At 42.7% G+C, this 71831-nt stretch overlaps 1 protein-coding gene across 5 annotated transcripts; it reads left to right on the top strand.

Annotated features, from left to right (window-relative positions):
- Positions 1-22666: 22666 nt before the first annotated feature.
- AZIN1 (antizyme inhibitor 1) lies at positions 22667-52776 on the top strand. Of its 5 annotated transcripts, XM_045861093.1 has the most exons (13): positions 22668-23024; positions 27064-27201; positions 34623-34768; positions 40289-40486; positions 42752-42925; positions 43431-43603; positions 45456-45590; positions 46724-46805; positions 47167-47241; positions 47810-47972; positions 49595-49710; positions 50002-50216; positions 50469-52776. In XM_045861093.1, the coding sequence occupies exons 4-13, from the start codon at positions 40385-40387 to the stop codon at positions 50578-50580; spliced, it is 1347 nt and encodes a 448-aa protein (XP_045717049.1). In that variant the 5' UTR covers positions 22668-23024; positions 27064-27201; positions 34623-34768; positions 40289-40384; the 3' UTR covers positions 50581-52776. The 5 variants fall into 5 exon arrangements, with proteins under 5 accessions (XP_045717052.1, XP_045717049.1, XP_045717050.1 ...); XM_045861096.1 differs by lacking the exon at positions 34623-34768 and having other exon boundaries at positions 22667-23024; positions 49598-49710; XM_045861094.1 differs by lacking the exon at positions 34623-34768 and having other exon boundaries at positions 40307-40486.
- Positions 52777-71831: the final 19055 nt, after the last annotated feature.

The following is a 71831-nucleotide window of genomic DNA, read 5'->3' as shown; positions in this document are numbered from 1 at the left end:
GAGTGAATTACTTGGTGATTTTTTTACAGGACTGGAATGAGCTCTATTTGTCTTCCAGTCAGAAAACAAACAAACAAACAAACAAAAAACAAAACAGAGATCTTGGGTCTTCTAGCACGATGGAAAGCCATCTTTATCTCTTTGAGACCCTCCTTCTCCTCCCTTCCTGTCTAGCTGTGTTAATATCAAATGAAGGGCACAAAAGGGTCCAATGTGCCCATGTTTATTTCTTAGCTAAATCCAGGCTTTCCTTACTGAAAGCAAAGCTTTTAGAACAGGCTTAGTAATCAGAACATTCTCCTTGGAGCTCCACGGGGTTGCTGCCTTTGGGGTCCTTAGGAGCCTCCAAAGGTCCTCTTCTGGGGACCAGGAGGCATTGAGTTCCAGCTTTCCAGCTTCCCAGCTTCACGAGAGCCGATGCAACGTGGGCAGGCAGGCTGCATCGAGCTTCCTGTGCTGCATTTGGAATCCAAACTGGAACTTTCTGCTGATTGAGAGGGGGAACCAAGAAAAAGCAAAATTCTTTGTGGCATTTCTAAGTGGGGGCTGTAATGAAACACATATCTGCTCTAAAACTAAAACTTGCGGGGGATTTATTTTGGGTCCTGATTAACCTTCCCTGAAAATCCCCTAAGAAACTCCTTGGTACTGTTTTTTTCTCTCTTTCCCTTTCTCCTCGTCTTTCCTGGTTCCTTCTCCTTTGCTCCCCTCCACGGACACTTTTGAAGGGCGGCAAATCCGCTCCGTTAGCCAATCACAGAGCTCAAATATGGAAATAAAGATGGTTGGACGTGCGAACTGGGCCACAGCTGAAATCTCCCAGTGTCCTCTGACAGCCACGTCTCTGGACAGAACTGTTCCAGAGCAGCAGGAGAAGTCCTGAGCCACTGGCTCACGGGCTCTTTATACCTTTATTCCTCAAGGCCACCAGCTCCCCACAGGTCTCTTGGGGCAATCTTAGAAGCAGCCCACTTGACCCGGCCCTCTTTGCTCTGCCCCTCCCACAGCGGTCCAGCAGCACCGGGGTGTCCTAGCACGCAGACATCAGGACTGGAGCCTTTCAACACCGTGGGTAAGTGTAAGTTACACGGCCCCTGAGCCTGCAGCTCCCCAGTGGCCAGGCAACATCTATCTGAGCCCAAAAGGACTAGAAAGGAATCAAAAGGGAACCCAGAGTCCCGCTTCCACCAACCCCTAGGCACCTTCCTTCTGAGGCGGGTGAGTAGGAACTTCTCCCCACACAGAGGCAGGGCTGAGTCCTAGCAGCTCCCACCTGTAGGGGAGACTCAAGTTCCCAAGTGCACAGAGAAACAAACCTGGAATTTCCCTGGGGCTTCTCTTGGGTCACTCCATCTTGCCTCAGCTTTGGAATTGGAGGGAAGGCACCAGGACCATGGGAAATCCCTTTCTGTCCCCAAACTTGCCCCTAAGAAGGAAAAGGCTTTCCTTCCCTTATCTACAGGAGCTTTAGTCAGTGATTTTAGTTTATTTGCTTTCTTTGTTGTTCTGTGTGTGCATGGAAGCCACTAGAAAACAAAACCAGAAGAAGGGTTGTTGTTATTGCTGTGGATTTTTGGGGTTTTTTTGTTTGTTTACAGTTAAACAAAGGCATAGAACTTCTCTAAATTTGGCTCAGAGGACCAGACTTGAACTCTAGTCCTTAAGGATTCCTGGAATACTGTTTAGGTGAGCAGGGGATCCCCATTTATCTCACAGGGTATTTGATCTCTGCTGCCTAGCCCCTCAGCACAGGCCACACAGACAATGTGAACTAACTCAAGAAGCCAAAAGTCTTGTGAAGTTCAAGCAGGAAATTGTGTGAAGGAGGCTGAGAAGAAAGAGAAGGGGTACAACGGCCACAGAGAGGCCAGGATGAATCACACCGCCAGTGGCTCACAGTTTTGCCTGCAGGCACGGTGCCCATGCAGTAAGGTGATTATCCCACGTGTGAATACGAAGGAGGCATCACATTGATGCCCATTTTACAATTCATGGATCAGAGGCAGCTAGGAGAGGGGCCCAATGCTCAGTTCCTGGAGTCACACAATCAGGATCAAATCCCGACTCCATCGCCATGCCTCGGTTTCCTCTTCTGTAACTGGGGAAAATAACAGTACCTGGAGTTGCTGAGTAAAGTGAGTGAAACACAGAGTGCTCAGGGCTGTGCTGTGCACACGCACACAGTAAACTACCTTTTATCGTTATGACCTTGTTTACCCAGCTGGGAGGCCATGGAGCCAGGACTAGACCTAAGTCACCTGGCCACCAAGGCCTCGGATTGTGCAGGTAGATTCTAGGAAGCAAGAAGCAAGGAGCTGCCGACAAGGCTCCTGCTCAGGCAGGTCTGCGTTTTCTCTTTGACACGAAGGCTCAGCCGTGGCTCTAACACCCTTTGACACACCTATCAGCAGTGAGTCGCAAACCCACAGACAAAGCCTGCAAGCTCCCGTCTGTCTCTACGGCAGCCAGCTTTTGATGCAAAACCCTCCTCCGACTCCGGGAGGCCTTCGCTGTACCTTCCAGGGCTGGTGTCCTGCCAAGCATTGTGCTCAAGGCGCCTCATTCTCCAGGCCTGGCCTCTCGGGCACCACTCTTTTCCACGAACAATTCAATGAGCTCTTTCTTCAGCCCAGCCATGCATCAGCGCGGCACGACGTGGCCTTGGCTCTCCACCTCCCAGCAGTGGGATTTCTGGAGTCCAGACACCAGTTGAGCTGGCTGCCCTCCCTGCTGAGGGCTGCTCTTTCTCAGGTATTCCCCTGGCTGGTCCCCTCACCCCAGTAACCATTCCCAAGGGACTTCTGGGATTGTTGCTACAGCAACCCCCCCACCATGACACACACACCCCAGTGTCAAGCAGGGCTTCCCTAAGCTCAGGGAAATAGGCCCAGAGTTCAAGTCCATGCCACTGCCTAGTGGGGGGGCTCAAGGGATATCAGGAAACTACCACCCCAACTCTCTCTTCTCCACTGATCAGCCTCTCAAGCTAAGAATATCTTCATGACAGACATTCCATTAGGTTCTATTTAACCTAAATCTCTGTTCAAGATTGCCAGGACACACCTAGTTTATACCTGTTATTCTTTTTTAAAAAAACTGATTTTTAGAGAGAAAGGAAGGGAGAGTGAGAGAAACATCGAATTGTTGTTCCACTTCTTTATGCATTCATTGGCTGCTTCTTGTATGTGCCCAGACCAGAGATCGAACTGGCAACCTTGGCATTTCAGGATGATTCTCTAACCAACTGAGCAACCCAGCCAGAGCCCACACCTGTTATTCTGATATAAATGTTAACGGGGTCCCTTTCCTTCTCAAAGCGGCTTGGTCTGGGCCTAAACTATCTGGTGCTAGTTTTAGTACATTCTCTCTCTGTTAAGATGCAACATGGTCCCTAAGTACTTGCATTTGCTAGTCCAAGGCGCAGAAACTTAGGGGACTTACTTAGGGGACTTGGAGAAAGTACTCTACGTTTGTTCATTTGGTGGCGGGGGTGGGGGAGGTAGGGGGTGCGGGGCAGTGGAGGAGGGGGGTGAAAGAGTGAAGGAGCAGAGAGACTTCAGATCAGATGGACTGAAGAAAAGACCTGCAGCTTCTGTCCTCACCTCCTTCCTTGCCAGCCCTGGTCCGGACAGGTGCCATCTCTTGTATTTTCTCACCTTCCCTGGGTTTACCCCGGGATGGCCACTGTCTATTGATCGGCCAGATTCTCCTCCTTCCATAAGTGTCCCAAGCGCAAGGACATGTGATTCAGCTTTCCATCCCCAGTGTCCAATTTCATGTTTGTCACATAGGAAGCACCCATTAAAATGGTCCCTGAGTAAATGAATCTGAGATTCAATCTCTTCATCAAAGGGAAAACCTATCTTTTCAAGGTGGTTGTAAGGCTTTAAGATATTTATGTAAATGGTTTATTTAGCACATGCCCCCCAAATTATAGACTTTCACTGAATAATAGCTCAGATGCTATGTTATTATTAGTCGTGCAGTCAACCTAAAAGCAATCTTACTAAAACCAAGCTGGGGGACTGGAATTGCACCTCCCGGAGTGTTGCCGTCATATTGTGGCACGCGTTTCCTTCTCTGGGCTGTCTCTGAAGTACAATCTCATTTGGGCTCTGCTACAGGACTTGGTGGGATGCGAGGGTGAACACACAAGGTGATATTTGGGGCCATCGGTTCTTAGAAAATGAGGCAATTAAGTCAAATGGATGCGGGAGGAAGCAGCAGGTGTTTGGGAAGGGTCCACAGTATTGCCAGTTGCAGAAAGCGGGGTGAGGTGAAAGGAGGCAGAGCAAAGATGACAAACGGGAAGGGTGTTCCAAGGCACCGTCATCGGCTTTGCAGTACTGTGCAGGACCAAGGTGACAGCTCCATTCCCTATTTCATGCTCAGAAAGCCCTATGCAATGGGGCATTATCACCCCTTTTCACTTGAGAACACCTGAGAACCAGCACTGAGCACTGCTCTTCGCCCCAGACCTGCCTGAGCCAGAGCTTCCACTCCGTGGTCCCAGCCCGCTGCCCTCCTAGGGTAGGGAAAGCAAGAAAAATCTGGAATGAAGTGGCCTGACTTCCATTTCCTGAGCCAAGCTACAAGTGGTGGGGCACCATTGGCCTCAGCCCCCCAACACAAGACCTAGTCCCCGGTAGGCTCCCGGCCAACATCCAATGAAGCCAAAGAGGACTGAGTTCAGGCAGGCTCTCGCTGGGCCACTGCACTAGGGCAGGGAAATATCTGGGAGCATCATTGGCATCATTCTTACTCCTTGTTTGCTTCTTCCACAAGGATCTTGAATCAGGAAGCACAGGAGAAATGTAATTATATATTTTGCTTGGGAACCATTACTTTTCATTTTATTTTTTTTAAATAGGAGAGAGAAAAATAAGAGTGCCCACTAGATGCCTGTACAAAGAAGGCCGGCCCAAATAATGTATATATAATTTACAATTCATGCTTAATGACTTTTTTCCATCCTAATACACTTTAAAAGTAGAATTCATACTTATAATATTTTGGAGCTGGAAAGGGTCTTGGTGTTTCTCTGATCAAACACCCACTTTTCAGGCGAGAAAGTTGAGGCACAGTTCATTTCATGTGTCTTATCTAAGGCCGAGCTCGAAGGAGCTGGTTAAAAGGCCACCCCCTCAGCCACAGGTTCTCACACCGTGGGGAGTGAGCCATTAGTGGGTAGTAAAATCCATGTCATACGTTACAACCAACTTTCACTTTTATTTTATTTTTTAAAAATATTTTAAATACATTTTTAGGGCAGTTTTAGGTTAACAGAAAAACTGCACAGAAGATACATTTGTTACAATTGATGAGCCAATGATGATCCATGATTATTAACTGAAATCCACAGTTTATGTTAGTGTTCCCTGTGTCGTACATTCTAAGGGTTTTAACAAACGCATGCTGTGTGTCCCCCATTATCATGTTACATGGAGTAGTCCCATCGACTTAGAAGTGCCGCGTGCCCTACTTAGTCATCGCCCACACCTGCTAGACCTCTGGTTCAATTTTTTTACATGTAAGAGAGAACAGAATTTTAAAAATCATGAAGGACATACCTCATAGCATGGGTATTATGTCATGAAACTTTTGGTTAAAATGTAAAACATATTTCTTACTAAGGATTGGAGGGGGGAAAAGTTTGAGAAACACTGCTCTAAATTGTCTCTTACTTAAAATTTTAGGGAATAAATCCAGAAAATAAATACACAGAATGTTTTATACATGAAACCAAAACAAGAAAGAAAACATAACCAAAAGACGTTAAGAAAACGAATAAGCATACACAAATTTCCTGAAGAGTGAGCACAAAGAGGTCAGAAAGCTCTTTCCTAAATCAGTTTTGATGTCAGTTTCCCTGAGGAACTGCAGACCACTCCGGTCTGAAGATGTTGACCTTCTCGAAGGAGAAGGGACGGAAAGGTGGGGGAGGCAGGAAGGCAAGGGTCTCATCCTCGCACACCCATTCTGGTGAAAATGTCCTCTGCGTCGTAGTCAACACAGAAAAGCATTTTCTCAGGAGGGGTTTTTGAGATGTGTATGGCTCTAAAATGTCACATTTCTTACCTTTTTAAAAAAAATCAGAAGTAAAAATAAGAAGTAATCAGAATATCCCAGAAGTAGCAGGAATGCTGTTATATTTAACTTCACACCATGCCAAGTGTCTGAAGATTTCTAAGACTCTGATTTATGCTTGAGTTAGACTCCTATATTTTTTTAAAAATCTCCCGTCCATGTGTATTGACACTTCATCTGCCCAGGAGAAATGTGGAATCTAAGTACACCAGTGTCTCAGAGAAACCCTGATTTCAAACTCCAAATTGTACTGGCCCATCACGTGGCCTGCCGGTAAAAGGAGGGAATCCCAGGCTGATTCCCACTGATCACCACATGAGCCCAAAAGGGATTCTCTCTTAGTATTCTTTTTCCAGGGTGATATGTAAAAATTCCATATTAAATGATGCTGAGACTATATTAGGTGTTGGGCTAAACCCTTTGCATGTGTCCAAGCCTATCAACAATCCATGACATAAAAATTATCATACTCATTTAACAGTTGAATAACTTTGAGCTCTGAAAGCTCAAGGAGCCAGCCCAACACCACCGAGAAAGACAGTAGTTACACTGGATTGGAACCTATGTCTAAGGGCACAGGCCTATTCTTCCGTGTATCTCTGGGGCCTAACATAGTGCTTGGTATACACAGTACATGCTCAGTACATATTTCCTGAAGGAATAACTGATGCAATGAGCAAGGCTTAGCAAAGATTTTGGGGTGGTTCTAAGGATAAAAAAGGTAATTCCACTGAGATGCCTGAGTACACTGAGCACTTACTTTGTACCAGGCGCTGTGTGAAGGCTTTACAAGTATTGTATGCATAATGTGCATAAAGGAATTAACACGAGGCGTGGCATATGCAGTAAAGACATCAGTGTCAGTAGCATTATGATATGTCACTACTGGTGGCTATCATCATTACAGCATAAGAGCATGACATGATGATCACTTCTAACCCACACACTCAGTGCCTTTCTCTGAGTCGCATCCAACAGATCAAACTGAGGGCCCAGCCCTTTCAGCAGTGAACCAGCTCCAACCGGGTTTCTCCTTCCATCTCTTTGTCACTTTGGTGCAATTAAATCACACTCTGTTGGTTGATCCTTAAATTACATAAGGTGCCCCCAATGTGCTTCTCGGTGTGAGGGAGGAAGGGGGTTGTGTTCTGTGCTCGCACCTAGTTTGCATAACGTGTTCTCTTTCAGGCGGAACTGAGAAAGAGGCCATGTGGTTTGGTGGCAGCAGTAGGACGAAAGTAAGGTGACTCAGCAGCGTTCTGTGTGGAACACAGTGCAGGGCAGCTCTGAGGAGCAGCAACCACCAGCCTCCCCCGAGCCTGGAGGCGGCCCTGGCTGGGAGGAGGGAGGGAAAGAAGGCTCCCGTGGTGGGACCTGCTCAGGCCATGTCAGTGGCCTTGGGGAAACTGTGCACAAGTTCTGGGGACTGGAACGTGTGATGTCATCCTAGTATTAAAAGTTCCTTGTAACAACAGCTAACATATTTTAAGGTGGGGAAGGACCAGGTATTGCCTGCCCAGGGGTCTAGGAAAGGTCTTGAGCCTACAGCCTTGAAATTCAATTTCCAGGTGGCAACTGGAATCCTTCATGAAGCACAGGCCACGGCAGGAGTATTATGCACATTTTTAGAAATAGAGCAGTTTATTGCAACAATATATCTTCAGTCTACTGGTCCTACTGTTAAACTTAGTATCAATATATTTTGAAAGAGGATTCATATAAATATGCAGTTGCTGTTACCTCTAATGACTCGAAAGTCTTGCACCAAAAATTCTCATGAAAGGGATCTTAACAGTTTATTCATTTGCTTGTTCATTCATTCATCCCTTCTTTCAATCAACTAATCTGCAACTTATCATCCTTTAAAGAAATGACTTACATTCTCCGAGGAAGAGCTGATGGTGTCCTGAGCAGACAGAAGTCAGGAGACTGGTGTGTGAGCCTCATTTTCACTGGGACTTAACTGTGAAATCTCGGGACAGTTTCCAGAAGATGGATAAAAATTCTTTGCCTGTATTCTAAGAACTTTTTAAAACTTCACAAGATAGTGTATAGAAAGTGGTTAGTAAGTGGTAAAGCACCATATAAAATTATAGTGTTTTTATCTATCAAAGAAACTGAGACATAGAATGAACAAAAAATTTGTCCTGAGTCGTTGTAATTAGCTAATTACAGGAGGGCCAAAAATGAGCTACAAATTCAAGTGACTGAACGTGTCACAGGCTGCAGCTGATTCAGCAAAAACAATTTTCTCTTCCCAGTCAGGGGGCCTGTGACTGTAAGACGCATCATCGGTCCTCTGAGGTAGAAAGGGGGTGCGGGTACCTACCAAGTGTATACAGGGATCTCAGAGGGTTCAAGAATGGGAAGCAAAGTGTTGCTGGGCTCCGTTTGAATTGGCTGGAGAACCAGGAGCCCTCAGGAACGGGAACGGGGTTGGCTCTCCCCGGTGTCCCTGTCTCTGCTTCTGAGCCAGCTCTAGCCTTTCCTGCATTTTGCTGCCTTCCTCTGCTCATTCATTTGCATGAGGTAGGACATGGCTTCTCCTCCGGGATCTACACCATGACCTCTAAGCCCCAGCACCCACCTCAGTTGGCAACACGCACTGAAATTCTGGAGAGGGAGGGACTGGCCTGCTCCCCTGGGAGTACTGGGCCATACATTTCTGAGCAGGTGATTGAGCCCTCCTGGGCCAGGTGTGTGGCTACCCTCGGCCCAGTCAGCTATGGGCTTCCCCACTCCCACCATCACCACTACCCATCCCTGGAAGTCACATCATTGCATTATCTCATGTAGCAATAGCTTTCTGAGCGCTGTGGGAGGCGAGGGTGCTACATTGCCAGCCCAGATGTTACCACATAGAGAGAGGAACTATTTATAGGCAGAGTGTACTTGAAGTGATTTTATGACCTGTTTCAGCCATGAAATTTAAGACCCAAATTTTCTGGTCAAAAAATCAAATCAGTTTCATAAATATCATGTTGAGCTCTAAAGATACACACACGTGTCCACAGCAATGTCCACAGATAACTGCAATGTAAGAAAGTCTACAGAATTACATGGAAGCATAAAAAAAGGACTAAATCTCCTGGGGGAGTCAGAATGCTTTCACTAAGTACAATTTGAGATATATCTTGAGGTATTCATTCAAGTTTTCTAGAGAGAGGTGGGAGATCAGGGAGACATACATGAAACAGTGGGTAGAGCATGCAGCAAAAAACTGGGGGAGCAAAATGACATGTATGCTCACAGAGGGCCGGAGAGCAGGTGCAGAAGGGTAAAAAAGAAACTAACATGAATTGACTGGAATCGGTTGTATGCCAGACATTTTCAGATGTCACCTCTTCTAATCCTTTCAATGCACGGTCCTTGTTGTGGCGAGTATTGTTCCTGTTTTACCAGGCCACACAGAGGCCAAAGCCATTCCTTCCGTGGTACCATGATGGGGATGAGGCAAAGAGCCCAACAGAAAACAGAGAGGGAGATCCACCCACCATGCAAGGAGGCCCCAAGGAGTCCTTGATTCTGAAAGCACTGGAAAGTCACGCAAGATTTCTGAGCAAATAATAGCAAGATCAGATACGAATTTTAGAAAAATAATGCTGGTGGTGATGTGGGGATTAAATGGAATATTTTTTATCTCCATTTATTTAATTAAAAACAAATTTTGTAAACTTAATGTGGGCCAAGATCTTGTACCAGGTACTGTGGAAAGAAGTTATATATGCCAGACACGACCCCAAATCTCATGAAGTTTACAGTCTCTGTTTGTGAGTCTGTATACACAATAATACATAGCTTATGCATGCCTTTCCCTACATATATATTAGATTGGCCAAAAAGCCCATTTAGTTTTTTCTGTAAAATAAAAGACATATTTTCATTTTCACCAATAACTTTATTGATTTGGATATTTTGAGTATGTCGTCTATCTCCAGCATGGTATAACGTTGATTGTTCTCAGTTAAGGTCTCGATTTGGTCGCTATCAACTTCAACTGGTCTACCCGACTGTGGAGGATCATCCAATGAGACTTCTCCAGCATGAACCTTCATGAACCACTTTTGACACGTTTCATCAGTTGCAGCACCTTCTCCATACACTGCACAAGTCTTTTTTACATTTGCATTTTTACCTTTCTTTAAATAATGAAGCATAATATACTAAAAATGTTGTATATTTTTTCTATCTTCAACATTAAAATGGCTACACAAAAATTCACCAGTTTGATCTTTTTTTATGCATGCTGATATGACAGCTGTCACAATGCAACCTAACAAAATTGTTTTGAATGAAGTTAAAGACAACTAAGTGCTACCAGAGCCGTCTTATGAAAAAAACCAAATGAACTTTTTCACCAATCCAATATAATACATACGTGCACACATATACACATACATATGTATAATAAAAGAGTAAACTTTAAAACTTTAATTATCTCTTAGCTCACAAAAATGGTATGATAACTTTTCTTTTAAAAAATAATCTGTAGCCTTGGCCAGCATGGCTCAGTTGGAGTGTTGTTCTGTAATCGATAGGTTGCCAGTTCGATTCCCGGTCGGGGAACATGACCAGGCTGCAGGCTCGATCCCCAGTTGGGGTGCGTGCAGGAGGCACCCTGTCAGCATTTCCCTCTCACATCAGTGTTTCTCTCATTTCCCCTCTCTCTCGAACGAGAAAAAAACAAACCTTTAAAAAAAAACTGTATATTCTGTATATTAATTCCTTCACAGATATAGAATTTGCAAATATTTTCTCCTATTCTGTGAGTTGCCTTTTAACTCTGTTGATGCACAAGTTTTATACTTTCATGACTTCCAATTTGTCTGGTTCTTCCTTTGTTTCTGTGCCTTTGGTGTTATAGCCAAGAAATCACTGCCAAACCCAAGTCATGAAGACTTTCCCCCATTTTCTTGTTAAGAGTTTTATTGTTTTAGGTCTAAAGTTTACATCTTTGACCCACTTGAGTTTATTTTTGCATGTGGAGTAAAGTAAGGGTTCGACTTCATTCTTTTGCATGTGGATACACAGTTTTCCCAAACCATTTGTTGAAAAGACCATCCTTTCTCCATAAAATGGTCTTGGTCCCCTTGTTAAAAATCATTTAACCATACATGTAAGGGTTTATTTCTGGGCTCTCTATTGTATTCCATTAGTCTGAATGTCTGTCCTACATAAATACTGCACTATTTTGAGTATGATAGCTTTATAGTAAGTTTTGAAATGAGGAAGTGTGAGTCCTTTAATTTCAGGGGTTTTTTTCAAGGTTGTTTTGACTATTTAAGGTCCCTTTAGATCCCATATAAATTTTAGTGTGGCTTTTTCTATTTCTGCAAAAAAGAAAAGACATTGAGATTTTGATAGTGATTACATTTGAATCTGTAGGCTGCTTTGGGTAGTATTTATACTGTATTTTGAGTACACTAAATTGTACCCTTTAAAATAGTTAATTATATGTTATGTGAATTTCAGCTCAATTTAAAAAAAAAAAAAGATTGGGCAATTACACCTAAAGAGCAGGTATGGCGGTGGCATGAGGTAGCTGGAAGGGAAAGGAGGTTGCAATCAGAGGGAGCAATGTTGGGCTTTAAAGCCTCTAATACAGAATAGTTTGGGGCAGGTGAAGGAACTGAGCAGATAAAAAGGCTGGGAGGCTAAGGTACTCCACGGTAGTCCGCAAAGACACCCACTTCAACAGGGAGATTCAAGACTGCAAGTTTGGAGGGATTCACGTGCAGGGGGAATGGTGGTCATCCCTGGAGTGCAGGATTGTAGGGGATCTTTATTAGTAGTATCCTTTTAAGAAAAAAGAATAACAAAAATTGTTTTAAAGTTTTAAGACAGAAAATTTCATTTAAGAAGACAGTGAACAAGGGTGCCTCCCTTTCTCTCTCTTAATCATCGTGGGAGTGGCAGGAAGGTATTAGGTGATACAGGCACGGATAGGGGTAGGCATGCCAGCTGGCTTAACCTCTTATTTATTTTCAGTGTAATGGTCTGGCAATAGTATTGTGGAGCTGGGAGAGGGCCAGCCCTGCCTCCCAACCGACGTGTATGAGGCTTGGTTGGGTAAACACCCCTCAATTCAAGACTGTGGCAGAGGAAGCTATATTCTTATAAGGTGGCCAACTTTTAGTTAAAGCAAGGAGTAAGAGACAGGCTGGGGATATAAAAAGATTTGTTCACCATGAAATGGGTCTTCTACAAGGAGCAGAAGAGCAGCAGGGGGGACGCACAGAGTGGGCTGGGGACCAGTGAAAAGGGTAAGATGGATGACAGTAGGCACTGAAACTTTAGGTGTTTCTATCGTGTAGGAATGGGGTTGGGGTTCAGTAGGAAACAGTGGTCTTAAGGGCACAGAGAGGCCTCCGGTGTCACGTTTACTAACAGGGGAACAGGCCTCCTAGGATCCGAACAGGATGTTGGACTTCAGCTGAGACACTTTGGATGATAGAGTTTGGGTAGACAAAACAACAGTAGAGTCCGAGAGGCAGACACTAGCACGGATGACTCGAGGGCCCATGATCAAATCAGACAGAGCCAAGGTCAAGGTTTATGTCACGGATTAGAAGGCTGGCTCCCAAGGGTGGGCTGGGTTCTGGAGAGCCTTGTAAGCCAGCAGAGGAGTCAAGGCGTGATTTGTAAGAAACAGAGATCCATCATGGTTTTGTTTTGTTTTGTTTTTTAACCAGTGGAGGGACAGGAGGAAATAGCATTCAGAAGGATTAGTGTGAGAAATATCCATGCAAAGTGGATTGGGGCAGGAAATGTTAGACTTGCTGAGGATTCTGCAACTATCCAAATATGATGTGTAGGATTGGACTGGGAAAAGAAATACTTTCAAAATAAAAATGAACAAGACTTATTTTGTTGTTGTTGTTGAATTTATTGGGGTGACATTTGTTAATAAAAATTATATAGGTTTTGGGTGTACAATTCTATAACACTTCATCTGTATATTGTATCGAGTCTTCACCACCCCAAGTCAAGTCTCCTTCTACCACCATTCATCTCCCTTCTACCCTCTTCCACCTCCCTCACCTCCTTTCCCTCTGTGATCATCGTTTACTACTATCTGTGTCTATGAGGTTTGTTTGGTTTTTGTTTTTTGCTTAATCCCTTCACTGTTTTCCACTCAGTCCTCCAAACCCGCCTCCCTTCCGACTGCCGTCAGTCCGTTTTCTCTGAGTCTGTTTCTATTTTGTTTGGTAGTTTATTTTGTTCACTGGATCCTACTTATGAGTGAAATCATGTGGTATTTGTTTTTCTCTGACTGGCTAATTTCACTTAGCATAATGCTCTCCAGAGGTCCAGAACTTGTTTTGTATATGGGAGAGGTGAAGAAAAGAAAAAATAAACAATTTTCAAAATTTTGAACCTGGCTGATGAAAGACCTATAGCAAGAACATGGGCAGGGAAACTGAAAGAGGAAGATCAATTTAGGGGAAGGAGTGGACAATGATGAATTTAGTTTGGGACCCAGATTCTTTTTAATCTTACAGCTAAATGAGACTTTGTATCAGGCCACACGGAACAATTATCCTGCAGGGGCGTCCAACCTTTTGGCATATCTGGGCCACAGTGGAAGAAGACTTATCTCGAGCCACACACTAAATACACAAATACTAGCAAAAACTGATGAGCAAAAAAAGATTTTAAGTAAATTTACGATTTGTGTTGGGCCACATTCATAGCCATCCTGGGCTGGAGGTTGGACACCCCTGGATCTTGAGTTTGAGATGATACAGATCATCCTAGTAGAGATGTCCTAGAGGCAGTTGGCCATTTATAGCCGGACATGAACGACAGAAAACCAGTGGTACCAATTTTGGATTCATAATAGTCTTGTCAAATAATTCTATAAGAATGGATGAATTAAATAAGAAAAAAAATCAGTTACCCAAGAGAGAAGGGAAAAAATGAAAAGCAGAGAAGACTAAAGCTGTGGAGGAGACAGAATTGAACCAAGAGGCAAAGAAGAGACAGGAATTTTGGCTTTGCTACTTGTTAGCTATATGAACTTGAAAATTTATTGACCTTCCCTGGGTCCCAGGCTGCATCATGTCAAGGCCTGATGGGGGCTGGGGGGGTGGCTGTGGAGAGGACCTACTTCCAAGCTCACTCATACGGCCTCTGGTCCTTGCTGGCTATTGGCTGGAATACCTCGCCATGTGGGTCTCTCCACAAGGGCCCTCACAATGTGGCAGCTGGCTTCTCAGAATGAGTGAGTGGAAAAGGTCACTTAAGATGAATCCCAGTCTTTTTATAACCTAATCTCAGAAATAACATCTCATCACTTTTGCCAAGTTTTATTCATTAGGAACGAGTCCATAGTAAATACAACCCACACTCAAGGGGAAGGGATTGTACAAGGATGTAGATACCAGGAGGCAGGATCACTGGGGGGCCGTGTTAGAGGCTGCCTGCCACACAATGTCAGTTATATTCTTAGACACTCATATTTTAATTTTTGTAGCTAATTTACCTAAATATAACAGATAATATTGAATCTAGTGAGCCAGGCATAAACAGTTGGGGCACAAAGCAGTCGAAAACCATTTTACCTAGAGGGAAAAAGTCATAAAAATTCCAGAGAGGAAAATTATGCTCGCATGATTCTTAAGGAATAAATATGAATTGATCAGGAAACAAAAAGACCAAGTTAAGTCTATTCAATGATTGTAATTTAGATTGAGTTCTTATGAATTGATTTTAAAGCTGAATGGAAATATGGCAGGCATGAAGAAAATATTTTATAATTTCAAAAACTTTCCAATATTATTAAAATATAAAATGGCAAGCAATTCATAGGATTTTATCATTTGATTTCAAATATATCTTTTGAAGTCCTTACAGTTTAACTCAATCTACCTGATCTTGTCATTTTACTAAATTAGCACTCCTAAATTTCATGTTTTCTAGAAGTATTTCATGAGTGCACTGATCAACTAAAAACATGAAACAGTTCTGTATGACTACGTTAGAATGCACCCAGAAAAAAAACAGAAAGGCTATTCTCCCATTTTTCAAGGCCATTTTCTATTATGATAAAGCTGAAATTCTAGTTTTATTTTTCATTGCTGAGTTTATTCATTCTGTGAGTTCGGGGCACAGGTGCCCCTCCTTCTAATAGATTCTTGCTTTCTTCACCTACAGATTTGGTAGTCTCGATGTGCAGGATTAAGACTACGACTGAACTTCAAAGAAGCTGGATTGGCAGTTTCCCAAAGTGGCAAATATGACAGAACATTGAGTAGGTTTTCTTAAGGGTTTCTCTCCACATAACTAGGGCCATCGCTGTAGAAGAGCTTGTCCAGTATTTTTCCTGCAAGTCTGGACTGCTCCCTGGGACTGCCTGATCACACAGGCTCCTCCCAACCAAGGTGATCAGACTACCCCAGTTCTAAGCAACCAGAGGGCAGAATGAGCAGCAGTGGGAAGCCCTAAGCAATGGTCCCTCTTACTATTTGGAAGAATTATTGGTTTTGCTTTTCTGGTCGTTGTTCTCTAACAATGAAAAGGTGTAGTTCATCATTTTACTTTGATATTAGCAACCAAATGCTGGATCTCAGTGTTTGGTACTTACGTAACTCTGCTGCTAGTGGGTACAGTGCCCGGGAAGCAGGACGCATGCCTCAACACAGACCCTCTGCATTAAGTCATCTCCCACTCAAAGGCTGCTGCTGGTAGCTGGAAATTTGACTGAGAAGTCAATATGTTGTTAAGCATCATTGTTTTTATGTACAAAGAACAATGAGTGAATTTTTTTTAAAACATTCTTCATGTTACAATATTATAGTGCCTCTCATTTTCTATTCATTCACTTTCTTTGAATAGAAAACAGTTTCCTTGGTAATCAGGAACACACACATGAGGCTTCCCAGTGTTTGTCTGACCGTTCATTCCCACTTTCATAATCACAATTTAAAACTTATAAAATAATACTATTTATTCCGCTAAAATTATACACAGGCATTAAATATTTTTCTATTGTAGGCTATTCATTTCCCTGAGGAAAAAGAGGAATTAATAAAATGTCCAATTACAGATAAAAAGCATCCTAATTTCAGTATGAATAAAGAATTATAAAGAAATACAACTTTTAATATATTAATATGTAGTCATATTTAAAGTTAAAATAATGCTAAATGTTGCTGATTTAAAAAGATAGTATATAATGAATAGCGATAAATATATTTCACCTCTACATGGTGGTTAAGAAAAAAATGTTCAAGAGGTCTTTCTGGCCCACCATTCTCCCGGAGCAGAAATCTCCTCTGTATCTCTGAGCAAATCCAGTGACAAGAGAGCTCTGTGGTCCACAAGACATCCCACGGCCTTATCAGTTCCCACGCTGTCAGGAAGTAATCAGAGGTCTACATGCAAGGCCCTGTGCTGAGTATTGTGAGTACGAAAAAAAAACCACAAAATCCTTGCCCTAAATAAGCTTAATATCTTGTTCACAAAGTGCAGGCAATGATTATAATTACATAAGACAAGAAATGAAAAGGGCCATAGAAAGGCACAGACCAAACCTTGTGGACACTCAGGGGGAGAGGCAAGGTAGTATGTCTAGTGTAAGAAACCCACTGGTCCTAGCTCGGTTGTCTGGACTGACACTGTAGTTTCTCTCATTTACCTACCTGTACAGCTTGACATATTCTGTAGACAGAAGTTGTCCAGAGAAGCGATACAGCTGAGGGGCTTGAAGCTGGATCTTGGGCATTAGACATCTTTGGATATGAATCTGGACCTTCTCTTTTTATCTGGGTGACCTTGACCAAGTTACTTAACCTCACTGTACTTGTTTTCTCTTTTGGAAATGGGCATAGTAAGACCTATCTGACAAGCTTATTGAAGGATTAAATAATAATATAAAGGTCTTTAGCACAGTGCCTGGCACTTGGTGTTTTAAAAATGGTAGCTTTTGCGGGGTAGGGAGGGGAATGGAGATGAAACAGGGCATGGGGGGATTAATAGTAATGGAAAAATATACAGTAAGAAAAATAAACCATTAAAAAATGCTAGCTGCTCTAGCTGGTGTGGTTCAGGGGATTGAGCAGCAGCCTGCAGACCAAAGGGTTGCCAGTTCAATTCCCAGTCAGGACACACGCCTGGGTTGAGGGCCAGGTCCCTGGTTGGGGACATGAGAGAGGCAACCAATCACTGTTGCTCTCCCTCTTTTTCTCCCTCCTTTCCCTTCTAAAAATATAGAAATAAAATCTTTTTAAAAAATAGTAGCTTTTGTTTTTGCCTTTTCATTTTTCCTCCATTTTTTCCCCCAATCTGCCTCTAGTATTTCTTTAAATCTTTTTTCTTTTTAATCCTGACCCTAGGACATGCTTATTGATTTTAGAGAGAGAGGGGGGATGGTGAGAAAGATTGGTAGATTTTGACTGGTTGCCTCTTATACAACCCCAACTAAAGCCGAAACCTAGGCATGTTCCCTGATTGGGAATTGAACCCACAATCTATTGGTTTATGAGACAATGGTCCAACCAACTGAGCCACACTGACCAGGGCTTAAATGAAGTTTTTTAAACTACTGGCTGAATGACACAAAAAGATTCATTAATTAATGTTTCTTCTCCCTATTTTGCCAAAGTAATAATCTTTTATCATTTTTATTGCATGGATTTTTCTCTTTCCAGCTAATATTAGATAGAGCAAATTTAAATGGATATAAATGTTTACAAGAGAACTTGTATTTAAAACTTCAAATTATTTGCAAATTGATTTAATAATTCTCATTACATAAAATGTATCCTGCAGTCACTGATATTAACAATCACTTAGGTGCTCGTGTTACAGCACCCAGGTTAGGGAATTTATTAAAGAAAATAGAGCAGCCCTGACCTGTGTGGCTGGCTCAGTTGGTTGAGCATAGTCCCACAAAGCAAAAGGTTGAGGGTTTGATTCCCATCAGGGCACATGCCTGGGTTCCGGCTTTGGTCCCTGGTTGGGAGAGCATGAGAGGCAACTGACTGATGTTTCTCTCTCACATCGATGTTTTCACCCCTGCCTTCTCCCACCCTTCCCACCTCTTTAAAAATAAATAAATAAAATCTTAAAGAAAATAGAGCAAACCATAATTCAAACTGGTAGTTTAGTATATCTTCCAGGCAGATAGATATATCTGTTTTGAGATAGATATAAACCTGCCTTGCTATATATTGTCCAATAAACAAACACTTGTTATCAGATAATGCCTGGTAGCAAAGTTAAAATAAAATTAATTTTCCAAGGATTTCCTAACTTCCAAGGATCAGACACAGATATAAAGTCAGGGGTCATGTCCACTGTTTCTTCTAGTCACGTAAATTACATTTAATTTGTAAAACTTGATTACTGCTTTGCCCTCTTATGTAAGTTTTGAAAACAGTCCTCTTAAATTGAGTAATTTGCTATTTCTTGAAGAAGAGGTCAGTGCATTGCTTATGACTTGCTTACTGCTGAAACCATGCAAGTCACTAGATAAGAGGTAAAATGCTGACCCATTTCTAATTACATGCACAACCATTGAAATGAAAATAGAAAAAAACTTCTTTCTTGTCTCTCATACCTGAGTTTGAATCTCTATCGCTCTTTCCTTGCCAGGCATACCATTCTATGGGTTAAATTATCCTGTGGACAAAAATGTGGGTGATGATCGCATGAGCGACCTCAAGCCAGTGCTGGGATGCAGGGCACCTGGACTGGAATGCCATAGACCCCACCTGACCTGGCCCCAAATTTTGCAAGAGAAACAAGTAAAGATGACAATAAAAAGTCTCTTCCCAAATTGAGTGATTTCTCATAAGGTGAAAATAAACCTAGGTAAAGGAATTACAGCTCTAAAGAATTTTAACAACAGCTACTCAGCAAATAAAGGATTTAAATATCAATCTTATATTTATTCCATTCAAAGGGAGGATGGTATATAATTTGAACTCTGTACTCAGTAATTTTGAAACACTGTTACCCATCTTTACAAGTCCATAAAAGCCACAGCACCGGATTCTTAATAGGCAAACTAGCTTTTTAGAAGGTTATTAGTGAACAAAAGCATATGGTGGCCAACTGACATAACATTTTAAAATGTTAATATTTAAAAACTCTATATATTTTGGTTTCCTATATAATGAGTACTAAAAGAATGGACTTCAGCAATAAAAATCCTTATTAAGCTCTCTTTAAACATACTCATTGAACTAGGATATTTACTCAATTACTATTGAACTCTTTACATACATCATATTTACACACATGTGACTACAAAATATTTCTATTACAGGCTGGTGATTTTAGGTTTACCTCTTGTTTTTGAGTGACTTGTCTTTATTAACTATCTAATGCATTCCACCTTTTCTATTCTATTGGCAAAAATGTAAATAAGTTTGCATCGATGTGCCAGGATGACCTAAGTGTGAATGGTTATATAATTTTGTCTTAGGGCTCTCTATTTAATGGTAATACTTTCTCTAGCACTACATGTGTTATTTGTGTATGAGTAACCCAACTTGGCACAATGCCCAAAACCTCAAACCCCAAACATGATATGCTATTCTCATTAGGAAGCTATCTTTCTGTCAAAGTTACATACTGCATTGTCTATTTCATTGCAGTACAGTCTCCAAGGTTCTATTGTATTCATTAAACGCTAGCATCATTCTTTAAATTTGAATAGCAATACTAGTCATAAGGACACATAGTTTGAATAATATAAGTTTAATTGCTTCATGGTGTATAAACGATGTTGGATTAGGCTCTAGTCTAGTATCTTCCACTTGAAAGAGTGGTCAGCATTCAGACTTCTCTTCTGCTGTTCCTTACTCAAACCTCTGCGACTCACCTGTGCCTCCCACTCCACTGAAATTGTTCAGTGAAAGGTCACAGATAACTTTTCATTCTCAGTGGATCACTACAATAGCTTTCTAAGTGTTCTCCCTGCCACACACTTACAGTCCTTTCTCTTCCCAACCCCACATTATCCCCTTTTCTAAAATTCAAACCAGTCCCATAATTAAAACTTTTTCAGGATAAAAATCCAAGCTTCCTAACATGAGATTGGATTTACTAATGATTCACCATTTGCCAAAATCAGAACCCTTTCATCCTGTTTGAGGGATATGACATCCTGTTCCATCTTGAAGGGCTTGACAGTATACTACTGTGACTATTCTACTTCTCTGGCTGGTCCTCTTGTTCTTCTCTGCCTGCCTCCTTTCTCTCTGGCATTTCTCTAGGTCCTGTGCTTATAGCCCTTTTCCTGTAGACCTCAACTTTTCCTTAGTCATCATGACTATAGGATAGGCTCCCAAATTCACAGCCAAAAAGGCTCCAGATCTTCTTATTTGCAGGGATCTTTGAACCATTTTTACATGGCTATTTCATTAACAGCTCGAACTATGCTCAAAGCAGGCTCATCTTCTTTCCTCCAAAATGGGTCCGTCTATTTCTACCTGTTATGATTCCAGAATTCTCCCTGGTGACGTAACATCCCCAAATCATTTTACAATTTATGTCCCTTGACATTCAAGATTACGTCTCCTCTTCCTATGCCTTTTCCCTCCAATCCATTCTGAATCCCTTAGTACTCTTAACTGCTTTAAGAGTCTCCTTCACTTTCTCTCTTGGAGACTATTTTCAATCCCACTGATGCCAGAGTAACCTTTAAAAAAAACATCTTTGAGTATAACATGCTTAATGGTTCCAGAATAAAGTCTTTGCTCTGATCCCTTCTTTATCTCACCCTAACCTACCTTTTCAATCTCATTGGCAGCCTTGTCCCTATGTTGGAACCCAAAAGTCCACTCAGTTCTCGATGGAATATCTGCTCTAAAAATCACTCATTTCCCATGTTTGGAACTTCTCCTCTCAAAATTGATCTCTACCCTTTGTCAGCAGCCTATCACTTAATTGTAACATTTCCTCCTTCCACTATGTTCCATGTAGCATTTTATCTATTTATCTGTTAACAATTTAGTTATTTTGTGTCATTGTCTTATTTCCCCTGCTAGATTGTAAGCAAGATTTCAAATGATGTATTCATTTCTTGCCTTCATACCTCCCTCCACCAGGGGTCTAGTAAAGTTCTGGCTTATAAATATTTTGAGTCAAAGGGAATTTTTAAAATGAAAGAGAAAGCCAAGAGAACAGAGAGAAATATAGAAAAGCAAAATCAGGAGCAGGGTTGATAGCTCCTAATTTCTACTGAATATTTTCATCAAAGAGCCCACATTTCAGTGTTGCTATCTTTTCACTCAGAAAGGCTCTCTTCCTTTCCATTTCATGATTTATTAATCAAGCACTGTGTTGCTTACAAAGTAAACAGACGGTGGGGAAGAGCAAAAAAAAAAAAAGCTCAAGGTCTTAATCTTAAAAACCTTAATTTCAGAGGGGTTTGTCAATACGTATTTCATTTTGTGTCGCTGAGTCTGAGTTGCATGGAAGGCATTGCCATGCTAGGACTCAGGATTTCTGTTCACTAGTGTGAAGACATTTTAAAAGATGAGAATAAATTAAAAGCTACGTAGGTCGTCCTAGGTCTGCCAGTTAAAAAAAAAAAGTTTGTTATGGAGTTGTAACATTAAAATGATCCCCAAAACAAGACGTGGGGATTATAGCAATATAAACTTGAGGTTGTAACCTCAGCGATCCCCTCTCCAACACTGGTTCTTTATTAATAAGGGCTGGGTCTGACTGCACCAACGCTTTAAAAAAAAAAAATTATAGAGGGAGAGGGAAAGGGTAGGAAGCAAGGGAGGGAGGCAGACAGGCAGACAATGGTTTATAGTTCCACTTATTTATGCATTCATTGGTTGCTTCTAGTTCTGTGCCCTGACCGGATCAAACAGTAATCTTGGCGTCAGAGAGGACGCTCTAACCAAATGAGCAACCGGGCCAGAGCTGCACCAACACCTTTTGAAATCGAGACATAAAAGCCACACCCCTTTTGCAACTTAGGAGCACGGGTAACCTTTTACGCAGCCACTAACCTCCGCTAACACTTAACACTGGCCCGCCGGACTGGTCCTGGCCTTCAGGGACTCGCTTCCCGGAAGGAGCGCTACAGCCATCCCCGGCTGGAGCCTCACCCTGGGAGGGCAGTTCCCAGGCGTGGCCTGCTGAACTCCCACATCATTAAGTGCTCTCGAGAGGAGACACTCAGGCGACGGCCCTCCCAGGCCTCCCTCTGAAACCCTCTGCAGGCAGTGCACGCTAACCGCGGCCCTGCCCTCTGGCCCAGAACTGCTTTCGGCGCGGGAAAGCCCTGGCCCGCGGCGACCTAGAGCTCGGGCGCACTAAGGGCGAGGACGCCGAGAACGCCGCGATCCTACCCAGCCACCTCCCGTCAACCCCGCCCACTCTCATCCGTGACGCCGGCCTTCCCCCCAGCCGACGACAGTGGGAGGTCGGCACCTGCACCGCTGGGTCGCCTTGCCCTATTCTCTTTAGCTCCCCTCGCGTCGCCCCCTTCCTCTTCCGCCTCTGCCTCCTTCCCCGACCCTGGCCAGACTCCGCCCCGCTCGCGCGGCTGCCGGACCGGCTGTGACGTCACAGGCCACGCCCTTTGTTATAAATACTGGCGACGTCCGCACCGCCCTCTCACACTCTAGCTCTTCGCACCGCTGCAGGGTTTCTTTTTTTCTGCCTTCTCTGCCTATTCTCATCCTTTCTCGCTCTTCTGCTCTGTGGTGTGACGAGACCCAATCCTCTCCCCACCCAGCCCTCGCCTTTCTTGTATACCCGCGCTGCTGTTTTATTTCTCTCCTTCGGCCGCCGCCGTCACTGCTGCACAGCTGGTGTCGGTGCCGCGCTTTTCCCCCAACGTCGTCTCCGCAGCTTATGGCCCAGGCCGCCTTGGGTATTTCTGCTCAAGGTAACCACATCCCTCTTTAAAAATTCCGCCGAAAAAGAGAAGACGCTTTACCCGACTCTTTGGGCCGTTATCTCACGTGAGTACCGATCCGAGGGATGCGGGCGGGGTCGGAGCGTAGAGCCGGCTTCGGGGGGCGGCCGGGTGCCTTCCGGCTGGGCCCTACCGCCCGGCCGGCGTCCCCGCGGCACCCCGCGGCCGGCCGCCTCGAACATGGCGGACGTTACTCTGTGTGGCGGCTGTCGGTGCCTCCGCGGCGGCGGCGGCGGCGGCCGCGGGCGCGCCTAGTGGCTTTCGGCTGTTGCCCGTGCTCGGCGGAGCCCGAGCCGCCTCGGTCGGGGCGAGGGGGCGTGTGCTTGTGGGAGCGCGCGCGGGGGTCTCGCTGCTGGGGGCCGGCGTAGCCTCCGGCGGAGTGAGGCCCCCACCTCTCTCCCGTGGTGCATTGCTGTTTCCGGGGAGGGGGCCCGGCAGCAGCCCGGAGGGGCCTGGGTCCCGCGGCCCGGGCCTTGAGCGGCTCGGCCCCTTCGCCTTCGGGCGCCGGGCGGGCGGCGCGACAGACTGCAACGGCCGGGGCCTTAGGTTATGAATGGAGCGGGGCGGGCCGGGCGCCGGCCTTCTGTGACAGCTGCGGGAGGAGGACGGCTGCTGGGAGTGCGCGCCCCCCCACCCCCCGATGGAAGAAAGTTGACGCCACGCGGGGCCAGGCGGCGGGGAAGCCCCGGTGTCAGGTAGCGAGTGAGAGGCCTTTGGCCCCTTCTGGAATCCTCGGGGCTGCTGCTCCGCCCTCTGCGGCGCTCTCGATTGGGCCAAGTCGCCTTCACTCACTCCAGTCACCTCCTGGAGCCTGAGGATTAGTCACCAAGGCTTCCTGTTCCCGTCCGCGCCACGATTCCTGGGCAGGGAGGGAGAACTATGGACAGGGAGGGAGAACGGTAGGCTTGGGTAGCTTATCAAGTACTAGTTAGTTGGACTGCCAACTGTTAGTGGTGGTGACGTGTTTTAACTCCTTACCCAGCTGGTTCGGGAACCTGAAAAGACCGGTGCACAGTATACAGCCCCATGATGTTCCTGCAGGTTTAACTGGATTTGGGGGTGACATCTTGGATGAGTTAAGATATTTTTCTGCCCTGGCCATATTTTCCACCGTTAGGCTCCCCGCTTGGGTGGGAAGCTGAGGACACTTAAGGGGGAGAGAGTTGCTCTGTGGTCGGGAAAGGTTGATGCAGCAAGCGTGGCAGAAACTGTGCTAAGGATTTTCGGGCTAGGGATTTTCCCGAATAATCCTTTAATTTCTTTTACAAATATAATGGTGCAGATGCTGGTCATGAAGACAAATAAACCCTGGATGATAGATAGGCTTCTATGACTTCGGGTGGTATGGTAAGTGCAGTAGTTTAGTAAATCGGTACCTTCCCTCTTGCTCCCCAGGTTGAACTTACACATTTTCAAACATACAGAGAAAGGGAAGGAATTGTACCCTCACCTAGATTAACAGTTTGCTTTATTTGCCATCCCACTATCCATACATCAGTCCATCTTATTTTTCCACGTATTTCAAAGTACATTGGTTTCCCTGAACACTTCACCCTCCAACTTAAGTATGTACATATCATTAAGTAGGGTTTAATGCTGTTTATTATTCTTTTTAAAAACTTTGGGTAAAATTCACATAAGTTAAATACACAAGTCTTTAAGTAATAATACCATTTGATGAGCTTTGGCAAAAATACAACTGTGTTATCCAAACCTATCAAGAGGTGAAACATTGTGATCACCCCAGAGAGCTGTCTCTTGCTCCTTCAAACTTCATCCCCTTCTCACCACAGAGCAATCATGATTCTGGGTTTTTTTTAACAGATTAGTTTTGTTTATTCTATAACTTGTATACAAATAGAACTATACCACACTTATTGTCTTGTTTTACAGAACAGTTGCAAAGATAGTAAAGAAGGTGGTACTGTATGTTTCTCACCCATTTTACCTAATTAATATCTTACATTACTGTGGAACATTTGTCAATACTAGGAAACTGACTTTGATATATTACTGTTAACTATACTCCAGACTTTCTTTGGATTTCACCAGTTTTTAATGTCTTCCTCCTGTTCAGGATCCAGTCCAAGGTAGCACATTGCATTTAGTTGTTATGTCTTCCTCAGCTGTCTCCAATCTGTGGTTATTTCTTAGTCTTTTAGTGTGTGTGTGTGTGTGTGTGTGTGTGTGTGTCCTTGACATTCTAGATATATACTGGCCAGATATCCAGTAGAGTATCCCCCAATTTGGGTTTATCTGATATTTTCTTAATGATTAGACTGGGGTTTAGGGGTTTTGGATAGAATACTACAGAGCAACCCTAAAAGTCATTGGTAAAGGCAGTGTGAGTTGTTCAGAGAAGTACTGGTAATTTGGGGAGACTACTAGGTTTTTGGGTAGTTTCTGTCAGTGGTGGGAGGGTGTTTGTTTGTTTGTTTGTTTGTATCTTACTGGCCTGCCTACTATCTAGTTCTTGTGCTATGCACCAAGGTGAAGAGACGGTCTGGTCTCTTCAAACAATTGTTAAGGAACTTGAATGCAATGTTGTATATGATCCAAATGATTTATACACACCATTCTAAATGAGAATAATTTATCTTCCTATAACTCCTCCACATTTTTATTTAACCTCTCATGGTTTGTGTTAACTGCAAATAAACATTTTATTCTGTATGTAAAGGCCTTCCTACCCTATATACCCCATTTATTATTTCTCTTAACTTGTACCTTCCAAGTTTTAGGGCTTTCATTTCCTGCTTGTATCTTTTAGTTACATGGAAATGTTGTAGAGATCATGCTGAAGAACATTCTTGAATGTTTGAAGTTTAATCTCTTTAACATTTCACAGTCCTGCTCTTGGGTTGCAGTAAGCAGCAAGATATCTGGCAATATAGCAGGGAAAAGATGTCTCCAGCATGAGTCTTTTGATTTATTTTTAAAATTGACCTGGTGGGGGAAGAATCAGAACCTTTGTTTTGGAGTATGTTCTTTGGAGTCTACCATAAGGTTATAATCACTGTCACGGGCTGGTATCTTGCCTTATCATCCAATAGTGTCATGGAGAGTGTGAACAGACCCTGGGGGATTAAAAGAACATTTTATCTCCTACAAAGGTGGCCATCCTGGTTGAAATGAGATATGCTTTAGATATGTCTACTGTGCTTCTGAAATCACTGGGTTTTGCCCTTAAAGCTTCTAGTTTAATTATTTTTCTGGTTTCTTATCCTTTTTCTAGCAAATGCTATCAAATTATATTTAAAGTAACAACCACTGAATTACGAATAGAAGTACATATAGGTATAGTAGCTTACCTTAGAGATGATATATGTCCATCCTATTAAACTATAATAAGTAATAAGCATCCCTAAAACTTATTGAGCATGTTATAGCGGGCCAAGCACATTCACACTCATTTGTTGTTCTAGTTAAGTAGAGGGGCTTAAGTCTAGACAGGTTAGGTATAAGAAGGTAAACCTTTGAAGGTCACTCGCTCAGTATATAATACAGTTCTCAAAAGTTGTTTCACATTTATACATAATGTATTAGTTAAGTCTTAAAATCTTTACTTTTTTTGGTATATAGTAGGATTTTGTATTTTAAGCAAAGAAGAACTTGGAATTGGGAGAGTAAAAGAAGTGTTCTTGGTAGTTCCAGATTATAGACTATGTTAAGACTATTATACATACTAAGTATTGCATGCATATCAGGTTGATGAGGGTGCTGAAAATTTTTAAATTTCAGGATACTTAAATTTCAGTTTTGGGGGACAAATAACTTAAGTCCCATAACTTACTCAGTTGGGAAACTGACCCTAACCCTAACCCTAACCCGCACAAAAGCGCAGCTCTCTTACTCAGTTGGGAAACTGAGTAAGTTATGTGACTTTTGTACTATAGCAACTTGGAATGTTTACTATGGTAAAAAACAAAAGTACTATGGTAAACCCTTTGAAAACATTTTGTGTGATGTGATATTTAAAACTTATTCTTACGTTTAATCTTTATGTCAGTTTAACTTTCATGAAGCACAGCCTAGCATTTTTTAAACATAGGATTATGTACTACTACTTTTATTTCCTTCTTTAGGGCGAACTTTCTGACCAAGTATACAACTACCCAGAGGGCCTAGGAGAAGTGCTGTACAGAGAGCAGTTCGACTTCAACGCTGAGCCACCTTGGGAACCTAGCTGATGATAGGGGGGTTCCATCTCCTAACTTGTCCATGTAAGTATTTTTACATTTGTGCAGGGACCTTGTAAAATTGAAGTAAAGAAGAGTTCTTGTAGCCCAGTCTTTTTCAAAACTTGCATTTACATCTTAAAATGTAGTGACCCCTTAAGACTCTTTTTAAAATGTTATAAAATAGAGGTTTGACATTAGAGAGATAAATGTAAGGTGTGGGCAGTAGTTTATCACACCATTCAAATAAAGCAAAAGACACTGTCTCGGTTCCACTCATTGCACCTAATCCCAGAGCATGAGATGTGAGGGGTGAATCTTAGTTCTTGTTTTTCTAGTTATGAGCATTTTACCAGACACAAAGTGATTTCTGGGGTGTATATTCTTTTTTATAAAATAACTTCATATCAGTACTCAGCTGGTGGGGGAGATATGATTGTTTTTAGAAGACCTACTGAGGAATCAGGTATGTATACCTTCCAAACATATTTTAGGGATAGTTTTGTTTTGACTATACTTTTTTCTATATGCATTCGACTTTTGGATTAAATCGCTGTGAAAAATGTAATTCCATAGTAAACTTGTTTGAATGTGTGCTGCTATATGTGTGATTCATTTTTAAAATTTATTATAGATTTCTTGCTACTTGAGATTTGAGTTTCGATGTTGAGGTTTGGATGTTTTTAAGTTGGCCCAAGACTTAGAACACTTTAAATTTTTAAGAAAGGTTAGGGTATCAATTTAATGGTTTTTTAGTCTGTCCAAAGTATTTGCTCTATAAAGTTGGGTAGAGTATGTTAAAGCAAATCTTTTCAACACATTTGATAATGACCTCAAATTACAATTTAAGAGTCCGGTTTTTTAAAGGTTAAAGAGAGACTTAGGACCAAGAGAGAGACTTGGAGGGTTTTCCATACTGGCTTTCTGGCTTTTTCCTAACTGTGTGAATTTGAGTGAATTGTTTACTTTGCAGCTGTGATTTTTGTATAAAGTTCCTTTATTTTATGTAAAGTTCCTTTAGTCCCAAAATCATGAACTGATTTCTCTTTGAGTGTATTAACCACCCCCTTGTTAAAACAGTGTGGTCTTTGGAACAACATTACCTGGAATAGAAATGCGGAATCTTGACCTCACTCAAACCTTGATCAGAATCTGCATTTTATTTTATTTTTTAAATTCTGAGCACTAGGGGGTATCTGGCACAAGCAGTCTGGTTTTAAAGCTTGAAAAGCAGCAACCTTGGTGATCACCTGTAGTAGGAAGGAAGCAGGCGTGCCAACCACCTTCCTCCATGACCCTGAAATATTAGATGGACTTCCTCTTGAGTTCAGTTCTTGCTGTTTTGTTGTTGTTGTTGTTGTTGTTGGGTTGGGGGTTTTTTTGTTTGTTTTTGTTTTTTTAAGATTTTATTTATTTTTAGAGAGAGGGGAAGGGATGGAGAAAGAGAGGGAGAGAAACATCAGCATGGGCTGCCTCTTGCATACCCCCAACTGGGGACCTGGCCTGCAACCAAGGCATGGACCCATACTGGGAATCGAACTGGGTCCCTTTGGTTCGAAGGCAGGCACTCAATCCACTGAGCAATACCAGCCAGGTAGAATCTGCATTTTAACCAATGCTGCATGTATGCATAATAAAGAGAAGCACTGTTGCCATCATCTCAGTATCAAGTCAGTTCTCTTAATTTTTGTTAATCATCTCTTCTATTTCCAATATATTTGATATTTTTCCTCAAGTTGGTTTGGATATTTAAAACTTTTGTGTGGTTGGATCTAGATGAAATTGTAGTCATGGAAAGATTGAAAGGTGGAAATTTAAGAAACAAGCGTTGTGTTTTAAGGAATACCCTTTTATTCATTCATTCATTCATTCATTCAATCAATCAATCATTTTTTGAGGGGAAGGGAGGCAGAGAGAGAGAAACATCAGTGTGTGGTTGCCTCTCTCACGCCCCCTACTATGGACCTGGCCTGCACCCCAGGCATGTGCCCTGACTGGGAATCGAACCTGCAACTTCCACTGGCTACTCAATCCACTGAGCCACATCAGCCAGGGCAAGAATACTGTAATCTGCTTTTAGTTCTAGTCTCTTGCTATAATGAAATTTAACAGTAATTATATGTATTTAGCATTTCTGGTGATGTTTCTCCCCTTGAGAAACCAATGTCAATGAGTTGTGTGAATAAATGATTCTGCCAAATCAAAGGGAAAGTAGTCTTTATTTAGAATAATTAATAATAATTCATTCTGTGTCTTTGGGATGGGGGGTGTGGGTAGATAGGCACAGATAGGGCATGATAAAGGTATTTATTATTCTGCAGGTTCTGTTAGCCAGAGTGACTGACTTTTATGCCCAGGTACAATGTATGTTATGTTAAATAAAACTTGAGTGTTTGACGCTGTGCTGTAAAGCAATAGTCCACAATCCCTTATTCATATAATTTTTAAATCCAAAAGTTAAGGAAAAACATCATAACTTCCTTGATATAACTTAAACTGAGTTGGGAACAAAAACTTGACCTGAATCTGAGTTAATCTGAAGCCATTTTTATCTTATTACCATGTGATGCTAATATTGCTGATTTTTTTCTGCAGAAATACTGTGATTAGAATACTGTGATACTTTAACAGCCTGGAGAGTGTTACATGATATATGAAGTCTATGTACTATATTGCCATTCTAAAACCTGAGAAATTTTAAATTCAGGAAGATACCTGGCTCCAAAGGTTTCTTGACTAGAATTAGTAAAAATGGCAAGAGAAAATTTCACATTCCAGTGATGTCCTTAGATATCTTTTGTTATACTAGATATTGAAATCCTGAGATGAAATTTTTATGGAGCAGTAACACTGGGAAAGTAGAAGTTATTAAAGGCACTTAACACACTGGACTTTATGGAAAATAATGGCACATAGCATTGCAGAATGTATAACTAAACTATATGACCTCTAATTGAACCATCTGATACTCCAGTACTCTTAATAGGATTTTTGTGCAGGTGGTCTAGGATGGCTTCAGAGTTTGGTTTTTAAACCAGATAACTATCTGAATTTTGAGATAGTTCATTTCATTAAGTATCTGGAAACTTTGGAAGTTGCTTACATAGTAAAGTTTTTTTTCCAAGACCTTTCTGTAGAATATGTGACCATTATAAAAATACCTTAACAATATTTTAACACCAATAATGTCTCAGATTAATGAAGGGATTCTAATAGTGGAAAAGTTTTTTCATGCCTTTGAAATATGCTGGAGTGGTCGTCGTCCACCCCGTGGGCTAGATTTTCAAGTTGTTTTATAACTCTGATGATAATTAATAAATTAGCCTAATGAAAAAATTTTGAAGACTTACAGAAAACTAAATTTCCTCCTAACCAACTACTTCTATTAGCAGATCTGGTAGTGAAGTCAGATTAAATTAGTCATTAGGGTATACTTTATGTGTTGTATCTAAGTATAGGATTCAATTAATTGATGTGTTCAGATAGATTCTTAAAATTGTTTAAAAATTTTTCCCTGGTTGTCATTAGTCAATTCTGTATGTTTGTTCGTGTAGAAATTTCACATTAACATCAGCATTTTAAATATTCATATTCTGTCTCATTAACGTATGCCTTAATAGGACTTGTCCAACCTAAATTGGTATTATTTTAACTAAAAGAATAAAATGTTCTTTATGAGCTTACTAGTACTATTTCCTCTTCGATCACTGTTGATTGTCTGTAGAAATGGCAAAATTTTGACTCGTGAAGAAAAGATACTTTAGTTTTGGTAATTTAAAGATTCTGTGATGCAAGCAAATTAAACAGCACATTCATTAATTGTTGTTGGTGCTCGTTGACCAAAGAGCTAAACAAAAACGTTACCATCATTGAAAGTGGGGACCAGTTTTTTAAAAATATGTGTATCCCTCCTGGCATGCATAAAGTAGTATTTGATGGTACTTCATTATTTGTGTAAAAGTAGCCAAAATCATATGATCTCACCTTTAAGTGGAACCTAATCAACAAAAACAAGCAAGAAAAATATAACCAGTGACATTGAAATTAAGAACAAACTGACAGTAACCAGAGGGGTAGTAGGAGGAGATAATGAGGGGGAAAGGGCGGAGGGTTTTCAGGAACAACTATAAAGGACACATGGACAAAACCAAGGCAGGGGGTGGGGGGGGATGCAGATAGTTGTACTTGAACAACAATAAAAAAAGAAATATTAAAAAAATGAAATAAGTAAAATGTTAAAACAAAAAAAGGAAAGAAAAGGTAGCCAAAATGTATTCTGTACAAGCACAGTGAATAATAGCATGTTAATGGTTACAGCAGGGTTTGAAAGACATGGTATTCTTTCTTTGGGCCAATCTAGAGTCTTTCCTGGGAGAGCCAAAAAATATTGAAAAGTAGTACAGACCAGTTTTTAAAGGGCATAAAATGGTTCTTGTGTTTATTACAGGAGACAGTTGAGCCTAAAGACTTAATAGTGGCTGTCAATCTGTGTGCTCACTGCACTCTTCTTTGCCTGGTCTTATTGCAGAGGTTTTGAGTTTGAAGTTTCCTCCCCGTCCAAAAAAAATTTTTTTTATTGAAACAATTCCAGTTAGGAGTAAATGAAGTATTGTATAAACTACCTTGTAAACTATAAAGTCTAGGTAAATGGTAGGCTGCCATTCTTGGCTGTCCATTGTTAAGACAAGCCCTAAAGGGAGGTTATTTCAAATGACATGTTCTTACTTACTGATAAGTCTTAGAAAACACAGATTCTTGTCCTTCAACTTCATTTCAGTGTCATCCATGTATACAAACTAACTGTAACAAAGATTTGGCCATTTTTCCCTCTAATCCCATGTTAGCCATCTTTTTCTTGAATCCAATGTATGTTGTGAAGAACATTATGGCGTACATAGAAAATACTTGGACAACATACAGAGTTGCAAGGATTAAGCTAATGAAGTTCAGCCTGCTCATAGCATACCCAGCCATCATGAGGTCTGTAGCTAACCCACTTGCATCAAAAGCCAAGATAAACTTTTGGAATGTAAAACAACTGCACCTTTAAAAAAAACTAAGGACTTTTTGGTTTTCTATTCTAGTTGATTCTTTAGTTGCCTGCATGCTCTTAGGGCACAGCTCCCTACTATGCCTTTATGTGCTCTTGCTTACTGAAATTAATACTTGCTTTATGTTGACTCTCTGACTTTAGGTTATTTTGATCTGTTTCTTGTTTTTTACTGCAAGGGTCCTCTGACACCCAGTTTATAAAGAGCTCCTAAATAAATATATCTTCTTAGTTCATCACCTAGGTTCAACATGAGCACTATAACAAAATTCTCCAAATAAATAACTTATCCTCAAAATAAGAGATATTTGCTATCCTGAATTCATGAAGAACTTTTATAGGTAAAAAGGAAAAGCAAAAGACTTGAAAAACATTTTTCACTGACAACCTAGCAATTCTCCTCCCAGGTATGTGGCCTTAGACTCTGGTGCGTAGACCAGTGCTGCTTAAACTGCCAGTTGGCAAGATAGACTCCTGTGCCAGAATGTAAAACAGCATACTGACTACTGGGTTCTCAACTTGTGGGTTAGCTAATTTGCAGACCAGAGTTAAACTAGCACTGCCTTGGGTACATAAATAATAGCAAGAAATTACACATATAATTAGTGAATATTTATATACAATATAGCAAAAAATGGGAAATAAGCTGTAGGTTTAGTTTAGGGAAATAAATGGTATGCCTATACAGTAAAATACTACACAACAATGAAAATTTATGAACTCCAGTCACATCAGTCTACATGGTTTAATTAAAACTGTAAAGCTGAGCAGAAGTTAGTCATGGTAGATAAACAATAGTGATTTCATTTATACCTTAAAACCAGTAATGCCAATGTTTTGGGGCATATAGAAAAATAAAACTACTAAATAACAAGGGAATAAAGATTAGAAAAGTCTGAACATGTTTATTCTAGGGAAGATACAACCACTGCCACCTGGGGAAACTATAGGAGCTTTTAAGGGGTTCAGTCTATTTAAGTTGGTGTTTGTTGCAATGCTTACATTGCACATATTCTAAGTTTTTTCCTCTTGGAGAGAGGATGGTTAGATCTGCTCTAAAGTAATCAAAATAGTAATTAAGTGCATTTGTTTACAGGGTTATTTCCTATGTTGCACCAGGAAAGCTAGAAACTTGATATTAATATGGTTAGTGTATTTCCTGTTTGTGTTATATCACAGTAGTTATCCTTAATGTTACCATATCTTAATTACCAAAAGGGCTATTCCCTCTGGAATCAAAGTTAGTTTTCACATCAGTCAAGACACACTTTTTAAGGAAGTCTAATCTTGTCTATTCCACATGCAGAAGTATATTGTTAAGAAAAATCCCGTGTTTTTCTCATTGAAATGTATTGTACATTTCATTGTGAGGCATTTTATTAGGCAGCTTTACATAGGTACTTCAAACTTAGCCTGTTGGGCTCATTTTCTGTAGGGTTTTTATTTTCCCTTTAGGTATATTCTATTCATTCTTGTTCTTGTCTGTCTTTTAAAAATATTTCTTCAGCAGCCATCTTTAATGTTCTTCTTCTGGGATTTCTCAGTTTTCAATCTCATCACATGAAAAATAACCTTTTTTTCCAAGATTTTATTTATTTTTAGAGAGAGGGAAAGAGAGGAAGAGAAACATCAAGTGTGAAAGAGATACATCCATCATGATGTTGCCTCTCCTGTGCCCCCCAGCTGGGGACATGGCCTACAACCCAGGCATGTGCCCTGACTGAGAATCAAACCAGTGACCTTCTGGTTTGCAGGCCAGCCCTCAATTTGCTGAGCTGCACCAGCCAGAACTGAAAAATAACTTTTAAGAGTGTTTATCGCCATTACTGGCTTTTCTCCTACTGTCAATTGAAGCAAATTCTGCCCTAATTATTCTGAGTACTCAGCATAGGCTGTTGTCATTATCCCTTTATTTTGTGTCCAGTATGGCCCAAGTTCATGTGGTCTTACGATTATCATAATTTATTGTAATCAGTTCCAGTATGTAGCTTCCTGGAACTACATTTTTTGCAGGTTTACCTGCTCCAAGCCTCAGATCTGTAGCACCAAAGTCATCTTTTAGAAGTCTCTTCTACCTTTCTTTCACCCAGTTATTTTAAAGGTACTCTGTGTGGTAAGTAACATTTTTCTTTCAGAGGTAGAATACAAAGCTGACTTTGACAGCACCATGTCTGTTTTTAAAGCTGTGAGCGAAATTATCAAATATCAATGTAATAAAAAAATAAAGGTAGAAGTGTCCTTAGGCTTCTTCAGAGTAATAGTAGCAGTGTAAATTTCCAAATATCTCAAATTCTCGTTTGTAATGAGTAAAGTCCTTTTTAGAAAAGTGGTTGGTGTGTTAAGATTGGGTTTCCTGTGTAGATGCTCTGAAACAGTACTCTCTTCAACCTTTCAGCTCTCCCTGTTCTACTTCCAGGGAGGTCTTCACTTCAGAAATCCAAGACTCATATTCATCCAGCCTGGTGTCAAGTGGGCTGTTGCTGCCAGAATTATCTTGTGATTATTTGAGAGATGTATCAGTTTCTTCTGAAGTACAATCAACTGTAGAAGCCTTTGTAGCAGGTGTGTAACAAGGCAAGTGCCCAGCTGCTGCAGCCATTGCTCTAGGAGCCACCTTCTGATGAACATGAGGACTCAGCTGCCTCATGCAAGGCTCCAGGAGAGCAGTGTGCAGTTCTTTGGAGCATTTTCCTGGCAGCTCTTCATAAAAAATGTATTATCAAAAAACACCAATGTGGAGGTGTATATAAGGAATGCTAAACATTTTTTCTTCCGAGCTACAATGTCTAAGAGGAAATTACTTATTATAAAAGTAGTATTGTGATTACAGCAGTTGTATTAGTGTAAAATAAGATGAGCTTTCTTTCACCATATATTGTATTGATAAGGTGTGTGGTTGTGAAAATAGCTTAAAGACTTGTGAGAGAACACTTCCTGGTAGCTGTTGATAAAAATAGACTAGAACTTTTATTAAAAATAAATTCATTCTTAAGTTCTATAGCATTTTGGAGAGAATATAAGATTTACACAGGGTAGATTTTCTTAGATCTAATGTAAATAATTCAGTATCCACCAGCACCAGACTAGTATGTAGTGGCCTATAATGTATTGGAGCCAGTAAATCATTCCCATTTCTGACTTATAAACCATAAAAGTGGTGCAGTGTCTTTTGTGAATTTTACCCAGGATTGGAGCACTAGGGAGTTTGACAGAAATTCCCCGTGGTGTTTAAAATTGAGGTGATGAACTTGGCAGATCTGGCATATGGTATAAATTTTGCTTACTCCCTAACACATACACACTCAGTTTCATTTTGGCTTCCTGGAACATGCTTGTGTCGCATTTCTGGCTTAACATATCACCAAGTAACTTTACATGCCCCTTGAAAACATTTCAGCAAAATATTGTTCAGTACTTTAACACAGATATGAAGAACATAAATCTTTTGTGCAACAGTGGAGCTTTAAAATATTTTTGCTAACATGTTAAGAAATTTGCAGGCAAAGACTCCTGGAAAGATGATTAAGAACTGCTTTTTAGGACTCCTTTGGGGAGATGAAGGGTAGGAAAGACTCAAGATCAGCCTACCTGTATCCAACGACGCAGGCCTTTTCATTTTTGGAAATATTGGGCTTCCAAGTGATGTTTCATTTGAACAAAAAGGATTGTTGTCTCAAAAATGTATTGAAGCCCCTGGCAGGGTAGCTCAGTTAGTTAGAGCATCATTCTGATACACCAAGGTTTTAGGTTCAATTCCTGGTGAGAGCACATATAAGAATCAAAAATGTATTGAAACCCTCTCTCCTGAAAGTTTTTGTATTTTGCAGATTCTTTTAAGGATTTCATTTTTCCTGGGCATAGCTTCTAGTGTTGAACAGTAACTGACAGTTGGTCTTGACATTTACATGTGGGTCACTGTTTTATGGAGGTTTTGGACTCCTTTTAAGGATGGTGAAAGATGAACCTTGTTTTCAACACACTTCAAAGGAGTTTTTATTGCTGTCACCACTATTGCTAAGTTTAAGAGTTGTGAAGTCCTTTGTCCCATCTGTTTCTGAGCATGTACTCTGGGCTAGGAATTAATGGGAATGTCAACTTTCAGGGAGCATCTGAAAAGATACACTGAGATAGAGCCCACTTATCTCCACATTTACCATCTGTTACACATTGGCAGTATTAGTACATACTGGTTTTAATCACCAACTTCATTGTAGTGCTCAGAATAAGGAAATCAAATACTATTACATGTGCTACATCTGTTTTAGTGGTTTAAGTGAGTTGGTCCCTTAATCCTTTTGTCAAGTACTGCCAATATAATACACGAAGTTTATTTTTCCGTCGAAGTCCTTTTGTGAGCCAGCTAGGGATTGGTAAGCTAACCCTATGGTTACTTCTGAATTGAGAATTTCATTTCATTGATGATAGTAGTCATTCTGCAAGCATTGGGCCCTTCTTTTAGAGCAGGGAATAGAATACTTTATAATATTTTTATTCATGTTGGCAGTACCATTATTTGTCAACTGTTTCATTTTGTTACCTTCATTAGCTTCTTTGGTAAATAGTTTTAATGTTAAAATTTTCACTTCTACAAAAGTCGGATTAAACAAAGCAGATTAGCAGTTTTGGGGACTTACTGCAAAAGGGACATGAGGGAACTTATCTGTATGGTAGTGCTGATTAATAGATGTATACATTTGTGGAAATTGGGTACACATTGCATGTAAACTATTGATAGGGTGGGTAAAGTAGGAAAAATAATAATTTGGGGGTTTACCTGAACATTAGACAAACAATAAAGAAGAAACAGCCAGCAAGGTTAAAATGTAGTAAATAGTTATCTGAGGAAAGGTTAAAAAGCCATGAGTGATGACAGGTTTCCATACTGTATTTGAGTAAACTTATTATGGAAATTTAATCTGAGAAATGGTAAATTGATTATGGGGATATGAGAAAGCTCTATCAGAGAAACTGATACTGGTGCTGGAATTCTAAGCAAAGGAATATATACTGGGGAGGATTTCCTTTTATTTTAAACATAATTTAAGCCGTGGCTGGTGTGGTTTAGTGGGTTGAGCACTGGCCTATGAACAGAAAGATAGGCCCAGTCAGGACACATGCCTGGTTGTGGGGAAGGTCCCCCGTTGGGGGTCTTCGAGAGGCAACTGATTGATGTTTCTCTTGCACGTTGATGTTTCTCTTCTTTTTCTCCCTCCTCTCCCCTGAAAAAATCAGTAAAATCTTTTTTTTTAATAAAAATGAACATAATTTGATCAGTGTCTCTAGAGCCAGCCTCTAATTAGTTGTTCTGTGCTTCAGAACAAATGTAAAATGGGGTTGGTAACATGGTGGTTTTAAGGGTTAAGAGAATTGATACTGTATAAATGATCTACTTAGAACAGTGCATGGCACACTACTATAAAAAAATGTTTGCTGTTACATTTAAGCTTGTTTAGCAGGCAATGAGAGTTGAACCTCCTATAGATTTTGTAGTGTGAAAATAGTTGGTGGGGGGGATTACCCTAACCCTATGACCATACTACTCTAGAAAAAGCTCTGAAGAATATGGGCATTCAGCAGGTAAAACTGGGTAGAATGGGCCCAATTTTTTTGTAAGTACTGAGATCCCAATGTTAACAAGAAAATTACCCTTTCTGTAAGCATTATTGCTATAAGAAATTGAGGTTCATCTTGTCCTGACTTTAAAAGCTAGACTTCATGATTTTAGAAGTCCCACGAATTGAGACATTAGGCTAAAGATCTTGGTTAAATTATTTTTGCATCATTAATAGAATGAATGAAAGCTGTTTTGTGAGAAAGATTTGTGATACAATTTAACAGGAAGTTCCTACCATGCTCTTTACACTTAGCATTGATCTTTTTGAATAAATGGCCTTTATAATACTGTTTCTCTTAGTGCATAGTTGACTATCTCCCTAAAATTGATATTCCAGCTGGAGTTACGTTGATTAAAATAAACATGTGTCCTCAAGCCTAAAATGTCTACTTTTGGGGCATGTATTTACACCGGTCTTGTTATAACAAACTTCAGAGAATGTTCGGGCTACATTTGACTTCACTGCATAAGTATTAGGTCTCATGTGAATATGGCCTATTAGTTTCTTTGGTAAAATAAAAATATAAATTATCCTCTACATTTCAGTTTCTGCTATTTCAGAAAGATTTGATGACCTAAACTTAATGTAATTGACTTTGTGGGATGAAGTTGTTAGTGTTTTAAAATTTAAAACTAAGTGTTGTTTGTATTTTATGAAATTTGACTAGTATTACAGCTTATTGATGGATTTCTTTTCGTGCAACGAAACAGCTGACCCTTGAGAACCATTAAAATGGAGTATACTTCTAGGATGGGGGCCAGCACCTATGGTGAAGACTAGCATAGAATAGGGTTGGGGGTACAAAAAGGAGTTAAAAACACAGGAAAGACTGTGCAAATTTTAAATAGGTTGCCAAGAGTTGGTCTATGTCCATTGATAGTGTAGCAACCAGAAATCAGTACAAGATAATAATGAGTAGTATCCTGTCTGGAGGACTTACTTTGTTTATGGACTTCATGTTTTAAAAAACATCCTTGCCTAGCCTTGGCTGATGTGATTCAGTAGGCTGAGTGCTGGCCTGTGAACCAAAGGGTCCCACGTTTGATTCCCAGTCAGGGCACATTGCCTGGGTTGCAGGCCCAATAGGGGGCACTCAAGAGGCAACCACACATTGATGTTTCTCTCCCACTCTTTCTCTCTCCCCCTCTCTAAAAATAAATAAATAAAATCTTAAAAAAAAATCCTTGCCTATAATAACCAGTGAATTCAGCAAAAAAAACAAATCCTTTATGTCAATATATGCTGTCCCAGAGAAGGGGTGGTCTGGGTTTGGGGAAAAAGTTCTTTGATTGGAGAGGGATTGGATTTAGTCTGGTACCTTTTAAAAAATCAGATCTAAGCCCTGGCTGGCGTAGCTCAGTGGATTGAGCGCGGGCTGGGAACCAAAGTGTCCCAGGTTCGATTCCCAGCCAGGGTACATGCCTGGGTTGCAGGCTATAACCCCCAGCAACCGCACATTGATATGTCTCTCTCTCTCTCTCTCTCTCTCTCTCTCTCTCTCTCTCTCTCTCTCTCCCTCTCTCCCCCCCACTTCGCTCTCTAAAAATAAATAAATAAAATCTTTAATAAAAAATCAGATCTTAGTAAATGGTTTAGGATGTACAGGTAACTTAGCTCATAACTCAGTTTTGAATTATGATGGCATTTTTGTGTTTCTATAATTGGCAACTTAATTTTAGCTCTATTCCAAGCCAACGCTTATGTATTTTTATTCATATGCTATATAATTTTCTTTTTTAACCACAACCTTTCAAGGAAGTGTTACCTGAAGTTTAGAGAAATTGACCTAGGATTGTATAGCTACTAAATGACAAGGCCAGGACTGGGTCTTCTGACTTCGAGTTCATGTTTTCACCAAATCAGCTCACCACATAAGAGACATACATTGCAAACTTGACCTAGTCAGTCTGTAACAAAGCTATAGATTGTCCTCTCAAGTAACCCTCAACTCCCACTAATTTCTGTTAACTTTCATCTACTCTAAAATTTTATTTAAAAGATGTTTATCTGAGTTATCTGGTAGTGTGCTATGATATCTGGCTGGCAATATATTGAAGCTTAGTACTTTAATTTCTTGGTGACAGATAACTTAATTCACTAGCTTGTTTTACTTAAAATGAGTAAAATTGTGTGTGTTACGGAAGAACTACAAAACAAGATGATGACTAATACGGACCTGGTCTGCAACTTTATGTAAACAAGGTGACCATATTGACTTGCAGTAAATTGTGCGCGTATGTGGATTGTCTTCTCAAAAATTGTATCATATCAAGCTTCCATTAAAACAATACAAACACATTCACTTTAAAATGGGCACTAAAGGATATTCATGATGAAGTGTTTCTGAAAGTGTTGACTTATTACAGATTCCTCATTAAATCAGACTTAGCACACTTTCATTAACAACTAATACATTGTTAACTAGTGAAATAATACATAGACTTTGAAATACCTTCTATTTTGACAGTTTGTTGCATATTCTAAGGACCCAGACATAAGGCTTGGTGGCCCGTCTCTTGTTTTTCCTGGTTTATGACTTTCGGCTTTGTGGAATACGGCTGAGATGAAAGGATTTATTGACGATGCAAACTACTTCGTTGGCCTGTTGGATGAAGGAACAAACCTTGGAAATGTTATTGATAACTATGTTAATGAACATACCCTGGTAAGTGTGGCCTCTTAACATTTCTCAGATTTCTGAATTCTAAAATGTCAATGCTTTATTTCCAAGATGTTAATTAAATAAAAGTGCCGTGTTCAAATGTTAACTTTTCCAGGTTGTCTTTTTTTCCCCTAGGTTGTCTTAACATTCCCCGACCCCCTTGAGTAGTGATGAGGTTTTCTTTCCAGCCTACTTTTTATTTTTAAAAGTTCTCTCTGGCAGCCCTTTCTTTGCTGTGCCTTTTAGCACTTGACTCTTGTGTATTTTCTTTTCTTTTCTTTTTTTAAGACTTTATTTATTTGTTTTTAGAGAGAGAGGAAGGAGAAAGAGAGGGAAACATCAATGTGTGGTTGGCTCTTGCGTGCCCCTAGCTGGGGACCTGGCCCACAACCCAGGCATGTGCTCTGAGTGGGAATCAAACCTGCGGCCCTTTGGTTTGCAGGCCTGCGCCCAATCCACTGAGCTATACCAGCCAGGGCTATTTTATTTTCTTAATGTGTTGTCAGCTGTCCTCCTCATCAGTACATGGCTTCTTACTCATTTTTCTCAACTCTATGCTTTAGATCTTAGTTTGTATCTCAGATCATCTTGCTTGGGTATGTTGACTGAGAATTTAATCATTTACATTGAAAGCTTACACTCGGCTGCCCCACCTGTCACCTCTTATAAAGTCATAGTCATGACTACTTAAGGTCATTTATTTTTGTTTTGTGCTTACTGATAGACTCATTTTTGTTTATCACTTTACTAGTAGAATTTGTTTCTTTATTGGAGCTAATTTCCTATATTCCCCAAATTAGTTGAATTGTTTTCATATTACTAGTGTTCACTAGTAGGATACCAAAAAAAACTATTCTCCTGGGGGCAGGGAAATGGAGAAAAACAAAACCAAAAACCTATTCTCTTTACTTTTATAGATGTGATCACCTCCCCATACTCCTACACAGTTCCCTTATTTCTCTCTTACCCTGCCATCAAAATTTTTGTGGAGAAAAAGTGGCACTTGCCATGCTGTTTAATATGTTCTGCAGCCAAGACACTCATCAATTCATTCTCTCATGTAACTAGGAACCTCCTCCTGGAATTGTGCTGACCTTTCTGTTAGTCACTGAACTTGTACAACATGCTGCTTGAGTCAGATATGACCTTTGACACACTCCTTTTCACCCATTCTTGTCCTGCAGTCTAGTCTAAACTGTCCCACATTAAGTAAGATTGAGTGATGATTAGGCCTCAATCACTGTTCTCTGCTAGTGATCTTACTTAATTGTATTGCTGAAGGGTGGTTTACAATTGAATGTTTTGTGTTCCTCTTGCTGGTACCCATAAATAGCCTAGTTCTTTTTCACATTAAAGTAAAACTAAAATTTCAGTCTTCAGAACATTAGAAATGACATGTCTTCTAAGGGTGGGGTATTTTCAGTACAGCTGTCCTGTATCACCATACCTACCCCATAATTTCTGGTCATGTCTTGTTTCCTGGTCAGTATGTTCCAGTAGTATACATTTTCAAAAAACGTGTTTGAAAAATTGAAAGCAGTAATAATGGCTTTGTGGCTTTTAAAACAATACTTGAATGTTGTATATTCCAAAGATTATATTGCCCACCAGCCAGCTCTGGCTGACATGCTCAGTTAGCTACCCTTCGACCCCTAGAATAGGCACAGCTTTAAAGTCATGCAGATCTTTCTCAAATCCCTAGTAAAATCACTTTTCCTTTGAAGGAAGAATATTTTTACTCAGGCTTGTCTGATATTTAGTACACTTCTGAAATTATTAATTTTATTTTGCCTTTTTTAAAAGGAACATAGACTACCAGCTTTGTCTCCTTAAAAATGGGTTCCCATTCTAGTTGCTCCCTGAATTTACCATCTTGTCTCTAGGTACAATTTATAATGGAGATACAAAGCTTGTTTTGTTTAGCATTCTTGATTTTACTCGCTATGTTAGGAAACTAGATCCCGAACTGCCAAATTAGGTCTATTTTAAACGGTAGCATGGAAGGAAGTGGGTGATCTCCTTCCCCTCTGTTCCTAAAAAAAGTAAAATTGAGACAATTCTGAAATAGAGAGTCACTATAATATTTTTTTTTCATCAAAGTAGAGAATATTTTACATGCTAATGTAGAACAGCAAAAAGTCAAGTTTAAAAGAAAAATATATTGTTAGCATTTGTAAATAATATATATTTTGGCTCATTTGTGGAGGGCAAAGGGAGTTCTCTGTTTTCAGTGGTTTAATTGTTACTCTTTTTTCATAATCATAATAGACAGGGAAAAATGCATTTTTTGTGGGAGATCTTGGAAAAATTGTGAAGAAACACAGTCAGTGGCAGAGCGTAGTGGCTCAGATAAAGCCATTCTACACGGTAAAGTGCAACTCCACTCCAGCTGTACTTGAGATTTTGGCGGCTCTTGGAACTGGATTTGCTTGTTCCAGTAAAGTAAGTATTTTGTCACTGAACTGCAACATTTGAAAATTCACTTTCTAACTTTTGGTTACCCACAAAAATAGAAGAAACCCTTCAAGGAAGGTTGACTTTAGGATGGGTTTTTATACTCGTGTTTAAATTTGCAGCCTAAGGTTGGAAATTGATAAATTTCAAGTGTACAAAATTTCAGTGAAATGAGACTTTTAAAAGTTTTCTTTAACCAAAACCTTTTTATTCCTCCCTCTTAGGCTAGAGCTAGCTAGACCAAGTTATAAGCTACTTCTGATGACAACCAAAGTAAATGCTGAAATTTCTCTGGTAATTAATTGTACCTTTCTAAAGGTTTTAACACAGTAGTATAGTATAGTAAGCATTACCAGAATGTAAACTGACATGTAATCCTAATTTTACCTCATATAATTTGAATTTAACCAAAAAGTAAAAATAAAAGGTAGTAACTGAAAAGTAATAGAAATTTTGCCTTTTAGGTGACACTATTAAAAATCTGTTTTTACAGACCGAAATTGCGTTAGTGCAAGAATTGGGTGTGTCTCCAGAAAACATCATTTACATAAGTCCTTGCAAGCAAGTGTCTCAGATAAAGTATGCAGCGAAAGTTGGAGTGAACATCATGACGTGTGACAGTGAGGTCGAACTGAAGAAAATAGCACGCAATCACCCAAATGCCAAGTAAGTATGAAACTAGGTACCTGGGCATATTTTACTTACGTAGAGTTTGGGTTAGTCTTTAGCCTGCGGAAAGGAGGCATTTGTGTAGAGCAGTGATGTGTATTATTATTTTAGCTTATTTTAAATGCTGCTATCATTTTATTGGCTACCTACTTCTGACCCTTCTTGTGGAGTAGGGATGTGATATGGGCAGTTTGGAGTATGAATTTATAGTATTTAACTCCAAGAAGATGTGGTTGGTGGGATAATCAGATTAGGGCCACAGCTAATATTTTTATAACCACATTAACCCTGCTAGGAATCTGTCATTTGGGGAATAGGATGTATTTTGATCAGGTTTTTTTCCTGCTTAGCTAAGGATGTGGTCTGCCCTTGGCCATAGTTCTTGAATGGTCCTTAGTGATTGGAGAGGTTTCTTTAAAGCCCATGCTTCTATTTGAACAGGAAGTATAATTTTTTACTTGTTCCTGCATGCATCCCAAGATTGATTTTTTTTTTTCTTAAGATTGTATATATTTTTAGAGAGAGGGGAAGAGGTGGGACAGAGAAAGAGAGAGAAACATCAATGTACAGTTGCCTCTGTGCACCCCCTAATGGGGACCTGGCCTGCAACCCAGGCATGTGCCCTGACTGGGAATCGAACCAGTGACCCTTTGGTTCACAGGCCAGCACTCGGTCCACTGAGCCACACCAACCATGGCCCCAAGGTTATTTTTTTAAATTAAAAAGTTTACTTTTAAAGGCAAAAAGTTTTAAGACAAAAATTAATGTCATGGACTGGTACGTTAAGATGACTTCATAAAAATATATTGTGTTAGCAGAAAATTGTTTGCTTATTTTGAATGAGTTGTATATGTTACATGTTCTAGAACATGTGTATTGTCCATATTTTCCTTGTGTACTTACAATTTTCTTAGTGACATTAATGGTATTCTGAGAAGGGTGTCCTGATAGAATTGATTACCCTGAAGACCTTTGGGTAAAGGTTGTGTTTTTGTTTGGTTGGTTGGTTGGTTGGTTTTTGAAAATTCTAGGGAACCTGTCTCTAAAAAATTTTATTCCATGATCTTCCAAAGTCAAGCCCTGATTTGGATGGAGTGTTTTTCATATTAAATTGTGAAGTGAATGGAACATTCTTGATAGTTCGATTCCTCGCATAGGTAGAATAATTTTGCTTTTATCAGACAAGCCCTCTCATCATCAGGCATTCACAGCAGCATTTTTATATTTGCAGTTTTTAGTGGTTTTGAAATTACCTGACAATCTCTTGATGGTTTTGTCTAGATTGTCATGGTTTGGAAGGATACTAAATACATTGGAATCAATAGTCTAACAGGCTTCTTTTTAGACACAAAATAATTCAACGCTTTCCAGTTTTTTGTTAGATATAAAAGATTAATAGGAAGAATGTTTAGAGAAAGTGGGTGGAAGGTTTGCTGGCTAGCATAATTTAGGAAATTTGAAACATTTGAAGCCCTGATACTTTTTATTGAAAAAACAGTAATGACATTGCTATTCAAGTTAGTCTTTCTAGGTGGATTTATGGACTGGTGGACTTCATTTGAAAGTAATGTCTTTCATTACAGAGCCCTACCTACCCTTGCTGCTACAACAGAGTCTTAACTTCCTGCATTTTCCAAATTCCATCCTTGAAAAGCTTCATGCTTTAGGCCCTAATTGCTAGTTTTTTCTCTATACAGGATTGTTTTTCATTAGGTTCACTTGATTCATCCGTCGCTGGATTTGGGAGCACTGGCAACATAATGAAAACAGTTCCTACAATCTTCAGGCTTCACATGTGCTGATGATGATGTAAACCAACTCTGCCCCAATCATCTTCCCCTTTTCTTAGGGTCTTGCTACATATTGCAACAGAAGATAACATTGGAGGTGAAGAGGGTAACCTGAAGTTTGGCACTACCCTGAAGAACTGTAGGCATATCTTGGAATGTGCTAAGGAACTTGATGTCCAAATTATTGGGGTCAAGTAAGTATTTGTTCTAAACTTCATTTTATGGTGATGATCTTTGTCTTAATATTATTGATTTAAGAACTTACTTAACATGAACTCATAGAGTCAACTTCCAGTTTTTATATGTATTTTCTTCTAGCTTAGGAAAAATTAAATATGCTTTATCCTTCATACTATTTTGTGCCTGCATCTCTTCTTCCCTATTAAAGAGATAAATATAAGTTATTTATTTAAATCACCTTTTAAATTGAATGGAGGGGGTTTACTGTAATTCAGATTGCTGCCAAAATGGCATTCCACTCTCAGCTTGTGTTATTTTTTCTTCTCATTTAAGACTTTTTCATCTTTTTAATCCTGGGACAGGGGGCACTTCAGTAATTCAGTAGACTTTGTTCACCCTGTTGATAGTATGTGTGGGGAAACAGACCCAGAGAGATGGTTTAATCATAGTCTCAGAACTATCATCTCAGTCAAATTGAAGCATAAAGCTCCAGATTTTCTGGGTTATCAGCCCATTGCTACCCTCACTATAGTACAAGGTCTTGCTTTTTAAATTGTTCATAAAGATGGATAAAGAATTGCTACTGTTAAATTAACTACCTTAGGTAACAGTGCTGACATAGATTTGAGAGTTTTTATATTTCAACCAGATGTCTTTTTTAAGTTAATATAAAGGAAAATGGACTTTCTGGGTGTATATTATGCATTTAAACAAATTTGTGTAACCACTGCCACAGTCAGGTACAGAAGCATACTTCACTTAAATTTAATCTCTTCTGAGTCTGTGTCACTTAATAAGTAATACTCAGCTGAACTGATGTTCATTTGTATTTCACAGTTAGACACATTTTTATGTTTTGTCAGATAAAATTACACATTCAAATGAAAGGTTTTGTGTCCCATTTTTGTTGGTGGAGCTTGTTACTTTACCACATATACCAAAAACATGCTCCCCTGAATCTGATAGCCATGAAGTCATTGTAAAGTATTATAATTTGACAGAGGCTAGTGCTTCTAATACTTGAAATATTTGCTAAGGTTAAGGTAAATACTTACTATGTCAATATGATGAGTGAGAATTGAAAGTAATTAACAGGAAGAGTTTCAAACTTGCTGCTGCTCTAAATTTATTACTTTATTTCTTTCAGATTCCATGTATCAAGTGCTTGTAAAGAATCTCAAGTATATGTACATGCTCTATCCGATGCTCGATGTGTGTTTGATATGGCTGTAAGTTTTTTCATATATTTTGATATTTAAATTCAGGATATTATTTAAGACTACAGTACTGTGTTTTTCTGTCTCTGACATGCACCTTATTTTTTTACACTATAAGCAGAGTTTCATACAGGCACATTTTTAAAGTGATTTAAGAGATTAAGTAGTAATTTACTTGTCTACAAAACAGTACAGATAGCATCAGGCAGCTAACATACATGACACTGAGTTAACCTGCTTCTGTTAGAAACCAAAAAACTTGATGTACTGAAGGTCAGAACAGATATTTACCCCCCTGGGAGGGGGTTTCAAAATGTCCCTGTATTTGTTGCAATTTAGGAAAGCATTTAAAGTACTTTTTTTTAATCTCTAGGGAGAATTTGGCTTCACAATGAACATCTTAGACATTGGTGGAGGCTTCACAGGACCTGAATTTCAGTTGGAAGAGGTAAACTTTGTTCAGTGGATGAACATACTGGAATACTCTCTTATTCATTGCTACATGTGGTAGATGTGTAGAGTACAATTTTTACAGTGGTGGGAACTAAAAGCCTGTAACATCTGTTTAAAATTTGATTCTGAGAAATAAGGCAGTGAAAAGACCTAGCTAACTTCGATAAGTTTAATACATTTTTTTTAACTCAAGCATAACCTCCTCACAAAATGGTTTCTGTGTAGTTGTGCACTGGTGGACCACGTAATGGCACAAGTGAGTTCACAGCTTAGACGCTTAGGCTCTTTTATCCAGATCAGTATCGCTTCTTACCTTCCTGCTCTCTCCTTCCTCCTTCTATAATATCTAGAAACTGATTTGATAGTTTGCTCCTTTGTTGCTAGACAGAAGCATGGCTAATTAATCACCAGTAGGTATTTGCCATTCTGGTAAACTTGGATGGCTTACATAAAGCCTGCTTAATTGCATTGACAATAACAGCTAAATAGCTAAGCTTCAGGGCCTGAAATTTGAATTATCTAATCCAATATTGAAACTATAATTTGGGATTTTAACTCCATAGGTTAATCATGTTATCAGCCCTTTGTTGGATGTCTACTTTCCTGAAGAATCTGGCATTAAGATAATTTCAGAACCTGGAAGCTATTACGTGTCTTCTGCATTTACACTTGCAGTTAATATCATTGCAAAGAAAGTTGTTGAAAGTGATAAATTTTCCTCTGGAGGTAAGTTAACAAAGTTCATAGTTTATTCCCGTTGGTAGATGATTCCAGCTATTTTGAAGATGGATTTATCAGACACGAAAGTATAATTACACTGTAAGAAAGTTTATGGATGTAAAGTTGTGGATGGTCTTCAGCCAGTTATAGGCAGTTAGGGAGCTTTTCAAAGTGTCCTAGCCAAAGTCCCATTCCGTAAGACTCCCTGAATCTCAATTCTCTTGTGCTGATGTTTAGATGTGTGTACTTGATACACACTTCCCCCAGGCATTGATTCTCCTCCCTTGTTTAGAAGCAGCATTTTATTGTGCTGTCTCTGCTACCTTTCTTAGTCACATGAGCCACAGGGAGATTCACCCCCATACTTTCTTACATAACCAGGGCCAACGGACTCCTTTAATCTGCTCTCTAGGCAAACCAACAAAAAGGCCGTATACAGTCTAGAAGTATCACTTTTTTAAAATTGTATAAGAAGTACTGTTCTACATTAAGGAGACTTATTTCTTCCTATAGTTTTTTTCCCTCATTAAATGAGCAAGAGGAAGGGAGTATTTTTTACCTTTGAGCTTTTAAATTTCTTAAACATACCTGTATATCAAAAGCTGTGAGTATAATGTACCACAGGGTACATTACATTCTCCCTTTCCCATCAGCGGGAAACCTAGCTCCCATTCTCTCTCTACCCCTCACTCACTAAAGCATAGAACACACAGAAGCTGTTTCCAGAATACCTAACCCGTATCACTGCAAAACAGGAAACCATTTAACTAGTCTCAGTATCTGTTTAAGGTTTTTGTTTTGTGTGTGTGTGTGTTACCCAACTTTATATATAGTGAGCACAATCTTAAGTGTATAATTTGACGAGTTAACGAAGGTATACAGTGACATCCCTATCAAAATATAATTCTCATATCTTAGAATTATTTTTTCTCTGTTTTGTTCCCTTGCCAGACAGACAAAACACTATTCTGATTGTTTCCCCACATAGATTAGCTTGAACTGCCTCTGAACTTCATATAAATGAAATAAGCATTTTTGTTTGTTTAAGAAAGCTCAGTATAATACCTGATTGAACCATTTTGTTTCATGTTTATTGCTAATAGTCTAAATATACAGCTTACATTCTCTTGCTAATATTTAGTTGTTTCAGTTTTGGGCTGTTACAAATAAAACTTACTATTCTTGAACAAGTCTTGTGGACACTTCTCATTTCTCTTGGGTAAATGACTAACAATAGGATTGCTGGGTCACAGAACAGGCGTTTCAAAGACTTCAGACTGGTGTTGCCATTTTACCCTCCCACAGGCAGTGTCTCTCTGCAGGTTCTGCTTTTTCCTCATCTTTATTGATATTTTTTCTTTTTTATATCTTCTGCCTTTTATCCATTCAGTAGGGGTGTGTGTGGTGTGGGGGTAGCTCATTGTAGTTTTAATTCCCATATACCTGGTGATGTAGAGCACTTACTTGTGTGTTCGTTCATTGGGTATGTCTTTTTTAAGTTAAATATTTTGAGATGTGAAAACTAGGAGTCAGTTCTATAAATTTTCAATGTATTTGATAGGCTTTGCATAATAACTAATGTTAGGCATTTTGCTATAAATTTATCTTAATTTTCCTCTTTATTTCAGCAGAAAAAACCGGAAGTGATGAACCAGCCTTCGTGTACTATATGAATGATGGTGTTTATGGTTCTTTTGCAAGTAAACTGTCTGAGGACTTAAATACCATTCCAGAGGTTCACAAGGCAAGTTCTATTATAAATAATACCAAGCCTGCTTATTTGGCAGTTGATAAACGAAGCTTTTATTTTTAAGATGCCTCCCAATTTTTGGAGAGAGAATGGGGATTTGCATTTCTCTGGCTATTAAGTCTAGTCCCTTTAGTTTGTTGCCTGACATGGAGCTAAGAAGTAGCACCACCGCCCTTGGCTCTAAACCTGCCTTCCATGGGCACACTGGGTCTGGGATAGTGAAAAAATCTCTTACTTACCCGCAGATTCAGTGCTGACGTGAGTAAAACTTCTCCTCTCCTGCAGAAATACAAGGACGATGAGCCTCTGTTTACAAGCAGCCTTTGGGGTCCATCCTGTGACGAGCTTGATCAAATTGTGGACAACTGTCTTCTTCCTGAGCTGAATGTGGGAGATTGGCTTATCTTTGATAACATGGGGGCAGATTCTTTCCACGAACCATCTGCTTTTAATGATTTTCAGAAGCCAGCCATTTATTACATGATGTCGTTCAGCGATTGGTAAGGTGTTTTTATTTTAAAACAGATTAGGTATTTGAGATGACAGAATGTTAATGTTAATTTTAATTTTGTAATGAATGAATAACTTGTAAGTAGTAGCAAAATGTTCATCGTTTAGGGGTCATTGAAAGATATTTTATACCAATTTCATTGTTAGGTGGTATAGTCCCATTTCATTGTGTGGTCTTTGTACATAAATTCAGAATTATGCCTTTTTCTTTTTTCTTTTTTTTTTCTTTTTTTTTAATGTAGGTATGAGATGCAAGATGCTGGAATTACTGCAGACACAATGATGAAGAACTTCTTCTTTGTGCCTTCTTGCATTCAGCTGAGCCAGGAAGACAGCTTTTCCACTGAAGCTTAAACAGGCATTAACGCTTCTTTAGATCTGAAGTTGCAAGTTAAACTTGTCTGGTCTACATTCCAGTGTGGGGAAAATTAAAACAATTTTATTCTGTTAATTCTCTTGGAAACAAACTATTAGTAATAGCTATTTGGGACCAGACAAAATCAGCTTTCATCTATAATTCATTGGGGGTTAATTGGGAGAATTAGATAATGTATCCAGATTTAAACTTACCAGTTTGCTCTACCCCTTAAGCGTTTAAAATATGCAACAAAATGGATGACTTAGTGGAGATGGAAGCCCATTAATTGGGTTCCCCATTAAATCGTTTACATACAAGTACACAGTTTTTATACTGAGGATTCGTGTTTAAAAGTCTTGTAAAGTTAATGTCTTTCACCCAGATATATAAAATGTCAGTGGAAGACCAGTGTGACTTCATTAGATACGTTTAGTGTATTTAGAATGTGTAAATTTGTGCTTTGAACTGTAGTTTAATAAATGTAAAATTGCATCATAGTATTTGTTGTATTTGACCTAATGTAACCCTTGTATGATTGCAATAAAATTTTGTGTAGATTTTACTGTTTTTTTCAGGCTAAAACTTTGGGAAAGGGGCTAGCTAGCAAAGGTAGTTTTGAAATAGATGTGTATATGGACTGTTTTGAAGGTTATTTTTCTTTATAGCCCACTTAAATTTAGTTTGCTTCAGTATATCTTCAGTTATTTAATTAGTAATTTAAATAAAATGTTCAGTAAATCATTGTGAAGTTCAGATGCATCATGGAAAGTTGATGTGCAGTAAGCATGATGTTTAACAATTTTAACACCAAAAATGTTAATCTTGCATAAACCAATTGTAATAATAGGTGTTTCTGTATAGGTAGAATGCATAGTCTTAGTAAATCTTTGAATCACAAATCTTTTGGCTGAGATGGACGATTCTATTAAATACTTTCAGTATCTTGGGGGAGGGAAATACAAATAGCAGAAAACTCTGCAGCACAAACTTAAAGAAGGGCTACATCTATATCCAGAAACCTGATGCTCTTTTGCACGAAATATTATTTAAATTCAGAGTTTGGGTGGGGGATACACCTATTTCCAATTTCTCAATTGCAATGGTTTCAGACTTCAAGGTGTTTTGTTACTTAGCTAATCGCTTAGTTTCTTATTTCCCATTTGTTCAATTTAGTAATTGCTTTTAATTCTTTTCGTACTAAAATTTTATGGTGATTGCGGGGAGGGGGGGGAGGTAGTGTCACTAACCTGACAGTTGTTGCCAGGAGTTTGTGTTGTTCACTGCTAGTATATTAGTAATCCTAGGTCTCGGAATCACAATAGTAATAAAATAAACACCAGGGGTCATTTTTTTCCTAACTTGCTCTATGTTCAGATGTGGAATTTCTGTCTCCCAAGAGGAAATGTGACTTCACTTTGGTGCCAATGGACAGAAAATTCTACCTGTGCTACATAGGAGAAGTTTGGAATGCACTTAATAGCTGGTTTTTACACCTTGATTTCAAGGTGGAAAGAAATTGATCATGAATCTCTTAATAAATTTCAATCTCTTAAACCAGTAGGTGCTTAATATTTTTTGATTTGATTAATGCCCATTTGAATTGTATGGGTTCTACTAATAAAAAAAGATTTTAGGGCCCCAATCCATGGTCATCTTATACCTTGGACTTCACCAAGGTATAATATGGGGTTTTATGAAAAATTCCAGGCTACCATGCAACTTTTTTTTTTTAACCGTAATAAGGAGGAGGAATTGTTCCCAACCTTCTTTACCTGTTGTGCTTTGGTTCATAAATGGCAGATCTTTTGAAAAATGGTACAGTTTTGAGTCTTTGGCTTGACTATACAACTTTGAGCTTCATGGCATGTCAATGTTGCCATGTTCATAAGAGAGCTGTTCTATGTATAAGCAGCTCAGAATTGCAAAATCACACGTGTAACTTTAAGAAATGTCTGTATTGTATTTGAGGACTGTTTGCCATAAAGCTGAAGTTTGAACTTAATGTATTTCAATTTGTATGCTAAAAAAGTACTGAATTAATGTAACAATCTTTATAATTTACAATATTGTAATCTCGGTTCAGAATTTAACTGAATATAAAACCCGAATGATTTCTATATAGTAAATTGAACTGTAAAGGTAACCTGTATGTGATTCTGAATACACAGATAAAATGTTTTTTATTCCTCACATTTTATTTTGATGGCTTCTATTATGAAAGAAAGTTGAAGTTTCACGTGTCAGCTTTGTATATAGCTTTCTAACAAGCATTCTTTCAGAATTTTTATTGTAGAGCAACAAGTTAAATTTGGTAAAATGATTGTGGGCATTACACACAGAACAACGAAGGTTTTGATGTGAGCACTAAAATGTTTTTAGGGCCATGTTTTCTAGGCACATCAATTCACCAGCCTCCAAACAAATTTAAACTTAGACAAAATGAAATAATCTGTATACTGAACTAGATGTTCCATGTAAATGTGAGCATTGATACACCATTCAGTGCACATACTGGGTCGAAGAGTCACACTGTGCAATCTCTTGGTTTGTCTTCTGATACTCATTTCCTCACTGTAATTGGTAGCAACTTGACCAACACTGTGATAAAGAATGCTTGCCTAATTGACTTCAAAGTATGAAATAGGATGAAAACTACTTACCGTCATATTCTTCCATGTTCAAGTTGTGAATAAATCCCACAAATACTTTGAACTCTGTCCATCCTGAAGACAGAATAGACATGGTGTAATATTTAAAGGTGCAGGCTTTCATAATGGCCTTCCTCTGGTCTTCAGTGGCCAGCTTTAAAGTGGCTGTGTTTTGATAGCAAAGTAAATTACACTTAAAATTTCTGGAGCTTTTTTCTGCTGGGACTGGAGTCAAATTTGAGTCATGGATCATTAGGTTGAACATTTTCCTGGCTTTCTGTGATTGCCAATTCAGGACAGGGAAAGATAGGAAAGCATTTTAAGTTAAAGCTAACCTGGAAAGTAGCAGTCCCTATTCCTAAATGTACTGAGGAATTTCATGTTTCTTTTGCTTAACTACAGATTGTGGGTGCTACATGTATCTTCTTAATCATAGTACATATCTTCACCCAGAAAGGAGAATGCATAAGGGAACATGAAACCACTCCAGGCTCGAGGCCCTCAGACCCTGTTACACAGTTGAAGGATTTGGGTTTTTATCTGTTGGAAACTAGGGCTGGGCAAACTAATGGCAGTGAATAGGAAGGCTCCATCTACCCAGTTGCGCATTTTGTGTGTGGTCTTGGACTTTGGCTTCGAGAGCAATTCCGTTGCTAATGGTCTTTTCAAATTTTGACTCTGCCGTAATACCATTTATGTCTGTTTAACAACTTTTTTGCAGTTGATGACTTAGTGAGTAAATTATCAGTGGATCGATTATGGGAAATTGGTAAGTTAAGAATCTGCAATTGATGAAGTGTTGTGCATTGACAATAGAGCAAAGAGGGTTACGTTAGAGTGCGAAAGATGACCACAGTAAACTAGTGGGGTTTTACTCTGATTAAATGTAGTCCTCAATTCCAGTTCCAGCTTTTCCTAAACAGCACCGCCAGACTCGTCTAGTGTGAGCCTGTGCCCACAGCTTGGCCACCACTCAGTTTTCAGCAGCAATGTGCAGAGGAGGGGACACTTGGCTAAAGTTTAGGAATTTTAATTATTTCATTGGTTTTCTTCCATCTATTTTCTGTTTCTCAAATTACTAAGCTTTCTCAGCTCCATATTCCAAGTCTGTTTTTTCTTTTCTGCAACTTCTAGTTTCCAAGCTAAGGGTACAGTATCTTTTATCTCTGAGAATACTCATTTTTTAGACATTCCCTCTCCTCACCCACCCCCAAGGTTTAGATAGTGTTTTCTCCAAAATGTTATTTTCTGGGTTTATTTTTATTTTTTATTGCTCTGTATCTTTTATGATTTAGAGGTATTCCTCAGGTGTCAGGTAACCCTTGTGTCTGAGCTGAGGACTGAAGAGCTAATAAGTAATAAAGCTGTAAGTACAGTTCGTCAGCTGAAACAGTGTGCTCTGTCCTGGTGCATTAGTTAGGGAGCCTCTTTCTGTTTTGAAGTCTGCCAAGTCTCAGTGAATTAGCTTAGTATGTCCTGCTTGCAGGGTGATGGGCTATCTGCCAGTGTTCAGAAGTCAAGTGAGGTCAGGCTCAAGTGGGCTTCTGTATACAGTGTACAGTAGGACAGCCCTGCCCCCGGCGGAGCCAGGAGTCGGCCATCCAGAGACCTGTTGACACTCTAGACAACGAATGCCCAGTCTTGTGAACGAGAGGGCTCTTACCCAGCTGTGCAGCATAGGAATGAGGATCGAGTATTTAAATGTCCGCACATTAACTGCCTTTGCCAAAGGTCAGGGCTCTGTCTGATCCCTGTGTCTTTTAGGATTTGAGCTTTTTAAATTTTCCCCACTGCCTTCTTACAACTCTGTTTCCTCCAGCTGTTGAGTAATTTCCAGTTTCCAGCTTCTGTTTTTCATCTCTCTCGATGATCTGTCATTGTGTTTTGCTTTTAAAGGATAGACACACGTTTACCATAGTTACTGTGCTGTTTAATACATAACCACGAGCATAGACCCTGGTGTGAAATTTAGAGACCTTTCAGATTTGGGGGGGGCCAAACTTTCTTCTTCTGCCTTGTGGAACCTAATTTGGGAGGGATTTTAAAGGTATTCTGGTATCTGGAGTATGTATAAAAAGTTTTGAGTTTGCACAAGGAGTAGTATATGACAACATCTTAATATTTTACTTGAATCTCATGAATTATGGGTACAGTTATACCAACAATCCTTTACCATTAGTGACGTACTGTGGTGTAGAGTTTTGATTTCTGCATTTACCTAACATTGTTCTTTTTAAGCTTGATGAGCGGCATGCTTATAAGTTGTAACTTATGCAATACTTAGCACACACTGAGCTTTTGTGGCTGCAAACTAATGGTAAGGCCCTTAAGGCACTTACGTTTCAGGGCTAAGTCCCACAGCATGAGTTACCTCTTGTCATAACTTAAACATAAGATATTCTCCCTTACTGTTAAGTTCTCAGCAGAAACAGCATTTTCAAAGTTAGGTTTCCTCCTTGTCTAATTCTACAAGAATGTAAATAACAAAGCTTGCTGAGAGAGGAAAGAGAACTTGAGTGGTTCCCAAAATAAAAGCATCATTTACAAATGTTTCTGAAGAATGGGTTTAGCTCATATAACTTCATGTTGCCCCAGTTAGAACTGGGTTCAGCGCATTTTAGACTGATGGAAAGGTCAGGGAAGGGCATGAACACATAGAGCTGAACATAGGAGGAATTCACATTCAGAAGGAAAATTTTACTTCTCAAGTGGCCTGATGCTACCGCCCCCTCCGTTTTAAGTACAGTAAGTTTCTCTGACTTGAGATCTGCTTTCCCAAGTCACCACACTGTTTGAGATGCCCACTCCCCAGGGGGCTGATGGGGAGCATGGGCTTCAGAGCAGAACACTCGAGCTTTGTCAGTGCAACATTACAGTATCGATGGAACCAAACAGTTTTACACAAGTTAAATGCATAGATGTAGTATAACATTTTCACCCTCCTGGGAGTAGAGTTGAAGAGTAAATCAAAGGGTTATACTCAGGCCTTCACTATCAGCAACCCCACTCTTGAGTGTCAGCAATTTGATGGCAACAGAGCAAAGAAGCAAAAACAAATGTAGACATTGGAACTGAATGCCTAGCCTTTGGCTGCTTAGCTGTGGACCAGCATCTCAACAGCTCCATGAGTCTATGGTCACAAATAAGGAGCTGTAAGGTGTCCTAGAGATGTTCTCATCTAATTTCCTTGTTTTATACTTGAAGAAATGGAGGTCCAAATATATTAAGAAATGTGCCCCAAATTTTACAGCTAGGCTGTGTGAGAGCAGGGATTTGAACCTAAGCCTTGATAAACCTGTGTTTCGTGGACACATGAAGACAGCTGTATGCAGGTTGGTTGAAAGTGCTCTTGGGGGATGAGAGGCAGGAGCAGGCAGAGGGAGAAGCTAATCCACAGTGTGGTTCCAGTGGAGGCCTTACCTGATGCTACTTCACAGGGAGTTCTGGAGCTGCACTGGCCTTTCAGAGTTGAACCAAAAGGAGAAATGGGGAAGGGACTTTGGATCCCAGTATCAGCCAGTCATTGGCTACAGGCTGTACCTTGTAAGGAGGCTTAACCCGGGACAAGCTGCTCCTTGTGGCAGAGGGCAGTTCTCAGTAGTGGGCAAAGTTGTGAGCAGCTGATACTCCCGGCGGCTGGGGAATAGGTCCATCAGCCCTGCAGAGAACCGGGGTGGAGCACCTCTATGGCCGGTCATTAAGAGAAAAAGGCTATATTGTGTTTAATGTCTACTTAAAAAGACCGGAACCTTTTTTTATGCTACCTGGACAGGTCCGTACTGTGTTGCTATCGGTTCCCATGGAACTTAACAGGAAACTTTCACAATCTAGAGAATATTTTATGACTACTTGGTGGTTCCATTCAGTGCCCTGCTGCAGACCCGTGTTTGGTGGCAGCTGAGCATTCTGCCGAACAGGCCCCAGGGTACCTGCGCCTTCAGGCCAGTCTGCGGCCCCAGGGTGAGAGCAGTGACCTCGGGAGCTGGAGCCATCCATTCACCCTGAAATGCCTCCTCTTCAACCTCTCCAGGGTTTCTGTAGAAGTACATACAGATCAGGCATGACCTCCTTGTGTGCTCACGGGAGATGGTGCAACGCACACGTAGCACTTCTGGGCCAGCATCCATTGCGTGAGACCACTAGGCAAGCTCGCTTGTTGTCGCCAGGGATAGCAATGTCCACGTAGCACAGAGGAGAGTCTGTCACACAGAGCAGTGGTAGCCAGGTCAACATAAGATGCCTCTGTGAGAGGGCGGTGGTCAGCGCTGGGATCAGTAACCACCAGAAATCTGCAACTGAAGGAAGAGGATGTCCTCACATTCCTTGTGGCAGGAACCCACTTAAGTGGCACCAGCCTGGACTGCCAAATGGAATAGCCCATCTGCAGAAGGAAGAGAGATGGCGTCTACATCATAAATCTGAAGAGAACTTGGAGGAAGCTTCTGCTGGCAGCTCGTTGCCACTGAAAACCCTACCGATGTCTGTGTTATGTTGTCCAGGAACACTGACCAGCGAGCGAGCCGTCCTGAAGGTTGCTGCTGGAGCCACTGTATTGCTGGCCACTACACTTCTAGAACCTCCACTAACCAGGTCACGGCGGCCTTCTGGGAGGTGTCTGGTGGTTACTGGACCACAGGTGGTTCTGTGCCACACAGTCCCGCCCAGCTCTCTCTGCTAGCAAGTTCCTATTCTAGTCTGTGAGCCTGAATCAGCCCCTCTTTCCCTGCTCTGGCCTCGACTGATAGCTGACTCAGAGCTCGTGAAACAGCACTAGAGCGCAGTGGTTAAGGACATGGACTTGAGGCATCCTAACTTCACTTCTACCACTTACTAGCTGTGTGGCCTTGGATGAGTTAACTTCTCTGAGACTGTAAATCTATTTTTGAGTAACATGCTGCCCCCAAAACTCCGACCTTCATTTCTTCACCTATAAACATAAGATTGCAAGAATTCAGTGAGTTTTTACATTTAAAGTGCTTAGAAAAGTGCCCGACAACTGGTCAAGGTTCAATACATGCCAGCCACTTTATCTCCCAGGTTCCCACTCACTGAACCTCAGCTTCAGGGGTCCAGGGCTCCGAACCCTCTCGCACCGGATGGTTCCCGAATGAGACATTGCAGAAGGTACTGGAGACTCTGTACAGATTTACTGATGACTCCACTTCCAAAAATTCTTTGAAATCTCTTTCATGTTAGATAGAAACTAGGTCAGAAAAATGTCAGTGAAATGGGAGAAAACTTTAAAAATTAGACACAATGGAGGAGAGGTTAGTACAAAACTGATCGTTGTAAGTTGCTGCTAAAGGTTGACCCCATTTTGGCTCTGAGGTTTCTGGCAGCCAGGGTTAAAGGAAAATACATTTAACTGAATTAAAAAAAAATGTTAACCAAACTCAAAGCATTGCGACGAGTGAGGCTTTCTTTGTCAGTGCAGAGGCTATTTCCCCATGCCAGGGGCTATTAGACTCAAGATACTTTCTGTGTCAGGGCCCCCCCCCCGCCCCCACCCATCCCACCCCCCCTCCCCAACAGCTGCTGGCCTCCCTGGCAGTGGGAAGAGTCAGATCTGTCAGTCTTCCTGGGGGACAGCTCAAAAAGAGCTCACTCAGGGGTTGGGCGGCAGTGGCCTGTTTTCCCACTAGATGGAGCTTGTGGATTACCTTTGCTCAGGCTGCGCTGAAGCTACAGTGAACAACTGTTTCTCAGTGCACTTAGCTGATTTCAGCTAGTATTAAGTTCATGTATTCAATCTTGTTTCTGAAGGTCGCAAGTGCCCCTGAATGTCTGTCCTTTGCTTTTCTACAGTGGGTTTTGAGGTGGGGTGGAGCCAGGAGGAACGGGATCCCTGCCTCACTCCCTCACCCCCACTTCACCCACTCCCAGCAGCAAGAGCCTTTGCCACTGCAAATCCCAAAGTACAGCACTCCAGTTATCATGACAACTTTCAGAACCCTGAGCCCAATGTAAATCAGTATTCCTGGGTGTGAGACTGGAACTCAAGGCCAGAAGACCTAGCTGCTCAAGGGACGAGGCTTTTTCCACGTGGTTTTGAACTCCAAGTTGGAATGCCAGGCCCACCATGGACATGTCTATGGCCACGCCAAGCCAAGTTTGCTTAGCTTGATGCACGCAAGGAACACACACACCAAGGAAGCCTTTGGAGCCTCCATACCTGAGAGGGTTTGGCAAGCCTTTTGGAGGGTGAAGGAGTGGAGGCAGCTAGCAAAGCTGGGAAGAATTAGAACTGGTTGGTTGGGAGAAATGGGACCTTTGCCGATTGGTTCAGGCCAAAGAAGGGACATTTTATCTGTGGGGAAAGTTCCCTGTGTGGCTGTTTCTCTGCTGGGTCAATGGGTCTGTTTTTGTGATTTAAAAGTTAAGATCGTGAAGGCAGTCAATTGGTTTCACAATCTGCTGTCTTTTGGTAGCTCCCGAAGACACACGCTGCATCTTCTTCACATTCCCAGAGCCTTGCACTTAACAGCTGCTCTTGGTAGCATGGGTGAATGAACTTGCAAACATCTCTCTTCTATGCTTCTGGTTCTCCTCCTGGGCTGCTGCCGAGAGGGTTGAGCAGAATGTATTACTCCGCGGGCAGGCAAACCAGGCAGGGCACACCATGATGGGCAAACAAGATACGACTGTGTCCCGAGGGAGACAGGCATGGATCAAATCGACAGATACATGCAAGACGACATGCCGCGGCTGTGAAGGAGCGGCACGTGGTGAAGAGCATGGGTGGTTATTTAGCTCCATCAGGAAGATTTCCTGGTAAAATGGTAGTTGTACAGAGATGTGAATGGAAAGCTGGAGTTCACTAGATGAAGAGGTGGAGGGAGAATGGTCCACGTAAAGGGCAGAACAGGGCAAAGACCCTGGGATGGAAATTCAAGGGCCAGAGAAAGCAAGCCAGTACTCCTGAATCGTAGACACTCGTAACACAAGCACCGGGCAGGACCGGGCCAGGCTAGGCAGGGCTCTGCAGGCCTTTTATGTGGATTTCTGTTTCTATCTTAAGAGAGAGGAAGGAGGCATTACAGGTTTATAGTTGGGGGCGGGGTGTGTTTCACAGCTGTCACACAGTTTCGCAGGTCCTGTGCTGCAGAACCTTAGGTGAGGCCATAGACCTGGGCAGCTGCTCCTGGTGGCCCCTGGGGTCTGAAGGACATAACTGACCTTGTGTTTCAAAGGGATTCCTCAGGCCTTGTTGTGGAGAAAGGACCTGAGTAGAGTGAGAGCTGGAAGTAGGAGCTGGTTAGGCTCTTGTGTTGGAACTGGATTGGGCATGGGTGTGCGTGTGGCAGGGGAGAGCAGGAATGGCTGGAGGGCTGTTGACATGAATTAGATAAGGATGGAGAAGCAGGTGGCAGCTGCCTTTGAGCTTCTAGTTCATGTAACTGGTTGGATGATGGGCTCAGTGACTGACGTGGGTCACAGTGGAAGAGGACCAGGTTTGAGGGGAAGTTTGTGAGGGTGGTCTTGCACATGTTGTACTTGAGGTAGATTTGGGATGGGAATCAAGCGGGGATATCAGCAGGAGGCTGGATATTCGGTCTGGAGCTTGGAGAGTCTGCACATGGTAACAGCACAACTAACAACTGCTAGTGGAATAAAAGTCTTGGTTCCCATACCCTGCTTGAGAAGTGACAGTGGTGCCCTTTGGGTCACAGTAGTGCTCTTTGTATACTACTCACAGGGAGTCTTTGGGGGGAGTTCAGCAACTTTCTTTCAAAATACCCAGGTGGGGTTCATGGGGACAAGCAGAGCCCTGGAAGTGAATCCAGGAAGAGGAAGGCTTAGCCATGAAAGTGCTGGTGTGTACGGTTTGCAGCTGGGGGTAGGGAAGGAGGTGTGACCACAACCGAAGGTCTAACCCAACCAAATCCCACCCCTCCACAACCCCTGCCCCATATTCATTCACATCCAATCAGCAGGCCCCTCAGCAGTTACCTAGAGTTACTGTGCGCCCCAAGTGTGTAAAGACTGAGAAACGGGGAAGCACGGCTCATGGCAGAGGCTCACTCACGTCATCAGACCCTTGGACGTCCCAGAGGTTAGTGCTGGTCCACAGTCTCTTCCAATTCCAAACTCAAAATGCTCTGAACAGAAAACCCAACATTTTCTGTTCAGTATGGTGAAAGCTCGTTTGGCCTCCAAACCTGACCTAACTGACAGGAAGCTGTTTATAGTATTTATGTATCCTACTTAGTGTGACTAGTCATACATTTTGCAGCAGGAATGTGGTGTGTTTGATTACAGGGTGTCGTCCAGACCCCAATGGGGGGTTACCTTGTATACGTACGCTGAATAATTCTCAACTCCCAACATATCCAGCCTTCAGATTCTAGCTAAAGGAGCTCATGGTCCATTTTACCGTCAACCTCTTACACGTGGGGTCAGGGGACCATAGAAGAAAATTTAAGCCCGCTAAAAATGACAATCCTGGCAGGGAATGGTTTTGAGCGCCTGGAGCACTGCCAGATGGTGTTCTAGACCGCGAGGGCAAAGCAATGGAAAAAGAAAGGCCTCTGCATTCACAGCATTGACAATATTGTGGCTTTTATTCTACAAAGAATGCACATGCATAAGCGTGCAGACATGTAACACTGAAAGGGCTGACAAAAAAATTCTAAGTGTTGCCCTCCTTGGCGTGGCTCAGTGGGCTACGGCATCATCCTGTACAACAAAAGGTCACGATTCAATTCCCGGTCAGGGCACTGCCTCCGTTGCAGTTTGGGACCCGAACCCCTCGGGCAGACAACGGACTGATGTTTCTCTCTCTCTGGAATTTTTAAAATTATCAGTATTTTTTAAATTCTAAGACTTTATAATACAGGCATTAGGAGTGATTTTGTTCTTTTTTTTTTTTCTTTTCCATTTCCTGCAAAGCTCAGAGATCATTTTTTAATTAATCTTAAAAAGCGGGGGAGGACGAAAGAAGAGAGAGATCGGGGAGAGAAGGGGAAAGAGAAAGAGAGAGAATGATAATCTTTAGTAATTTCCGAGGGCCAGACCTCAGCAGCACACTACCCCCGCAGTCGCGTCTGGGCTGTAGGCGCTGGTGGGCGTCTCTGTGTAGTGCCGAGGTCACACCAGCAGAGGGCGCTGCGCCCGAGGGGCTGGGGCGGGGCCGCGGCGGCGCTTTTCTCCCCAGCAACACGGCCCGCGCGCCGCCGGGGAGGCGCGGCCTTGCGGCTTCCCCCGCCGGGCCTCCCCTCGCCCTGCCTCCCACCGCCTTCCCCGCCCGCGGAGCGCCCGGCAGGGGCGGCGGCCGAGCTGGCACGGCCTCTCACGCGCCTCGCCCAGTGGGCCGGGCCGACCCGGGCGCGGCGGGCAGGGCGGGGTCGCTCTCCGACCCGCCCGCGCCGCGCTGGAGGGAGGAGGTGGCCGCCGCCTCGCTTCCTGCCCCCTCTCGCCCCCCCGGCGCCGCCTTCCCCCGCCCCCCCGCCCCCCCGCCCCCCCGCCCTTCGCGGGGTTGGCAGGGCCGCGGCTGACTCGTACTTTGGAGCCGGATGGGTTGACGTGACCGCCGAGACGGGGGCAGCGCCGGGAACAGGCGCGGGAGGGGGAGGCCGCGTTTCTGGGCACCTGGCGGCCGCGGGGAGGGGGCGGGGGAGGAGCGGCGGCCGCCTCCTCCCCGGCGCCGGCTCCGCGGAGGGAAGTGGTTCCTCCCCGCGCTCTGGGCCCTCGCCCTTGGCCTCGGCGTGTGCGTGCGCGGCGACTCGGTTCCTCCTGCTCCTCAGTGTCGCCGCGCTAGGGGAAGAGCCTGGTCCTGGAGGGCGGCTGGGTTACCAGGCCTGTCCACGGTGGGCGGTCCGGCCTCGGCCTCCCTCGGGGCAGGGAAGGAGTTTATGGAGCCCCGGTCCAGCCACAGTTGAATCCCAGTGGCACCTCTGTCTAGCCTCAGTTTCCTAATCAGTAACAAGGGAAAACGAATACCCACCAAACGAATAGCCCCGCAGGCTTCCCGGTGAGGAAGTTTGTGTCTTGAGACAGGGCGGGGTGGGATCACAAGGGAGCGCAAAATCGTACATCCCTAATCCAAGAAAGGGCCATCTCGTGGCACCTCTTCCGTGTTTTATGAGACCTCCGATATCTCTTGCTCGCCCTCATTTGGGCCATGAAAAACCTTACAGCGAACCCTGGTTACACAGTTTTCTTTTTTGTGATGGGGGCTCAAAGGGACACGAACATTTCAGTGACTCTTTCCTTTTGGATTTAATGTCCAAACCGTAGGATTAGGTGTGGCTGTTTAGGACTGATTGCAGTGTTTGAGATGGAAAACTAAAAATTCCAGTATCTTACCAGTCAAAAGGCCCCACTACTTTTAATTGCTACTGTTTCAGATTCCAATCCCAGCTCTGCCACTCTGGGCTTCACCAAGTTATTGAATGTCTTTCAGCCTCAGTTTCCTCAGCTGTTAAACGGGAGCAATACTGTTTGGTGATGTCGGGTCAGGTGTTCAGCATGAATCTCTGACTTTCACAGACTGTCATGAGCCCTTTCTGCACCATTGTCATTTGTCAGGAAATTTTTCTTGTAGTTCTATATCCTCCCCCTGGCTAAAGACCATATTTCTGCTCAGTCCTGGAAGAGGACAGCTGGTCACCCCCTTGTTCATTGATGGCAGTCCCCTTCAGCAGGGGGGTCACTGCCAAGTTCCTCACCCTGACCTTTATACAAGGCCTCAAATATGCTTCTTCAAAGTCCTTCCCAAAGCCTGTAGGTTGGGGAGGTGGGGGTGGACAAATGCTGAGAGTTGTGAGGTCTAGATTTGGAGATTTCCCTTCAAATTGTGAAAGGAGTTACTGGCAAAACAGGAGGAACAGCTCACTGAAAACCACCTCCATGCTGGAGTGATTTTTCTCAAGACTCGTAACAAGAACCTTTGCAGCAGGAATCATCACCTCCATCTGCCAGTAAGAAAGCAGAGGACCTGATGCCCAGACTCCCAATCTGTCTTCGCTTTCTGACAGCCAGTGTTGCAGATGATGCCACCTCCACCCAGGCCCCCCTTCCAGGTATGCGGAGGCCACCAGAAATGGCTACAGTTCCTGCTGATGCCTGGTTCTCCTGCAGTGCAGTTCATGGCGGTTATCACTGGCTTGAAAGGCCATTTGGCTCTTGGGAAACAAACAGAAGCCTTACCCTCCCTTCCTGTTGGAAACTTTGGTTTCAGCTGCAGAACGGATGCCTGGGAAACACATTTTAAGTCCAGGCTCCGGGAGTCCAACTACTCCTGGAGGTCTGCCAAGGCTGCTTTGGGGCAGTCTGAAGGCCAGGAGGCCCTGCTCTGAGTGTGGGCTCGACGCTGGCACTCCCCATGGTAACCATCTGCATCCAGGGGTTCTCACCCCTGTGCCTGTTGAAAGAATGCTGATGGCTGGGCTCCACCCTGCACCAATGGTGTCAGACTTCCATGCATCAAAATTTTTATTTTGTAAAGCACTTCTAGGTAAGTCCCATGTGCTGTTGGACTTAAACACTTAATGATCAAAGGGCAAAATACGAAAGTATTTGAAGTCTGAACAAAGACGGTTTGCATTAGATACCAACTAATATAAACCACACAAGGCAAGGAGGCTCCGGCAGCAGTGACTGAGCAGGACTGGGGAATTCTTGGAAGGCCCTCATCTGTCTGGGAACTGGCATGACTCAGTGTCCCAGGGCCGAGGGTGTAACCCCATGGCTCCAGGTCCCTCTGGGCCACCGTGCCTGCTTCTGGAATCCACATGTGTGTTGCTGGGCCAGGCCACCAATACTCCCGTGAGCCTTCGTCCTTCCAGTCTAACTGGATTGCTTGCCATTCCCAGAACTCACTCTGCTCTTTCCAGCCTCTAGGTTTTGGTTCCAGGCATTTGTTTCACTTGGAATGTCTGTCCTTTCCCCATCTGTTCAAGTCATTCTTCAAGGTCCCTGCCCTAATGCCAGGGCTTGTGTCTGCCTGTAGCCCCCTTCCCATTTTGTCACTGTGAAAGGTGTGCTCTGGGTTATGTCCCTGACCAGGCTGTAGAGGCAGGCAGGGTGAGGATCCATCAGACCCCTCTGTGACTCTTCCTTCCACACCAGTCACTGGGGATGGGGGCACCATTACATAGAGGAGCCTCACGCATTTCTCGAATGCTGCAGAATTTGTCCCTGTTCCAAGACAGGGTAGACAGAGAAAAATCCTTGCTGCTTGTGCCCTTTTCCTGAGAGTTCTCTGGCCCCCCTGTTCCATTTCCTGAGTGCCACGGGACTTTGTGGTTAGCCAGCAGTGACAGGAAAGAGCTGAGACCTGGCCCTGACCTAGCACGTGGTGTCTACAGCACCAGCACCCTAATGAGGGGTGGAGTAGAATGAGGTCGAGAATGTAAGCGTCCAGGCTCTGGACGCTGGTGCGACCTCTTCCCAGACAGCCTCAAAGTCTTGAAAGGAGGGGGGAAACTCGGCGAACTCTGGCGCCACCGAGGCCAGTGTTGGTGCCTCGGAACTGCCTTCTCCCGAGAGCCGGACGTGTGAGACACCGGGAGAGAAAGCCTCCCGCACCGCACTCCCCCTTTACCCCCTGCTTGGGCCGCGCAGCGCAGCACTTGCAGAAGGGAAGTCCGGCCCAGACGAACTGAAGTTCGCCGGTGGCTGGGGTGCAGTACTCGTCCCCTCCTCCTGTTACTCGCCAGCCCGGCAGGTGACCCCCGCAACTTCCAGATTTCCCTGCAGCGTCGCTGCAGCACCCACCTTCTTGGGGTTGTCCGGCCCCGCGCGCCTCAAAGGACCGGAGCCGTCGCCTGCTCAGCCTCTACCCGCACTCCCCACCCCCACCCCGGGACGCACAGCAAGGGTTTCTACTGAGTCAGCGCCAGCAGGGAGCCCCTAGCTGTCCCAGGCAGCAGCTCCGGTGACGCAGCGTGACTCACGGGCGCCCATTGCAGCCGCAGACCCGGCCCCGGCCCAGAGCCCCCCGGGCCCTGCCTGGCGCCCCACAGCCCGCTCCCCATCCTCCCGCCAGCCCAGTGCCCCCGGCACCTTCCCTCCCCCGCCCCCCCCTCCCCCGCCCCGTCCACTCCCTGGGCCCAACTCCAAGCTGACATCAGACACTGGCCGCCCGGTCACCCTCTGAGTCAACAGTATCCGAAGCGGAGCCCGCTGCCAGGGGCGGGGAGAAAGCGTGGCCTCCGGGGGTGGTGCTGGGGGGGCCGGCCCAGGTCAGGCAGCCTCCGGAGGACGGGGGTGGGTAGGGACGAGGGGACGTTTTACGAGAAGTCACGAGAGGGGGGAGGTGTGGGCGGAGCTGCTGAGGGGGAGGAAACCTGCAGATCGGGCGCCACGTGCTGAAGCCGGCAGTGGGTGGGTGGCTGGACCGCCCGAGAGGGACTTGGGAGGGCTGGGGGAGGGGAGGCCCTGGCTGGGAAAGGCCCCAGGCCGAGTGTCTGGGGGAAAGAAAAGAACCCGGGCTGGGCACCCTCGGTCCCACGGCGCCAGCGAACATTTGTGTGGGTAATTCGTCCCAGTTCGCTTTGATGGGAGCAGCGCTGGCCTGCCCTGGGGGCTGGCGCGGCCTAAAGAAATGCACTGACCTACCCTAACTCTGGAGCCCCTCTCCCCCAAACTCACATCTTTCAAAGAGTATGACTGCCTAGGGGTCAAGGAGTTAAAGAGCCTCAGTAAACCGAGAGTAGGTGACGGTCCAGTGAGGGGGGTGGGGGGTGGGAGGGAGCGGCTAGGAAGGGGGAAGGCTAAGCAAGCATAAAAGGAGGGAGGAAGAATTTTAAACACTTGTGAAGGACCTAAGGAGTCCTTGGAAAGGTGAGTTTCCTACTACCTGAGAATTGAGGCCGGAGCCCCCGGAGAAAAAGGAAATGGAAGGAATGAGAGGGGTTGTGACTGAGCCTGGGCTCCTTCCTTTGGGTAACAAAACGAGATCTGTGGGCCCTCTGGGCCCACCACTGAGTCGGTGCGCAGGAACCACGTGGGGAGGCTGCATCCTGTGGTTCTAAGATGCTGGAGGAGGGCAAAAGACTTTAAAAAGCACCCATCTGAAGTGGCCTAAGGGGTACCTGGAAGCTTCTTTAGCCCTAACAGGTTTCCCTGCCCTAGTCCAACAGGAAGGAAAGGAGAGAGGAGCCAGGAGGATGGAGCAGCCAGAACAGGAGCCGGCCTCTCCAGGCGCTGGGCTTCCTCCCCTCCCCCTGCATCCCTCCTCACCCACCATCCCATGACCCCCAGGATGAGCAAGACACAACTATTGTTGGTGGGCTTCCAGCTGGAATGCATTCTCAGTCTCAGTCTCTTTCCGGGATTTGACATGCTGTTCTTTCCAAAGCCACAGCTCAACAAGTGATGCCAGCCCAGGGAGAGGGTGCCCGTGGTGCTCATCTTGCAGGCAGAAGTAGCACAATCGCTGGGTGAACGAAACCCACCCAGATCTGTCCAGAGCTACTGGTCAGCACAGCCTTCACAGAGACCACACGAGCTCCTCCTTGCCCCGTATGACCCTCATGCAAACATGCAGAGCAAGAACTCTCAGTCCCATCTCCTTGGGCAGCCTTTTCCCAAGTGTTGGGGTGGGCGGCTCATTTCTGCCAATCTGATCCAGCTCAAAATAGCACTGAACCAGACTTCTGGGAAGCCCTGTTGTACAGGCCTCTGTAGAAGACAGTGAAAAATGACAGCTCTTAGGAAACCAAAGGTTCTAATTTGCTAAGATGGGACACGATACAGAGCTCTGTGACATCAGAGGGCAAAAATAGTGGCCAGGGATGGGTATGGAAAGTGTTATTGTGGCAGGTCCCCGGCCCTGTGTGGTCGCCCTTCTGGGAAGTTGGTGGGCTGGACCCGTGAGGATTATCTTGGGAGCCAAGGCCAGGTGCAGGAGGAGGCTGTGGCCAGATCTTTAAGCCACAGACACCACAGCCCCCAACTTCCACATTTGTTTTTCAGGCTAAGAACTCTCTTGGTGGGGGTTGCCTCCTCCACTGTTTCACATTCTGATTTCTCATATTTCAGGCTGGGGCCAGGTCAGTTGCCACCTTCTCTGTGAAGCTGCTTTTTCCCATCCCAGAGTGCACTTGGCCCTGGGCACCTCCACCTAATCCTTACCATGCTTTACTTGGGCCTGAGAAGTTTTGCTCTATTCAACTTCCTGCTCTACCCAGAGGTCCCCTGGGAGGCCCAGAGTTTCATCTTTGCAGCTCCCTCTTGGTGGAACTCCCGGGGAAGTGCATTAGCTGTCAGTTCTGCCCTCTTCTGCTTGATGTGTGACCTGGTAGGCTTCCTTTGAGTCTGCAGGGACTTCTTGTTTGCTGTGTCTGCTTCCATGAGGGCCTCGTCTTTGGTTTGGACCCAGCCTCCTCTGTGCCTAACAGTTCAGCCTTTGGGACCCCGGCTCAACCTCCTGATTGACTCCTGGCAGCCATTCAGCAGGAAGAGGCTTCACGCCCTTCCTTAACAATGGGAACTCGGGCAGAGGGTTGATGGAATATAAGTGTATCACACTTCAACTCACCTGTTACAAGTAAATCCTCACTTAGGAACACACATGGATCTCACTAAAGCTAACATAACATGTCAGGTGTAAATATTCATACATGAAAAAAGTCAATTAGGGACTTAGCAAAACTTTTTTCAAAGCATACCAGTGACTATAAGTTCCTCGTGTGGCCCTGGCCAATGTGGCTCAGTTGGTTGGAATGTTGTCCATAAACTTCAAGGTCATGGGTTTGATTCCCAGTCAGGGCACGGACTAGGACATTCCCATGACTAAGTTGTGGATTCAGTCCCCAATCAATGCTTCTCTCTCCCCTCCAGCCCTAAAATCAATAAGCATGTGCTCAGGTGGGGGGGAGGGGGGAAGATTCCTTGTACGCATTTAGAGGGCTCTCTTTCCTTGCAGCTTTTGGGAACTAGAGGTATTGAAAGTGAGATTCAGAGTTAGGAGATGAGTCAGCAGAGATCAGACTGTTTTCAGGGGTCATCCTAAAATTCCGTCATGTAATAAAATTATTGCAGATGCCAAAAAATGTTAGAGATGGAAGTGAACGGGACTGGGGACCTCTGCCTCACCGGGTTGGCACGACTGCCCCACATGGCTGGCTTCCCTCGGCAGCTCTCACCCCTCCACCGAGAAGCTAACCTTCTCAAGCCGTCCTCGCGTGCACACTGGAGCAGACAGCGGGGTCTCTCTCTGTGTGGGGAAACCGTGGCTCCACCTCTGGATCTGCTATGTCTGAGCTCTGCTACCCGAGGCCACCTGCTTCCCTGTCTGTGCCTTGGTTTCTCTGCCTGTGAGGTAAGAGACCGCTGTGCCTGCCTCTTAGCGCTCTTGTGAGGACCAGAGGGAGTGACTCCGGGTGGGCACACGGTAAAAAGTAGTATAACGTATTTTGGGCTTTCTAACTATGGGGTAACAACTACTTACACTTACGTAGTTTTTTCTGCTTGGGGTTCTTTAGATCCAGGTTCTGTCCAGGGTCAAGAAGGTCAACCTGAGAGAGCAAGTCATTCTTGCAGAAGCTGCCAGAGAAAAGACCAACATTTCTAGAAGTAAGGAATTTAGTAGCAGCAAATCTACCAACCGATAGGGCCTGAGAGACACCTGATCATGGATGGGTCTGTGGCCTAATCAGTGACAAAGATGACCTTTGCCCACACACTAGGTGTGTTCGAGGCCCTGAATGAGGCTTTAATCCAGGGCATGTTGAAAGGGCTTAATAAATACTTATTCCCTTGAGTCAAATCTAGAAGTTTGAAGAAAAATGCAAAGTTTAGATTCTGTGTGCCCCTTGGTCCCGTGAGACGTGACTCTGAGGGAAGACCTTACCCAGGCCCTGCTGTAATGGGCGGCGGGACCCGGAGCCGCAGGCCAGGCCCTGGACTCTCGCTGCTGTGAACGGGAGCAGGAAGAAGCCGCTAACCCACTGCACTGCACCCCCTTCAGCGAGGGAGCAAGAACTCTCCTTTGCACTCCAGCACTTTCTGGCCCCGCTGACACCAATTTTGGGAACATATAGTACCTCGATTCCCTAGGACTGCATGACTACACACCACAAACTGGCCTTCTGAAAACACGGAAATTTATTTCCTCAAAGTACTGGAAGCTAGGGGTCTGAAATCAAGGCCTCAGCAGGGCCACGCTCACCTCCAGACTGGGTAGAGTCCTATTTTTCTTTTCCTAGAGTCCTACCCTCAGGTAGCTGGCAGTCCTTGGCATTCCTTGGCTTTCAGGGACATCATTCCAACCTTTGCCTCTGTTGGCACATGGCATTCTCCCAGTGTCCCTGTCCTCACATGGCATTCTCCTGAGTTTAAGGACACCAGTCACAGCGGGCCCCGGGCCCACTGTGCACTGCTTAACTTGAGTGCGCCTGCCCTGCAGAAGAACCTGTTTCCAAATAAGGCCATATTCACAGGTACTAGGGATTAGGACTTCACAACATCTCTTTTAGGGAAAACAATTCAACCCATAATGCATGGTGAGAGGAGATGGGAGGAGGCAGTCAACGCAGGGCACCCCACTGTGTGCCTGTGAGGGGCAGGTTGACAGTCCCTCTATCAGGAGCATCAAAAACATTCATATCCTTTCCTTCTTAAATCCTCACCCGAGGATATGTTTTTATTGATTAGCTGGAAAGAGGGAGAGAAAGAAGCGTCGGTGTGAAACAGGAGCACCCATCAGCTGCCTCTCGTGCGCACCTGACTGAGGAGCGAGCCCGAAACCTCTTGGTGTACGAGACAAGGCTCCGGCCAGCGGAGCCACCTGGCCAGGGCGACATGCGTGCCCTTTAGTCCAGTGACCTCTTCTAGGAGGTCGTCAAAATGTGGGTAAGACTGCGCACAGAAACATCCATCTCAATACTGTGTGTAAATAACTCATCACCAGGAACAGTGTCCGTGTCCAGCAGCTAGGGATGGTTATTAAAATAAGGCATGTCCACGCGAGGGGATGTCATGTGGCCTCTAGAAACGACATTTCCAGGAAAAAAAAAAACAGGGAAGATGAACTGAAAGGATATCTTTATTATGTTGTCAACTTTGTAGAAATATACAGGGGAGGAAAAAAACAACATAATGTTCATATCCCCCACCCCTTTGACGGAGGAACGATGAGTGATTTTGTTATTTTAAAAAATTATGGCATTACATAAGTTCTCTGCATTGACATTATAGCCAAGGAGGAAAAAAAACTAATGATATTTTAAAAATAGATACATAAATTGTTTCCTGGAGTATACCTTCCAGGGCATTCTGACTGGGAGGAGGGCAGCAGCTGCTGGGTGTCCGGCTGATTTCTGTGCTTACAAGCCACGGCCATCACCACCCTGGAGTTTTTCATCACGTACTCGGGTGTCTACTCACATCAGAATTACCCATGATGCCTGTTTTAAAATGCAGAATTCTAGGCCCCACCCCAGACCTACTAAACCAGGATCCCTGGGTGAGGGCCTAGGAATTTGCATGCTCACAGGCTCTGCACACTTGAGACTGAACTCCCCCTGCCTCACAGGCTGTGGGTAACCCACTCCTCGGTCACCCAGGGTGGTTTGTCACCCCAGTCATCTGTGCCCTGTCCGCCTACACTGGGCTTTGAAGAGTAAAACCAAATAAACAGAGAAGTTATTCTC

The sequence above is a fragment of the Phyllostomus hastatus genome, unplaced genomic scaffold (assembly GCF_019186645.2).
Source record: "Phyllostomus hastatus isolate PE091 unplaced genomic scaffold, TTU_PhHast_1.1 phas_scaffold_21, whole genome shotgun sequence".
NCBI lineage: Eukaryota > Metazoa > Chordata > Mammalia > Chiroptera > Phyllostomidae > Phyllostomus > Phyllostomus hastatus.
The sequence above is the reverse complement of the archived record's forward strand: the minus strand, read 5'-3'. Positions and strand labels throughout refer to the sequence as shown.

Excerpts from the sequence above, each read along its gene's own strand:
- AZIN1 (XM_045861094.1), top strand. The coding sequence starts at position 40,385 with ATGAAAGGATTTATTGACGATGCAAACTACTTCGTTGGCCTGTTGGAT. Across the intron at positions 45,591-46,723 it reads GTCCAAATTATTGGGGTCAA|ATTCCATGTATCAAGTGCTT; the intron begins GTAAGTATTTGT and ends TATTTCTTTCAG. Across the intron at positions 46,806-47,166 it reads GATGTGTGTTTGATATGGCT|GGAGAATTTGGCTTCACAAT; the intron begins GTAAGTTTTTTC and ends TTTAATCTCTAG.